The following is a 72,089-nucleotide window of genomic DNA, read 5'->3' as shown; positions in this document are numbered from 1 at the left end:
GACACACATCAGGGAAAAGGGGCTAATGGGTTCCATTTCTGTGTCCCCAGGGGAATCTTTAAGTGTGGAGGCAATGGAAGAGGATCCGTCTGTGGACAGAGACGGGGCCGCAGGCCGTGCGGGCTTTGAGAGTTAATGGCGGAGGGAAGACAGAGAGACCTAGGGAAGACTCAGGGAAGACAGAGACAACCCATTTTTGGGTTTTTCTAGGAGAAAACCCCAGATGGTCGGGGGAGGGTGGAAGACGGGGACATCCGTGTTCGTGACTCGAGGGGCAGTGTTTCTACACTGACGCTCTGGAGCCCCTCCCATGCTCAGGGAGAGGAGCTCTGTGTACAGCACACGAAATACTGCGTGCTCATCTAAATATTAACAAAATGCGCATGGATTTTGTGGGGATTCTCCCTTATCCTTGAACCCGACATCCTGTCTTCATGCCAGAGTCTGGACAGGATTCCGTACATGTAGAATCTCTCACTGAAGCTTGGCTGTTGTAGCAGCAGGTTATTGGACAGATTGCCCATGACTCTTGCCTTTGGGCGTTACCTCCAATGTGCCTCTGTTAACATTTACGCACCCTAAAAACACCCCGAAACCGTCTCTGGTTGATCAAAGAGCAGGACTTGTCAGCACTTCTTAATACTTAACCTCTTTTAACAAACAGAAGATACTTGCCCCTTTGCTGTTGTTTGAAGTTCATAAAGCAATTCAATATTGTGGCTAAAAACAAAGCCAGGCAAAGTCAATTTCAGAGTGTGCACTTTCAACCATGTTCTCACGGTTTGGGGCCTCATTTTAAGCAGACGCCCCAACTGATGCACTTGGTAGGTTTCTAAATAAGCCATCCCCTCACAGGTATGCTTTTTATAGCTTATTTTTCCGGATCGCAAACTAGGTCAAGTTTTTTTCATGTGTTCGTGGTCTTTCCAAATGTTTCTTCTTGTGGTTGACTTTTAGTTTCGTAGCGTGGTGGTTGGAAAATTTCCACGACACGATCTCAGTCTCGTGGTACTTGTTGAGGGCTGATTTGTGACCTGGTATGTGATCTATTCTGGAGAATGCTCCACGTGCACTCAAGAAGAAGGTGGATTCTGCTGCTTCAGGATGGAATGTTCTGAATGTATCTGTTAAGTCCATCTGGTCCAGGGTGTCATTCACAGCCACTGTTTCCTTATTTTCTATTTACATGATCTATCCATTGATGTAGGTAGGTAGTTTAAATCTTTATTCTTTGCTGTTTAAGTAAATATACCATTTCCTTAGAAAATTGTATTCTGAATAGGTACAGCTTTAATCTTTTCCTTAACATGTGTGTTTGTCTTTCACAACAGTCACGGCTGGGGGAATTAACCACAGTGAAGTCAGAATACCGAGTCTCCTCAACACCCCCCACAGGTCACAGACATCAGTGCTCAGGGACTGCTGGCCTGAATTCATGGTGTAATGATGGACTGGTTCCCCGGGACTTCGGAACACCTGTCCTTCATACATTACAGTGACCCCCACCGTGCCTTTTGTTGAAATTCAAACATTGGCCCTTAGCGGATAGCTCAAACTGCTTATCACTTGGCTGGGTTTCTTTTTTCTTTTTTTTTTTTTTTTTTTTTTTAACAGTTATCTGTGCCGTTATCTTGGTATTTCAGTGCCTCTTACCCTTATTTTATAAAAATAACTCTACGGTGGGGGAAGCGTGCGTGCTAACACCAGCCTTAAACAGCACAGTGCTTAAAAACTCAGCCTAATTGGGATAATCACTCGAGGAGCTGAAGCAGTGACTTTTTAGCCCCAATTAGATGCTTAATGAATTAAGCTGGCTGACTATATTAATTATGAAGAAAAGGGAACAAAGTTAAAATCTAGAAATAAGTGAAATGATGGAAGAAGGGGTTTTAGATTGTTTCTAAAAGGCAAGTTACTATGGAGACTTTTGTAATGTTTTAGGTTCATGAGAATAACCTACACAGAGTTCTTTGGCTCTCAAAAAGTAAGTTTTTAAGTCAATTTTAAGGACATGGCTCATAACAAAAATAGGAGTTGCTCCACGTCTTGCTCTTTAAAAGGGAGTCTAAGGACTCAGCGTAACCTCTAGGCTTGGTAGAGAGCATCACTGTCAATGTAACCTCTAGGCTTGGTAGAGAGCATCACTGTCAGGGTTTTAACATTTTTTCTAGCAAGAGCACTCACGCACAAGCAAGGGAGTGGCAGAGGGAGGAGAGAATCCCAAGCCGTTTCCATGCTGTCGGCACAGAGCTCGACACAGGGCTACATTTCACAACTGTGAGATCGTGATCGGAGCTGAAATCAAGAGTCGGATGCTTAACAGACTGAGCCACCCAGGCGCCCCTGAAAGTAAATCGATAGGGTGAGTAGAATAAAGTGGCCTCCCTAATGGGATGGGCCCCATCCAATCAGTGGAAGGCACACTGGAATAGAGGCTGACTCTCCCCCAAACAGGAGAGAATTTCCCTCTGCCTTCCTTGCCGTGGGACATCAGGTTTTTCCTGCCTTCACAGTGGTCCTCACACATCGACTCTTTCCCAATCTCAAGCCTGTGGCCTCCCCACTGGAACCACGCCATGTGGTCTCCTGGGTCTCCAGCTTGACCGCAGCTTTTGAGACTATTAGCGTCCAAAATTGCATGAACTGATTCCTTACCATAAACCTTTCTTTCTGGAGAGCCCAATACACTAACACTGCCAGATAGAAACTTGTTTGCTCAGAAGTGGTCTACAAATCCACGTCTTGAAAACGACAGCAGTCCCTTTATGTCCATTAGAAATCCTCCCTAAAGCCTGTGGTCCCTTCCCCCCTGCTACTGCACCCACGGCTCTGAGCACTGCTACAAACTTTTTGTGAGCCACAAAAAGTAACCCACGTGAGTTCGACGTGTCGAGAAATTCTGTGCTTTTATCACGACATCACAGAGGGCAGTGCATTGTTAGAACCACCGAAGGGGAGCTGAATTCAGTTGTTCTCATCTTTGAATCTGGAAGTCTTTGGGTTGGAGTTCCTGCCCTGTGTCATCTGGTGTGATATCCGGGTACAGTACCAGAATGGAGTGGATTCTAGGACACCCCGCTGGTGTCAGAGACTTGCTTGGTGGTGTGGGGAGCCCTCCCCCAACACACACATACTGGCAATGTGTCAGCAAGACACTTTTGGCATACGACACTGATGGATATGGGCTATTGTGCAATCAACACGATGTTTTATCTCAGAGATTTATTGGCCACTGAAGTCACTGTTGTCTTAATGCTCTACGTAAGCACTAAGCACAGATCTAACGAATCTGAGAAAGACCTTCCTGATTCTGAGGTAAGTGGTCTAAAAATCACACTGAGAGACTGCATATCCGCTAATTCATACAGATTAGGACCCATGGAACTATTTCATCTAGAAGTGAATGGCAACAAGCAATGGTGACTTCAAGGCCACATTAACAACCGATACAACTGTATTTCACGGGTTTTAATTTCATTTTTTATGGATTACAAATCTTAGAAAATTAGGAACTGGAGTTAGCTTGGAAGGCATCTGTCTAAAAAATAATGTTCCTGAACATACCATTGTTAAATCTCTCCAGATAAATGGAGTTTCCTCTGTCGGTTTCTGTGCTCACCTAAATCCTGTAGATTGAATTTATTATCTAATTTATCATCTAATTCATAAAAATGCAGATCAGAAACACTATGTTTCTTTCTTTTGACCACGCCTCTAAGAGTAGGACTTGGGGGACAGAGAGGAGAGTCAGGGAGAGCCTGGGACCCACTGCTCCACCCTGTGCGTGAAGGTGACAGGCTGTGGGCAAGGTGGCCAGTGCCACAGGTGTCCAGCAAGGGTGGCAAGGTGACCCTTTTCATTTCAACCAGGCTGTTAACTTGAGAAGCATATGCACAAAGGGAGAGCCCACGCCAGGAAGGGAAAGGCTCTAGGCTTCATTGCAGAGTATGCTTGAAGAAGAGTAAGAAATGTGGTTATCAAACCACAGACTGTTGTTTGGGGGCCCAAGGCAGACTTGTCCAAGGCTCCGGTATGATTAGAGAGGCTGTCCTAACAGCTACGAGTATCATGCATTTACCATGTACTATGCACAGTACTGAGTACTTAAACCTATCATCCTCTCTAATCCGTGCAAAGGCCCAATGGAGCCGAAAGTCCCTCCTACCCATGCGTAACTTAGCACACCTTCCTAAGTGAGGTCACACTAAATGCAAGACCTGAGTCAGAGTCTGTGCCCCTGGAGCCCTGCAGGCAAGGTGTGGTGTGCTCACATGTGTGTTTGAGGCTGTGTGTGTGTGTATATAGTGCAGAATGGCAGACAACCCTGGTGGGGTCCCCTCTGGTCACAGCAAATGGAGGGAGGACCCACCCGGGACCCTCAACGTCAGGGCAGATGCAGGGCAGGAGTACAGCAGGCAGTGACTGGGGCAGCAAGGGGCACAGGACGCATCCATGTTTTGATTCTGGTCTCAAATGAAGACGGGTTTGTGAACCGGGAGCTGAGCAGGGGGCTAGCTAGCAAATGGCTGTGTGAGCCTCTACCCCACACAGGCAGTGCCATGTTCTAGACTTATGTCAACGGGAGGCAGTACCTTGTTCCAGAAAAATGTCAATGGGAGGCAGTGCCTTGTCATAGACTAATGTCAACAGGAGAAGCAACGGCTTTAGATAACAGCTTCCAGAAAAATTGCCAACCCTGATTCTTTTGTCCCCCAAATTCTCTGTCCTGAAGGGTTATCTGAAATCCTACCAACAGAAATCTGTAATATGAAATGGGACAGAGAAAGGAAGACCCACCACAAGGACTCCTGGGGGTAGAGATCCCGTGTGACGTGTGGTTGAACGACTAGAGCAGCGTCAATGGACGCACTTGAGACTCATCAGAGACTCTCTTCCTCGGAGCTGTTAGCTCACTTCAGAGTGATGTAGACCATGAGCTTTGGTGCTCATGATTTTCTAAAAACCATTTCCATGATTCATTGGGGTTTTTTCCCATTCAACTAGAAACATAAAAATTCAACAGTACAGAACAATCAGACTGCTCACCAACAGCTATTTGGTATAAATGAAAAAGTTATTCCTAAATCATAAAAAAGTCACTTGAGCTTTGTCAGACTGTAATGTAGTCCAAAGCTCTATCCCACACCCAGACTCAATTTATTAGTTTCTGAATCTGACCATGTGTCAGGGATGCTAATTACCCTGATTTTGCAAGCCAGGTATGCACTAGGAGTGATTTTCCTTGACAATTTGCATAAAGATTGCAAAAAGAATCCTAGTTTCTCTATCTGCCCCATGTCAGAAGCAGCTCAAATGGAGCCCGTTTTAATGACAGTAGTGTTCAGTGTCCGCCCTCCCGTTTAATTTTTCAAATTTACTCAGGCATAAATGGAATTTGCAAATGTTCAGGATCTATAAATTATTCGTGTTCTTTCACCTCTTGTTTGTACTTGAGATCATGCAAAAAAATGAATTTAATTTAAAAAGTTTGATGGTCTTCACTCAACAATTCAAATATCAATTATATGGAAATGGAATCCTCTTTGATGAGGAAGTAAGAATAGTATTTAAACATTTTATGACCTTGCAAATTCCAGGACTTGAGTGTTGCAGCGATTCATTGTCAAGTGGCAAAAAATCCATTATCTTCAATTAAATAAGCTAATGTGCATTAAAGTGAGAAGAGCTAGGGATGGGTAATGAAATCATCTCTTTTCTCATCTAAATACTTTGAAAGAATTATCTAATGCCTTGCCAGTGGTATTTTTTGCCCATTTACAAATGCACCGTTAAATGGAACACAGTTATGGATTTGAAATCACTGAGTAAGCCGTGATTACCAAATGTAGTGCACAGAATCTGAAACAGAAGTACTCTACCTTTGGAGCTACTGAGGATTATACTTTCTAGTGGTTTAGATTTGCCTCTTCTCCGTGACAATCTCCTTTCCCTTCCTAATTCCAATTCCTTCACCAAATCTTACGTAAATTAACCAAAGACCTATTAGCTCAGATCGTTGGTCCATAAATCCAAGGCAGGAGGGACAAGGTGTTTTCTGGTTTAGGAGCCTTTTCAGGAACAAATATGGTTCCTGAACTAGAAGCTGTGGCAATACCCCAGTGGTGGTGCTGGTGGTGTTGTGTTTGTGAGATGAATTCAGCATGCTTCCTTGGGCAGGATGCAGGGAGCCAGGCACTCATCACGTACCCATGATGAGCAGCGCGTCCTGCCCACAAAGAGTTCGGTGCCCGGTGGAAGAGACAGATGATCAACCTAGAACGTAGCACATGGTCCACAATGTGTCATCTGTGTTTCCTGAAGTCTATTTATTTTTACTATTCGTAGTTTTTATTTATCCCACTTAATGTCAATAGTCGTGTATTTCACAGGCTAAATATTACTGTATTTGATTATAAAATGATGCAGCAAGCCTCACTGCAGATTTTATACAGTATTTTGTACACCATATTACCTTCCTAGTATATGAACAGCGTTAAGTTCCACAACACCTGTGGCCGTAAACTTTTCAGAAAAGACGTACCGTTGTGAACCACGCGGTGATTCACACCGTGTGACGGAAGAGGGAACGGGTATGCTTCACCCAGATGTGGGGGGAGATCTGGGGGGAGGAGCAGAGGGTACGTGAGAGGCAACCAACTTGGACCACTAGGAGTCAGAGCAGAGGATGAGCGGGAGGAGAAGGCATACTCCATACAGATACCCCTTCATGTCTAACGGTGGGGAAGTGACAGAGAGACGTCGTTCAATACTCTGATTATTCCCTGCTGCGTGACACAACATCCCAACGTGTAGCAGTGTCCAACGACAGCCATCCTTGACTTTGCTGGCGAATGTGCACGTTGGTCAAGGTGGGTTGGGCTCACCCATTTCTCCCCAGGTGGCATCGGCTGCAGTGGTTCGCCCACGAGAGGACTCACTGGCAGGGGCCAAGGAGGTGTCGGCCTCCGGAGGGGAGTTGGGCTGAGACCTTGGTTCTTCTCTCCCCAGTCCATCCAGGGGGCTGCTTGGGCTTCCCCGGACCAAGGCAGGTGGGCCTGAGAACAAGTGGTTCCCAGAGCAGCAGGTGGGAGCTCCTGTTCTCCGAAGGCTCGGAGGCTGGCCCGGCATCACTTCCACGTCATTCTGTGGTTCAGGGCAGGGGCACAGACTCCACCCCTCAGTGGGAGGAATATTGACAAGTTGATGGCTCCCTTTATTTAGCACCATCAGCCCAACAGGAAGGAGAAATGAGAACAGTGAGGGTGGGCGGTTTCGGGACGGATTTCTATTCCTCCAAAGCCCCAGCTCTCCCACCAAAAAAGTATATTCCTAACCAAAAAAAAAAAAAAAAAAGCAATATAAAGTGCATTTAATATCCTATTACCTCCTGTCTTGCAATTGATTAATCCCCTCCCTTTGACTTCCGTCCTTGTCCTCCACCCACAAACAAGGTGGAGATGAGGACAGAGGGAAAAATTGTTGAATCAACTATGGGAAAACACTAGAATCAGAGTCCCTTCCATCCTGACAGAACCATGTAAGCCCAGAAGGCCACTGTGAGCGGGGTATCATGACACATGGCAGGCTCTAGGCAGCCTGCACCAGTTTGTGAGAGCTGCTTGTGCCGGTTTCCCCACTTCTGAATTCGGGGACGCCCTACGGGAAGCTGCAGCCTGGCTCCGGTGGGGGTACGTATAGCACAGAGGTCAGCACACCCCACGGATACCGGCTTCCTGCCCTCATTCTTGCCCTTTCCCAGAGGGGGCTGACCAGGGACCCGCATCTCCGCCAGCCTGACCCCAGCCTGACCCCTGGGGAGCTACGGAAGCAAGACTTGAGAGTCCAGCCTTCGGGAACCTTGCAGTCCAGTGTGGTGCATCACAGTTGCTTACCGAAACAAGAAAGTGAATTTGAGGGTGAAGGAACAGTGTCAGTGAGACAGCACAGATGCAGACCAAGGCGGTGAAATAGATCAAGTGGGGGGCAACAGGAGGTCATCACAGGGGCTAACAAGCCATCAGGGCTGTGGGGGAGCTGGGGGCCTGCAAGGGAGTGTCGCCCTGGGAGGTGGGGGAGGGGGGAGTGCAGACACCTGCTGGGAGTTGCCGCTTCCTTACAGATACAACCTGGTGGGAGAGAGGGCTCTGCCCATTTTGGGGGTTTCCTCCCAGCATTCACCTCTCAGGGGCGTCTTTCCCTGGGTGTCCTTGGCCGTAGGACGTGCTTCCCTCCTTTCTCCGGAGGCAGCAAAGGAAGTTTAACACGGTTCCCGTGAACAGAACAAGATTGCAGGGGCGCCTGGGGGGCTCAGTCGGTTAAGCATCTGACTCTTGATCTCACCGTTCTAGAATTCAAGCCCCACCTCAGGCTCTGTGCCGACAACCTGGAACCTGCTTGGGATTCTCTGTCTGTCTCCCTGTCTGCCCCTCCCCTGCTTGTACTAAGTAAATAAACAAATTCAAAAAATATTTAAAATTTAAAAAAGAAATGAAAAGTGGGAGGCCTGTAGAGTGAGAAAATGTGGACAGAGCCTGACTTTAAAGAAAAATGGAGAGACAGTTATTAGCTACCATATAACACACCCTCAGATTACGTGTTTGGCCGATGGGCAGGGTGTTGATAGAAAAGAAAGTTTGAAGGCTTGGAGGTGGAGAGAAATTGAGGGAGAGGCTGCCGACAGAAAGAGGGGACTCCTGACCAGGCCACTTCCACTGGCGGCCTTGTTCCAGAAGCAGGGTGCTCGGCAAGTATCCGGACAGAAGAAGTAGGGGGCGTGGAAATCTGTTGGTGTGGCACCAGACATGTGGAGGGTTTGGACAGAGGTGGAGAAAGTACTGGGTGTGTAAGTTCACTTGCTTTTTGTTCCAAGTGCAGAACTTCCTATTTCCACGTGCCCACGAGTCTGCGGATGGGAGTGACTCATGCTGACTACCGCAGTTCGGGGTCATCACCAGCGACCTTGCTGCTGGGGTTTGTGGACAAAAGTGAAATCATACTCCTTACTCCTTCTTTTGAGTTTTTTTCTAGGAGAGCTACACCTGGGGGGCACTTGGGGGCAGGACCAACGGAGACCATCCAGGTCTCCTACAGACAGCGAGGATGAACGTGCCTGAGTGAGTGACCAGGACGGGTTTCTGACAACAGCTTCCCCCGTTCATGGGGTGGCCCAGAGCACCCCCAGGCAGCAGTGCCTTGAGGAAGAGAGGAAGGTCCCGTTCCTCCATCGTTTCCAGGGTTAATTTGGTTGGAGAAAATCACAAGACCTATTTAAAGCATGTGCAACATCTTACACTTAGAGTATCGCAGAAACATCTAGCTTATATTTCAGTTTATTACTGTTTCTGAAAACACAGTCGATTATTATAATCTCCACTTGTAAGCAGAGGAAACACTCAAAATCACTTCTGTATGCATTTCCTCTGAGTGCTAGAGACAAGCACTGCCTTTGGAGAGGCTCTTTTTCCATTTTAATTGAGGATTTTTTTTTCCTGTTGATATCATTGAGAATGAAGGGTGATGAATCATGTCTTCTCATCAAGACCTACCATAGACTGTTGCCCTGACCTTGGGCAAGTTTGTGTGTCAATTCGAGTTTCAAGAAAGCAAGAGTAAATCTATCTTAGAGAAAACAGAGGTTTCGCTTAGTAAAATTAAGGAAATCAACCATCAAAGAAGTGACTTACAAATCTTTCGTCTACAAAATTTTCCCCAACAGATTGTTAACAAGTTTTCTTGTGGCAAATCAAGAATGTTGAACGTTCCCAGCACTCTCTGGAAATCCAGGGCATACAAGGCACTTGAACTTTCCTGACAAATGCTGATGTGAATGTTCGCCTCTCTTCCACGGAATCTGGTGACATCACAGCAGTGGCTCCAGAGCAACCACAGAGATTGGTTTTCTTTTTTTATAAAGCCTTCCGCTTCAGCTACACAATGTCAATGTCCCCTCCCAATCACTGGGTTCGATCCCACTGTGACACGTTGTGGAAGCAAAGCCATCTTGCTTCAGTCCAAGCCCCAAGATCCCATTCCCAGCCTGAGTTAGCAGTTCGGGATCTAGGGATTATCCTCAGATCTAGGAGCGATAATATTAGTACTTGATACGGACTGCGCGATTATTATGCTTAAGCCACTGTTCTAGATACTTTCCGTTATTAACTCCATTCTTCCTCACACTGACCAAAGCCATGGATTGAAAAGCACACCGCCAATGGAAAGATAAAACCCTAACACCTACAGCGCATAGAGTGCCTAGCACGTGCCCATGTCACACATTTTGTCACATACTCTATCCACCGTACACCGTTTAGTCCTCAACCAGCAGATGGACTCAGCAGAGAAGGATGCCCTTAAAAAGAGGTCTCCCTTTTCGGACGTACCACAGAGACTTTTGGAAAGCTGCACAACCAGGCTCGAGACTGGGCTAACTAGGCAAATACCCACCACCGCGTGATCTGGTCTGATGCGAAAAACCTCAGCCTCTACGACCAAAACCTAGACCTTGGTGTGCTGCTGTCAATGTCTGTGTTCAAAAATCACCTTTATAGCAGGGGGTCCTTGTACCACTCGCGTCAGTGGCATTTTTGCCCCTTGACACTTCAGCCACAGCCACTGTTGTTCCTCACCTGTTCTCAAGAAAATGGAGGCACACTGGGGACCCGACATCATGTGACTCCACCTTCCCAGCAAAGACGTTTATAAAAAGAACTGGCATTTTCAGCTCCTACCCGGGGAGACCGCTTTCATTCTGTACCAATTTCTGAAACCTAGAAAGAATTCGGAGGAACGGCAAATTTCCACTCATAGGAATTTTACCAGGCATGTTCTGTTATCCTCATTTTCACGGATCATAGGACCAAGATCCACAGGGGCTAGATTGGGTTCTTGCACACAAACGCCAAGATGGAAGAAAGCTGTGCACAAAGGTTTTGTTAGTGCTCCCCAGAGATACATCTGTGATGGAAGGAGAGGACCACTGGGTTGAGAGAAAAGCTCATCTTCAATGCTATCACTACCGAGGCTGCTGTAAATCCTATAGGGAGCACCATTTCTGGGGTGACAACAGACGTGTCCCCATTAAGGCAAGTGGACAAAGCCTATCTCCCGATGAGCCAGATTATGGCCATGGGATGCCTCTCGGATGGGGCAAAGCCTCTGATGAGGTAGTTCCCCATGGGTGAAAGGACACGAGTTACTGCTGTTTTATGTTGGCACTGGCAGTGAAACACCAATTCAACACTGCCTAATTCCCACAAAAATATTAGTAGAGAACAGTGGTACTCGTGCATCTTTCCATGGGGAAATCTACAGGAACCAGTGTTGTGGACGATGTGCGGAAATCAGCCCTGACACGTTGCTGTCGGAATGTAAAACGGGGCGCTTGCTTTTGAGAAGTGTGGCAGTGTCTGTTGGTGCTGGCTTTATTGCCACTGGACAAGACAGTCGTGCTCGGTAAGAATCAAGAGGCAGCAAATGGAGTTTTCCAAAAGACCAACTCCGATGAAACCAAGCGCAGGAAATAGAATTTAAAATTCTACCCAGAGAGTTTCAACAGGGTATTTCATCATATAAAAGTAGCATAGGACGTGACAGAAAGGAAAATACTAGAGAAATATTGGAAATTTCACACACACACACACACACACACACACACACACTTGCTACCCCCAGACTCACACATAAAAAACAAGGAACACCAAAGATGGAAGAAAAATGGACTTGGTTAGAGATTCAAAACTAAGGCTGAGGGATTCTCCCTCCAAACAGCACAAATAGACTAACTTTTAAAAATCTGAGGAAAAAGTTAAAAGTCAACCTTGTGGTTGGCGCACGGGGGAGCTCAGTCAAGCCTCTCACCAAACAGCAGTGATCAAACAGAACTGGCACAAACCCCCATTTCAGAGTTCTCAGTGTGGGTCACACCAGATAACAAATGAAGAAGGCTTGATTCAAGAAAAACTCAGTCTTGGTGAGAACAGTGGAGTCTGTACCTTCCTCCCTCTCCACGCCTCAGCCCCACGGTGTGGTCATTGTACCCAGGAGGAGGCGGCCACGGGGACTGGCTGGACAGGGGTAACTTTACTTGGAGAAAACCCATGTCCAGGGGCATTGCCAAAAATAATACGAATGTTAGGTGGCATTCAGGGCCATCTAATATTACAGCCAGGCTGAGGCTGTGACAATCTGGGAGCAAGCAGCAGACGACAGACCTGTCCACAAGTCAATAGGCAGTGTGGCTTTGTAAGTTCCCACCTGTCACTGGTGGTCTGGAAAGCGGAGATCATGCACAGGGCTGCACGGATCCCTGGTTACATGTGATGCCTGCAGCACAGGAAAATCTAAGCCAGAGAAGACCCGACAACTACATGAATTTTACGTAGTATTCTTTAATCCAAGTACAGACCCGCCAGTGAAGGGTGGGAGATTTACTAGCTGAGGCTGCTAAAGCACAAACACTGACTGTTGGCCACTAAACTATGGTGCCCCAGGGGTGACCACTGGATATCAGGCTTTACAATTAAAAAAAACCCAGGAGAGAAAGAAAGAAAAGAAGAAAAAAGAGAGAAAAAGAGAGAGGAAGAGAGAGAGAGAAAGAAAGAAAGAAAGAAAGAAAGAAAGAAAGAAAGAAAGAAAGACAGACAGACAAACTGGAGAGGGGTCTCTGTGGCCATGTACTGTGGGAACACAGAATCTAGAGACCGTCCAGGCAGGTCACCAAACAAAATACCAGCAACAATAACCCGCTATCCAGTAGGTGGTAAGACTCCAGAGTTGCTACAATATTATCCAATATCCAGTTTTAAAGATTTTTTTTAAATGTTTATTTTTGAGAGAGAGTGAGTAAGGGAGGGGGACAAGAGAGAGGGTGGGGAACAGAGGATCCAAAGCAGGTTCCAGGCTCTGAGCTGTCAGCACAGATCAGAACTTGGAGCTCACACTCCTGAACTGTGAGATCATGACCTGAGCCAAAGTTGGATGCTTAACTGACCCACCCAGGCACCCAACGATCCAGTTTTAAACAAAAGATTATGAGACACCCAAAGAAATAAGAATGGCCCAGGAAAAAAGCAGAAAATAAAAATGGTCTCTGAATTCCCCCAATGTTAAACTTAGCAGGCAAAGATTTCAAAGCAGATATAATATTTTTAGTTCTTTGAATATATTTAAGAATTAAGCAAAGTATTTTTACAATGAGCCCTCAAATAGGGAATATCGATAAAAGTAGATGTTATTTTAAAGAGGTCCAAATACAAATTCTGGAGTTCAAAAGAGAAATAACCAAAATGCAAAAGTTCACTACAGGGGTTTTATAGATCTGAGCAGACAGGAGAATGAACCTGTGAATTTGAAGATATGTCAATCAAGATCATATAACTGAAAATTACAGAGAACAATGACGGAGAAATATGAACAGAAACATGGGCCCCCATTAAGCACACCAGCACATACATAGAAACAATCCTAGAAGATTAAGAAAAAATTTTGTCACCAAAATAATTCAGTAACATGGTAGCTTAAAACTTGTGAAATCTGATGAAAACTATTGACTGCCACATCCATAAAGCACAGTGACATCCAAATAGGATAAACACAAAGACAGAAAAACCAACAACGTTTTCAGCCACCATGACACGAATGACAGTCACAGAACACTCTTATCAACACAAGTAGCTGCATATACATTTGTGATACACGTTTTCCAGAGAGATCACATACTGGGCCCTAAAATAAATCCCAATGTATTCAAAAGGGTTACAAACACACAAAGTATATTTCTAACTACAATGGATTTATGTATCGGAAAATTCAGTATTGTTAACATGACCGTTCTTTTTAAATAGATCTGTATTTAGATTCTGAGTGACATAAATTGGAGACATAGGAGCTGAACTAAATTAGCTCTTTTGTTTATCTCCTAGAACAGTAACTCCAGAAGCGAGTAGTTCATCATGGACATGGCCGCCCCGTGAGGTCATCAGGAACCAGCCGCTTTGTCCCTGTTTTTTAAAAAAGAAGTTTGGCATCTGATAGGATTTCATGAACACAGTGCAGTTGCTTTATAGTCACGTTTGTAGTCTACAAATGAAGGAGGGAAAAATTGAGGGCTCATGTGTCAGCCATCTGAGGTAGCCTGCTCTTCAAGGAGCTTTCCCAGGACCCCGTTCAGTGACCACCATTTGCTTTCCATTGGCCAAAACTGTGTTGCATGGCTGTTTGAGTGGCCAAGGAGGCTGGGGCTATGGTTCCCAGATAGGCACATGGCCAACCTGAGTGTCACTGCACTGTGTTATTTAAACACGGCCAGAATCACTATTAGCTGGGCCAATATCATGTTTGGTACAACATGTATCTATTAGGCTGAACTGTATCATTGAGCCAGGACCATCAGCTACAGTGGGTCCTACCTCAAGTACAGAAAGCCAAAAGAATTCCTTTTAGGACAAAATTAATCCTTTGGCATTGCATTAACAGAACATGGAAATTACTGTTCTTTTCTGTTTACACAAAATAGTTGGCTCATTTCCAGGGGTAGAAGGTGCATCTTGGAATGTTGCAAATTGGCCAGTTTTAAATTAATTCTGCTTTAGTAACATTTAAAAAAAAAAAAAAAGAAAAGAAAAGAATATAAACCAGAAAAAGCCCTGTAGGGTATAGCAGGTTTGAAATTTTCTTTACAGAAACAGCAATGCACCAGTAATCACAGAGCAATAAAGAAAAATTAGAGAAGTATATCACAAGGGAAGAAATAATGGAATCCATTAGTGACTCAAAGAGCGGAAAGGTGCCAAAGAGAAGACAAATGGCCCCACGAATTTTATCACAGTTTTCTAAGAAATTACAACAATCCACCAGGTAGTGAAACCATTTAGTGAAATTATTGATATAGACCAATTATGCCTCACGAGAAATGAGATGGTCATTTCCCTCTTACTGCATCCAAAGAGAGCTGTAGGGATATAGGCACAGCCTTCCGGGGGAAACTGAATGGTGATTAGAAGTATTCTCCAGAATGGAGCCATGAGCCTAAGATTAACACACAATGCAAGCAAACTTTATCGACAGTGTGGCTTTAGCAAACGTTGCAGTCATGGTGACTGAGACGTTGTCTGTGCTCCATTTCAGTAAAAGCAGTTGACCCAGTGATGGATTGCTTCTTCCAGGTTCTCACTGGGCGGGGGGAGAGGGGGGAGGTTCAGGGGAGAAAATGACCAGGGGTGCTAACGTTAGAGAGACATAATTGGACAATTCACAGGGTGTCATCAGAAACTCCTGTGGCAAAGGAAGGATTGGCCATCAGTGGACTTCGCAGGCATGATTGCTTCCTTCCGTGTTTATAGGAAGATTTCAGACAAAACCCTGATCAGTGGATCCCACCTGCGGATGAAGACCGCCCTTGGCAAGATCAGAGGGGTGCCCCCGAAGGTCAAGCCGTTCTCCTGTTCTGTTCCCCATCCCTTCCACATGTGGCCAACTCAGAGGGTGGGCAGCAGTGACGGGTGTGGATGCAGGACTTCTGAGAGCATGTATTTTATCACCAGGGCGATCCTGTACCTTTCCTTGTCTTGCCGAGGCCACTGTGGGCAGAGATGCTGTCTCTGTCAGCTGGTCCCTGGGGGAGTCCGCGAGCACAACGCCTCTGCTCACCCCCAGCGACCAGGAGTGGGGGTTTGATGGCTACCTGAGCACAGCCTCCTGGCCTATCGTGACTCATACACTTGATAGCAAGTCACTTAAATGGCTCAAAGTACTCTTGACAGTCCATAATCTCTGTGTGGATTCTTTGCTGTCTGCTCTTGAAACATAAGGTCTATGTGGGCAGGGACCTTGTTTTCTCTTGTTAACTAATACATTACTCAGAACCTAGCATAGTATCTGGAAAATAGTATGTATTCGGTCAACAGTTGTTCAATTAATGAACACAGGCTTTAGGGGCTCCTGGATGGCTCAGTCGGTTAAGCATCCAATTCTTGGTTTCCTCTCAGGTCATGATCTCACCGTCTGTGGGTTGGAGCCCTCTGTCAGGCTCTGTGCTGACAGTGTGCACCCTGCTTGGGATTCTCTCCCTCTCCGTCCCTCCTTCACTCATGCGGTCTTCCAAAATTAAATAAATTAAAAAAAAATAAACACAGTCTTTAAGTAAAAAATAAACTGTCTTTAAATAAGAAGGATCTTTTCACCCAAGGAATAGTTCTTAAATGCCTTTCCTAGGTACATACCTACATCTACATTTCTAACACTTTCCAGCTGTGTTACCCTGGCCAACTTCCTTTACCTTTTGCACTTAATGCTTAAATTCATTTATGAAACTGGAGATAAGCATGTAACTGTCTCGGAAGACTCTCCTATTAAATGGATAATACAAGTAAGACAATGAATCATATGAAGTAATACTGAAAAGACAACCAGAGCAATGTGCCTGCATGACAAACTATTTTCTCTTTCCGTGTAGCAAGATGTAGTTACTCTCATACGGTGTAGCTAAGTTAATAGAAGTTGAAACATTGAGTAGGATATTTGGGAAGATGTCTTCGGGGGAGAGAACATTCTTTCCATTGCCAGGATGTGGATGTAATGGAGGGAGCTTTGACTGCTCTCTCGCTCCGTGAGGTCCAGCAGATGTTGGAGGCCATGTACGGTGGGTCAGGAAATCCGAAAGTCTGGAGTCCCTGAAGATTCTGTGGAGCTACTGGTCTGCTACGGCCAGACTACTAGCCCTGTACTGTGTCCCTTCAAAGTTTTTTTTTTTTTCCAAGAATACACTCTTACTTGCTTATGGCCCCGGAGGACTTAAAACTAGCAGAGAAATTTTCTAACGGATATGCTTCTGTTGTATGTTGATAGTCTAAACTTTTTTTTCTCAGTTGAGACTCTATTTGTAGATTCGTGTATAGACATCCTTAGACCTTTGTGGTGGGCGTCTTTATAGTAACACCGCCTTCACCTTTGGGCAAATTCTCAGTTGAATCAAATGGCAATGTATCAGAGGGCAATGAGTAATAGGCTAGCTTATTGTAGTCTTGCTGCATTCATTCAATTAATTCTGCAAGTTTTTACCGAGAAATTATTCATACGTTTGCTCAGTGCGGTATTTCATCACTGGAGATCAAAACCCCAAACTTGGCCCCATCCTTAAAGATGGAAGGACTTAAAAGCAAACTACTGGGACCAGTGGACTTGGTCACACACACAGGGAAACTGCTTGCACCGAAGGGTTTCAGCCTGCATGAAGAGATTATAAAGGAGAGCACTTATACCTCCCACCTGAAGTGACAGTCGTCAAGGACACAGTGAAGTCAAACAATGGGGTACCCAGAAAGCTGCCAGTTCACTGGGGCCAGAATGGGAATTTTCAAGACAGGAGACCAGAGAGGGGGGTTCAGTATCAGCGAGGACATTTAAGAGTGAGGACTTTGGGTCTTGTTCTAGTCAACGTGAAGCCATCAGGAGACCACACAGACTGAAGAGAAGAAGTGGTTTCATCAAATTTGCATTAAAAAAAATTTTGTTAATGTTTATTTCAAGAGAGAGAACAAATGAGCCAGCGGGGAAAGGGCAGAGAGCACAACCGAGAGGACAATCGAAGCAGCCTCTGTGCTGTCAGTGCACAGCGCAAGGCAGGACTCGAACGCATGAACAGTGAGATCATGACCTGAGGTGAAATCAAGAATGGGAGGCTTACCTCATTGAGCCTCCCCAGCACCCCAATCAAATCTGCCTGTTAGAAGGGCCAGTGTAATGGCAACGGAGGGGAAGATTTGAGGTGGGTTTGTGACAGGGACCCCAGGTTGGAAATAATGGCAAGAATCCAAGAGATGTTGGACTAGGGGCCCTGAGGGAAGGACACAGAGGTAGGAGTGGAGCCAAGGGCAAGGTCTGGGCGCCCGTGGGATGCAGCGTATTCCGAGCTCTTTGCAAGAGGTGATGTTGCAGGGAGGTGACTAGAACAACACTGGGTGCCTTACTTGCATAGGCGGTGCTGTTTACCGAGATGAAGAAGGCAGGAGTAGGTCAGATATCTGGGGCTGGGGCAGGGTGTGGGATCCAGGGTCACATCTCACATGAGCAAGGGCAGCACCAAGACCTATTGTGTGTTTCCCTGCCTCCTTCCCTGTTGAGTGATTTTAGGTGGCAGATTCACACTGAGGCCAAGGACAGGTTCGTATCCACTGCAGGGAGTGACGAAAGACTCATGCCTGGACTCTCGTTTACAAGTCAAACCAACAAGGTAATTGTTAGCAGAAGAGATTAAGAGTCTATTTTAGGCTGTGAGTGTCTATCACAGTTAAATTGTGTTTGTGTTCTGAAGTCTTTAATTTTTCCGTAGAGGAAAAAAAAAAAAGTCCTTGCCTTCATTTTTTACTGGAATCTCAGAAAACTTAGAGCAAGACTTCAGTTAAAAATCAAAATTAAACAGTGGATTAAAGGATTTATTATGTACCATTAAAAGCTTTGGTTATTAGCCAGAATTCAGTACTTACTCATGTACGGGGCTGCTTCTTTTCATGCAGTTTTGCAATGGTTTTTAGATATAGAAGCTTCCATTTACAAGTTGCCAGCTGCCTCACCTTTCGGTGGCTATTTCTGGAGTCCGGGGGGGGGGGGGGGGGGCTTGTTACTTATGCAAATGTGAGAAAAATAAGCTCTATTCTAATACACTTCTGAATTCTCGGGTAGGGAATAGGCAAATTGATATACAACTTGGAAATCTCCTGTGAAGTGTATGTAAGTCTCCCAAATCCTTTACTTCTGAGATGTCTGAAATTAACATCCTAAGAAACTAGTGGTTGAGTTTGGAAGCTCCAGTCGAGGTTGCCAGGCATTCCCAGAGCTGAGCACCTAGCACTTTCTTGGCCCTGCTATCCCCACATAGTGCTGGGTTCCTGTGGCCAGTGGTATCATCCTGGCACCTGCCGGCCACGTCTATAGCTCAAGAACTCAGCAGGGTTTCTCTCTGGGTGTCATGAGACCCTGGTGGAGTCTCAGCCTACGATGCATCACACCTGGGCCCCTGCTGGGCTGGAGTGTCTCCTCCTGGCTGGGTGTAGCTCTCTCCTAGGGGCCACTGGGGCCCAGGAGCCACCTCTTCGTGCAGGGTCACCAGCCAAGCATCATCAACCACGTTCCACGTGTGCCCCAGAGCAGGCAGGAATTCTGGAACCCTTCTACACCACATCTGGTTGAAGGAGATTCAGCCATATCACACGTTTGTTTTCTTCTGGTTTCATTGCTCACCTGTCCGGAGTCCTCAAATTTCTGCTCTCCCCAGTCTCTCTTCCCTCCCTAGGTGATCTCCTCTAATGGCTTTTAATAATCCCTATAAACTAATGACTCTTAAATCTGTATCGACACCCCAGATTTTCCCTCTAGACTGCAGAGGTCAACACATAGCTGCCCACTCAGCACCTCCACCCGGGGCATCTAAAAGACCTCTCAAACTCACCTGTCTACACTGCAGCGGTCTTCCTCCAAAACCTGCTTCTTTCTCAGTGTTCTTCACCCCAGTAAATGGCACCTTCACTCTGTCAGATTCTCAAGCTTATGTGAGCATCATCTGTGACTCACTCACATCCCACCCACTGAAACATCCTGTGGGCTCTCCTTTCAAAATACATCCAGACTCTCTCTTTTTTTTATTAATTTTTTTAAATGTTTATTTATTTTTGAGACAGAGAGAGACAGAGCATGAACGGGGGAGGGTCAGAGAGAGAGGGAGACACAGAATCTGAAACAGGCTCCAGGCTCTGAGCTGTCAGCCCAGAGCCCGACGCCGGGCTCAAACTCACGGACCACGAGATCATGACCTGAGCCGAAGTCGGATGCCTAACCGACTGAGCCACCCAGGTGCCCCCAGACTCTCTATTTCTTAACAGCCTTCCCATCAGGACCGTGGGCCATGACACTGTCCCCTTTCTCCTGGGTCAGCTTCCTAACTGGTTTCCTGGTTTCCTACTTTGACAAAAAAAATCTGCCTTCAACATAGCATCCAAAGGGGTATTTTAAAATTTTATTTTTTTGAGTAATCTCCACACCCAACAGGACCCCAAGATCAAGAGTCACCTACTCTACAAAATGAGCCAGCCAGGTGATCCCGAAAAGGTTTTTTAAAAAAATTAAGTCCTATAATGTTATGGTTACATTAAAACACTTCCAAAAGTATTTGTCATTTCCTGTGCCTGACAGCCTGTTCCTCCATATATCTGTGTTTTTTTTTTCCTTCATTTCCTTTAAGTATCTACTCAAACACCACCTTTGGTTAAGCTTTCCTGGATCATTTAAATTTTTTTTCCTATTTTTATTGAGATCAATTTCACATACAGCACTCTAGAAGTTTAAGGGGGACAGTATAATGATTTGACCTACGTGTAATGTGAAATGGTCACTGGGGTTTAGCTGCTGTCTCACACAGATAGCCAAAGACAGTTTCTTTCTCCCTTGCTATGGTAACTCTTGGGATCTCAACTTCATAAACGCTACACATAGTGTTACATAGAGTCACCACGTTGCCCCTGTCATCCTTAGTCCTTATTAACTCATTTCTGGACGTTTGTACCTTTTCACACCTTTGTCCAATTTCCCAGCCCCACCTCCGGCTTCTGGTAACTAGTCTGATTTGTTTCTCTAGGACTTCTTGGTTTTACCTTCCCTGTGTAAGTGAAATCACACGGTGAGACTCTCCAGTATGTGTCCGGGTCTGACTTCCTCCACTTGGCATAATGCCCTCAAGGTCCAGCCATGTGGTCACACGTGGCAAGATTTCCCTCTTTTTTGTGGCTTTGTAGTATTTTTAATGGCCATCTTACAATGGCCACTCTTCCCTCCTGCCAACAACTGAAATGCTTTGCCCCATTGAACCGCTTTCCCTCTCTTTGTAGTGCCAATATGCAAGGATCCATGAGCTTATTTGCTGTTTTTCCCCCTCAACTAGAAGGTACAAGGTCTGAGAGCAGAAATTCGTGCTCTATTTCCCAGCTGGTTCTGTTGTTCCCAGTGCCTCAAATGGCCCCCAGCACACGAGTACACAGCTACTTTTGGGCGATACAAGGTCTCTTACAACGCAGTACAACGTTGCTTATGTCTTGGAGTAAGACAAGTGTACGAACTCTTCCCTTTTTGATTTTGCTCTTCCCCCCTTTCCTGGGTCTCAGGTCTGACGTCTGGCAGAACCCTGTCTCAGGAGTCTGCTTTCCTCTCCCCTCACCTCACAGTCAGTGGGTTGACTTTTTACCACCATCTAAGTCCCAGGGAAAGCAGGACGATGCCGGCGGATTGCAAATTCCAAGGTGTATGAAGTCCGGCATTATTTCACAGATTGGTCGGAGTCTAGGACAGTTCCCAGAACAGCTTCTACCAACATAGTCATCGTGCCTGACACGTAAGAGGACATGGTGTATGTGATGTAGGTGCACATTTGGGGAAAGAAGAGGGAGAGAACAATCCTGATAGAAGGGGTCATGTTAAAAACAAGTATTTATCGTGTGCTGACCTTGGGCCAAGACCCACGTACACCACCCTCCCGACAGCAGCAGGAAGTAGTTATTACCTCTTTTACACATGAGCAAACCAGGGCTTGAGTCCTAAACCACCTCATCAGAAGTCAGAGGTGTCCTAAGGGCTAAGCCGGGCTTGTGGACCCTCCATTTGCCCCGAGCGGGCTGTGTGCACAGTGGTCCCAAACAGGAGGCTGGCCGCCTACTTGTTTTTGCAAATTGTCTGCAGTGCCGTCTGAAAATTACGTGACAGGCCTTTTGAAGACACGGCTCCAAAAGGATGACTCACATTGTGAAATAAAAGAGCTCTCGGTTTGTGTGACTACACATGTCACCAAACTCATGTGTCCAGCATCCTGTGCTGGTTCGTGATTCTGTTGCTTTGGTAGTTACCATGATTATAGGAAGATCTTTCATCTGAAACAGGGACGGTGGCCTTTGGGGGTGCAGGGAGAGGAGAGTGGACAATATAGCACATCACAACGGGCCACCCATGACCTGCCTTCACCCTGAGCCTCTGCAGCCGCAGGACGAGGAAGGGAGAGGAAAGGTAATTACCTACGTATGAGTGATGGCTGCAGAAAAGCACCCTCCCCACCGAGGCCAGAGGCTGGGTTTTATGGCCTCTGCATTAACACAGCAGGGGCCGATGCCCGCAGCAGAGAACTCCATCTCTCACCCTGGTGCCCCTGCCTTCCGCCTCTCTCATCGTGCTGCTGGCTCCTCCAACGTCTTTCGGAGCAGCCATCCCTTGGTGGTGACATTGATCCTGTCTGATCCTAACTTAGATCTGTTACATTGCATTGCTCCTCTGAAGGCACATAAAACCTTTATCTCTTTTCCTGGGGCGCCGTTTGCCTACTTGGCGATTCCACACACGCCAACACCCTGGTATAAAGGTAGCCTGCTCTTTTCCAAGGCTGTCAACTCACGCCTGCCAAACCATAGGCTAGAAAACAAAAATTGGGTCCACAAATCATTGTGCGCAGTGGTTTCCAAGTAACAGAGTAACAGGATTCGTTAGCATTCACGGGCGGAAAACAGTACCTATTGTGTGCTTTTTGGAAGCAGCGGACAAGTCTTCCTGGAACGAGGGAAGTGGCCTCCAAAGTCATTTTCAGGTAGCCAGTCCCTGTGCCCTACACCTCCTTCCCTAATTACTATCACATACCTTCTACAGTTGGCTCCCCCAGCACCGCTGGGCTGCAGGGTACTTATCATCTTGTTTGAGAAGGAGGGCAGTGACGGACAACCGTTCCCTTTACGAATCCCAAGCGAGGGAGAATTTGGTTTTGTAATAGTGTGGTTTGCAAAATCTGCCTCCTGTTCCTGTTAGATCAGCATCACCTGAAAGGGTCTCCAGAGTGGAACAGTTTTCTAAGGGCCTGGGGCTACTGCAGTCATGGACAAGTGGTGTGGTCTATGCATAGGGAGGACAACACTTTGGCTTTCTCGGCATTACAGGGTGCTCACAGCTGGGGACAGGCGACCATTCCGCACCATTACGGTGTTACAGTAGACAAGCCACCCGAGGGCAACGGAAGCCAGGGGGAAGCCAACAGAAGCTTCACTGACAGACTTGAACCCTTGAGTTGCGTCCAAATAAGGGATGAGCAGGTAGGCTGAGAGGATGACACAGAGCCTTCAGCATGAAGGCACATGGAAGATTCGGGAGCCGCAAGCCCGTGTGAAAGAAGATGAGAAGTCCACTGTGCTCACCTGTTGTTCTTTCCCTACCTGGAGTCTTCCATTCTGTGCGTCCCTTGGAATTGCACGGGTCTCTCACACCCTGACAATATGTGTCACTTACACCCTGACAATGACTCTGTGTGTTTGTGGAGGGTGGGGACCAGAGCAGAGAGTGCCATGAGGCCAGGAAAGAACAAGAAGCGACTTGTGCGTGAGGTCTGAGTTTGGGGAAGATTTCTCTCCCTGCACCGTGACTCGTTTTCCCCACGTTAATAAAACAGAGCCATCAACTGCCCTTGTCTTGAGGTCATCAAGGAGAGAAACAGGACCAGGGTCCTCAGTCAGTATGCTAATTTTCCCCCTGGGGGCTCATGAAGGTTTCTGGGGGTGGGGGGAGGTAGAGAGAGGTGCCCGGGAGTTATCCCCGGGACCACCCTCTAAGCCGTGTGCACTTGGCAGCGGACCCTCATGTGGACCCCTCAAGGTTTGGGGAAAGAAAAGTACCTACTGCAGAGGTGCTGGCAAACGCCAGGAACCTGGCGTTTGAGTGCCTGGAACCCCTTGGAAACCTAGGTTATGTGAGTTCCCCACTTGTGCGTCTTGTCAGAGGATTTGGGGGGACTGGTTTGGGTTAAGAAGGCCATCAGGAAAAACATCCACGAGTCTTCACCACATCGTTAAAATGGGTCAAGTACAAGTTGGAGTGAGCACAGTTTCCTCGCGGGGAAGAATAAGCAGATCCACTCTGGAGGAGACAGCATCCACGTGTGACGAGCGAAACTGTGACAGCGGTTGTGGGGTGGGCTCTTCCCGGGGTTTTCTGACCCAGGAGTATGGTTGGCGGTGCTCACCATGCTTCCCTAGCCAGGACTAATGAGAGCATTCTAGAAGCTCTAACTAGGTAAGTCATGGGGGCATCAGGGGCCTGCTCCAGACATAGGCCTGAGGAGGCAAAGGACCTGAGGCCCCTTCGGGAACACGGCAAAGAGCCCTTCCTTCCTGCCCATTTCTACATCCCCAAGTGCTGAGCTTTGCATATCCCAGGAGAAGACCCCCCCACACACACACACTCCTCTCTCAGGGGGAATATTCAACTCCTCCTCCAGCCCTCACCACTGCACAGACACTTCTCACTGGGACAGAGAGCACCCTGAGGCTTGGAAGGAGAGAAGCAGCTGCCTGTGTGGCCACGTCTTTGATTTCCATCACCCTTTTCCTTGCCAGGGAAGGCAGGGCCCCCACTTTCTCCCTTGAGGCAGAGACCACATCAATTGATCATGAAATCGTTGAAGAAGAAAAATGGTAAGGAGAAAAAAAATATCTAATTTACCTGATTGATGAAGGTCATTAACAACCTACTACGATGTTCTGATTCACTTGAGATGGTAAATTTTATGTGACAAAGATGACAATGGAGAAAAACTGGGAGAATGCAGAGGAACAAACATTTTGTTTTGCCTGTGTCCTCACATCACTTCTTGCTCAGTCTTAACTGTGGCTCCGCTCCATGCGTCTAGCACGTGTGCAGTGAGGCGTTCCCACAGCCAGGCCGCCATCTTGCCCTTTCATCCACACTGATGGGTAGGACTCTGGTTTCTTGACCCACAGATTCACCATTGGTTTTTTTGTATTGGTAATTCGTGCGTCTCATTTCTCTGTAGCAGATACAAAAATATAATTGGTGGAAAACACCTAATGAAGTTGAAAGTGAGGTTAAAGGTAGTTCATATTGGACTTGGCTTTGAAGCCGACAGCCACTGGCAGCCCTTTGTGTCTGTAGCAGGTAATACGTGTCCTCAGTGAAGGACAGAGAACTTTAGTCAACTAATGTGGATACCACAATCAGAGCTATTTTCTGTGAAATTCCATCTGTCATCCACTATTCTGATGATTCCTATCTTTTCCTTCCCTAATTTTAACCCCCATGTCTCTGCTCCAGGGGGCTTACTACCACATGAACCACAGCTACCCCTCATCCAGCTCTCACTATATGCCCTGCACTGTGCTGAGTGCTTTTTACTCCTGAGTACAAGGTTTTTCCTCATCCAGGCCTCAACTCCACCTCTGTGAGGTAGGTCCTATTTCTACCCCATTGAGAGGGGAGAACACGGAGGCACACAGAGGGGGTGCCTCTAATCCAACATCTGAGAGCAAATTAGAAGGTTTTGTCCCAGAGATTAGGGTCCGCACTGTTGGTCTTGTGTTGATGGTGAACCCAATAATGTTGTCCCAAATCTTTAAAAGATTTCTCTAGATTTTTATTAGTTTATACTCTTTGTCATATCGAAAATCTCAGCGTAGTCTGTGTACCAGTGGATTATAAAACTTGTTTTAAGAACAGCTTTGTTTTCCAACCTTCGTGTGTGCATAAAAATGTAGGCAAGCATCGTCCCTTAAAGCGGATTACAGGGGGATGGAAATTGCAAGAGTGGTTAAAATGTATTTTACACAAACTGATTTTAAAATTCGGCAAAGCAGGCCGGGTGAAGTGAGGAAGTGCAAGCTCAGTTGAACATCACAGTGGTAATCATTAGCATGGCTGCAACCTGGTGGGGTGTTAGGGTATGCCTCTTAGTGTCACAAGTACTTATATATTTAAACTCCAATAACCATCCTTGGACATGTTTCTCATTATTGTAGTTTTACAGGTGAGGAAACCGAGTCGGAGAAGTTAAGATGTGTCCCTGTGGTCTGGCCCAGGGTAGCAGAGCCATGGTTAGAACTCAGATTGAGTGGTCACATTCTACCGTTTTCTATTCCTGGGACCTCCTAGGGCATCTCTGGCAGGGGGCACCATGTTCCTTTCTTCTTTTTTAAGTAGGTTTTGAATTTTGATTCTAGTGTAAGCATACAGTGTAATATTAGTTGCATTTGTGCAATGTGGAGATTCAACACTTCATGCCTCACCTGGTGCTCGTTATAACACGTGCCCTCCTTAATCCGCATCTCTCAGTTCTCGCTGTCCCCCTGCCCACCTTCCCTCTGGTTACCATCAGTGTGTTCTCTACACTTGAGTGGGTTTCTTGGTTTACCTGTCATCCTTTGCTTCTTTGTTTCTTAAATTCCACATCTGACTTATTTACATAGCATAATAGTGTCTAGCTGCATTCATGTTGTTGCGAATAGCAAGATCTTAATCTTTTTACAGCTGAGTAATATTCCATCATATACAGATACCATATATTCTTTACCCATTCATCAGTCAGTGTACCCTCAGGCTGCTTCCATAGCTTGGCCATTGTGGGTAACGCTGCTATAAACTTTGGGGTGCTTATGTCCCTTGGAATTATTGGTTTTGTGTGTGTATGACGCCATTTGGGTTCTATTTTTGGATTGAGTCATGAGAGAAGCACATACCGAAACTTTTTCCTGTTTAGATGAATGGCAGACCCTCTATTCCCCAAGTCACTTAGGAACATTCAGAAGGGCTGGGGGGACCACTCAGCAGGAATTGCTTTGCAAAATGTAAATGGCTCCAACTCAAAATTTCAGGTACCATTTTCATTTGGACTTGGACATCCTTATTCATGTGAAATGGCATCCAACTCCATGAATCACTTCATTCGTGAGAGAGAGATGAGTCTGTGTATCTTGGCCAGTTCAGGAATCCACCCCTGACCATCTGCTATCACTATGTGGATTGAAGGGCAGAGCATGCCCAGATGTGTTCTCACCCTGTCCAGGTCAAGGGCCATCTGTCCAAGTAACTTAAACCTTCCAGGGTGACAGTTTTCAAAGGAACCCAATCAGGTGGCTGATTTCATTTGGTTAAGAAAATAAAAATTCACAAATTTAATCTACATAAATCTTTTATACAGAAGTGGTAAGAAAAGCTGACCTTCCCAAGAATATGCCATTTGGGTTTAAGTCCCCCTCAGATTGAGCTGAGAGCTGTCTCTCTGTATCTCACAAATTCTGACCCACATATTCCAACGTGGCCTTTCGGAACAGAGAAAGCGTGTTTGTTTTCTCCTTGACAGCCCTTCACTTATTTGAAACAGCTCTCCTGGTTTTTTTTCCTGACTTGTCTTAAGGTTCATCAAAGGTTCCTTTAAATATCCTTCCTCCCTGAAAGACTAGGAAAAGGAGATTTCTTCTGGAAAGTTTTCACGTCCATCAACAGAGTCTAGTTCACTTCTGGTTTCAAAAGTCAGGAATGTGTGATGACAGAACACCACTTGGCCTGCTTTCTCTCCGCAAGGCAGGCTTTAAGATGATAAATATTTGTCCAAACTGTGCAGCTGAGCCATGTGCAAATTTGCATAATGGTACTCCAGGTGCTGTGCAGCATGGTAATCACTTATAACCTGATAAAGCTGGATTTGAGCGACATGTGCCTGCCTGAATGCACCGTCAGCAAATCAGGAGCTCTCCGTGTCGCCTCCTCACCTTAAATGGCATTAAGGAAGAGGAAAGATTGTGGTGAGACATAGCGAGAGGCTGGTTTGTACAATTTCTGCAAGGTCACAGAGATGCAGGATTTCAAAGAATTTCTCAGATTGGTACATGATACTAGTTTACTGCACACAAAGTGCTTTGGCTTCGTCAGTCCAACATTTCAGGGTCTCCAGCCAGAAAGGTGAGGCAATCAGAGGAAGAAAGTGAACTAAATGCAACCATCTGTGCCATGCCCTGCCACAGCCACACGAAAGGGAAACCGAGGCCATGCTAACCACGCTTCCTGCACTTCCAAGAACCATTTCTGCTTGGGAAAGCACTACCTTTGGGGCTAGCATCTCACACTTTCCTAGAGACCTTTAAGGACAGTGATCAACAGATTGAGTAATTCAAGTAAAAAATCATTGCCTTACTTGCTGGGAAGGAGGAAAGGAGTAAGACGTTACATGTCTTTGTTGGGATAGAGTCCTTGGGATTTGTAAATGATTTGCATAGAAATACAAACTCCCCAACAGCTCAAGGATACGGCAGATGCTGGGGACACAATGTCAAGTGTAAGAAGGGCAGATTACGAGGCTGCTTGAAGAAGGTGTAGAGAGCAGGGGGTGAGGAAACAGCTGTGGCATCTGAAACTCGACCTCCCTGACACTTGCCTTGGCACATGTTGTGACCTGGTGTCCAGCTCTAGTGAGGATACACGGCTCTCACCTCCTCACCAGTGCGATCATGAAAACAAAGCGCTCCAGAGAACATCTGGCCCCTAGAAGGTCAGAATCTGTGAGCTTTCACTAGCACACTATCTGTCCTGTGCCAGGACATTGTGAAGTGACTTAAACATGGGGCCTGACTAGAACGGCCAATGGAAAAAAAAAATCCATAGTTGGTTAATCAACGTAAGAGGGTTTTAAGGGATCTGTCCTTCAGTTTATCTTGAAACAAAGAATGCGTAGTAAGTGTCGATTATAACATAAAAAAGGAAATTAAATAAAAACAGTTTGCAGTAGAAACCAACCATCCAGCCTTCACCCTCGGGGACCTCACCGGCCGGCGGGGACACGTCATTGTGGGTACGCACTCCAAGTGTCATTAGTCAAAGCTGGCATGATGGAGGGACTGACGAACCCAGAGTGGGAAGGAAACACCCAGAATTATTTCCTGGCATCCGGGAGGTCTGAGATGTGGTCAAGGAGGAGCTCTAACAATGGTGGCAGTCACTAGCACAGGGATGGAGGGCATCACAGGACAAGGTCACCAGGAACTGTGTGGTGCAGATTCCCACGCCCAGGGCTGGCAGGTGTACGGGAGGTTAGTGTGGCAGGTATTGGTCCTGGATTGTGTAGGGTCTTAAAAATCAAGCCAAGAAGGTGGGCCTCGGCTATTTACTCTGCCTTCATTTGCCCACACACTTTTCTTGAACATTGTATATGCTGTGAGGACATGTTAGACAGCCTGACACTTTGCTCCCAGGATTAGCTACTCGGTCTATCAAACAAACAGAGAACGCTGATGTTTTAATTAAGATATGTGGTGATGAAACAACAAGCAGAAGTATGCCAATGAGGCATGGTCGTGTCTAACCCACTGAAACGCGTGTCATTTTACCCATGTTGTGTGGACTCCGGGACTGAGAAGGAAGAGCTTTGATCTCCTTCTACATCAGTACCTTCAGCATCTTCCCATGAAAGTTGGCATCACCAGGCAGATTTCAAACTTGTGGGTCAAGTCGAAAACAGGCATAGCATTTGAGAACAGAGGGAAGGGAAGCAAACCAATTCACCTGTCATTCCCAATGAAAAAACAGACCCAGGAATCCGATAGTCCAAAGTACCCTGGTTCTTTGGACTCACTTAGGAGTGAGCTCAAGTGTTGCTTACACAGCGTGTACCATACGTGGGTTTCCACGTAGCGACTCTGCTCTATATTAAGTGTCGAGAACATGGTACGACTCGAGATTGGGAGGCATGTGGTAGGAAGCCCAGCTCCGGGAGCAGGTGGCTCCCAGTGAGTCCAGGTTCTGCCCTCCAACTGCACTATGACCTTCGGCATCTCGTGAAGTCACGGGCACTCTGAGCCTCAGGCCCCAGACACATAACAGGATTGAAACAATGCTTCTTCAGTAGGGAACACTTGTAGCTGGAGGAGGTTTCCTGCCCATGGCAATTCAGATAGGATCATGCCATGTCCTGAGACTTAGCCTACCTACATCGGGTTGTGAGCCTTGATTGCACACTGGACATCACCCATGGGAAGTGTCTTCAGTCCCCCCCCCCAAGTGAAGAGAAACTTGATACAGAGTTTAAGTAACTTCTCCTAGTCTTAATTCTAATAGATGTCCGATTTGGTGTTGAAATTCAAGCCATCTGGCTCCAGAATCAACATGCATAACCAGTATACTACTTTGCTTCTCAGAAACTTGGGTTCTCTCCTCTACTGTAGTTAGATCGAGAGCATGTAATTTCAGGCTCTCCGTGTGAGGAAGCAGTAGGGGTGGGAGAAACGGACAAAGAAAAGAGCTTCTAGACGACCCATTTTGTAGTTGCCAAGGACTGTTCTTATTTGCAGCACTGATCTTTTGAGTTTTCAGTTAAGGCCAGAACTCAAAATTTTAAAATGTGTTCCATTGAATTTTAGAGGTTCCAAACAAATCACACAATTTTAAGAACTCATCACAAGCCATGAGTGCAAAGGACAACAGTCCATGATGTCGGTTGGGAGGCATTGACAGCATCCCAGTTACAAGGACAGTGTCTGCCTCCAGACTTGGCACTCAAATGCCAGATCCGATACTTAGGAGGGAGTACTCCATTTCTCTTGCCTCAGTTCCCTTGTCTGTAAAATGGGGCTCTTGACATAAAGGAGGATACAGGCCTTGCATTGTGGAAGGATCAAGTCAGTACACGGAAAGCATCTGTTTGAATTGTGCCTAGCTCACAGAAGCGTGGGGTTAGAATTGATTATCAACTCTTGTCATCCTGCCCCACGACATGCCATCTGTCATCTCCGTAAATGAGGAGCTCACACCACTCTGGGTGGTGAGTGAAGGAGCAGGTCAGCTGGCGTTCCTTGAAGAACAATGTTCTATGCAGCCGTCAAATGACTAAGATTAAAAAAATTACTGAGTTTCCTGTTACTGTCTTCTTTCATTCCCACTTTAAATCCTATCAATCCACCCAGATTCAGTTTTCATCAAAGAGAGCCCAGAGAAAATGATTTCCTCATAAAAGCAAAATAAAAACTGATTTATCACTTCTATTTTTCCTTCTCTTGTTTCTTCCCCCTCTATCACATTTCCTTGTCGTCCTTTTCTTAGAATAAAATTAGGAGAAGAGGGAGTAACAGAAACCTTTCAAATGTCATTTATCACTTCCTTCAATCCATGGGAAGAAAGGTTTAATTCTAGATGAAGTAGTAAAGAAATTTCATGACTTTTTCTGGCAATTAAAGATAGAAAAGAAAGAGATTACATTTCAAAATACAACAGCAATTAAACTCCTTTAAGCATCTACCAAGAGCAAGGCTCAGTATAGGTGATCTGGGGATACGAGTTTGAATCCCAGGAGGCCCCCAAAGATTTCTTCAGCCACTCTCAGTCTTATATGTGCTAAGTGTCACGTGTGAGCCAGTTAGCATGCAAGTTCCTGGACCTCCCACTGGAGAGTCCCCTAGTTTATGTCTGGGAGGGGCCCAGGGGTGCATATGATAATCGGAGTACTAGATCAACGGTACATCCACAGCCTCCACCTTGATAAACAACATTTGGGAATAAGAGCTTAGGGAATTACAGAATGTGGTTACCTACCTACTAACTGCCTACCTACTAACTACCATCTAAACTACAAGATTCTTCAGTATCGGGGCCCTTCCTCAGTTCAAGGAGGTGAACACTGATTTGATCAAATCAGTGACTCTTACTCTGTTCACTTGACAGGCACACACATGACAGGTTCATGTGGTCAACAGGATAAAATGGTAACTCTTTTGGGAAACTTTTTCACTTTGGGGGTAGAAATGGTCCTTTGCCTCTAGATGAAGATTTTGGAGGCAGGACTACGTCGAGCTGAAGCCGTACTCAGCCTTGGTGGGACGGACACGACACTGAGCACGACAGAGAAGGAAGACGGAAGATATAGGGGTTCTCAGTGTCATTAGTGACAGTTAAACCTTTGAACTATGTCTAAGAGAGAGAATAGGCCTCATGTAATTTAAGTTACTTTTAATTAGATGCTGTTACTCAAAGGTTAGAGCTTAGAGGATATGCATTTTTTTTTCCCAGAATTCTCTAAGGAACAGACCACAAATCATAGAACTCGCTGAATGAAGTGAACAGAATGCAGGGTAGTGACAATGGCATCACCATGGTATGGGAAGTTGGAGGCACCAGTTCTCAAGGCCCAAAACATTTGCATCCCAAGAAACAACTAGGAGTTGCATTAAAGTGCCTTCCCATCTGGCTGTAGTTAGAAATGGAAGGGAGAACCCACCGTATGGGCTTTTGTTGGCTGTTCGTAGACCCCTTCCCAACTCTCTCCCCAGCCAGCTGAAGATGGCATTGGCCAAGTGAGTTGTCAAGATGGGTGTAGCTGTGAGCCACACACAGAGAGTTGGGTCACTGAAACTTTTCTTTCCAGGCATCAGCTGCATTCATGGGCTCAGCAGGCTGAGACCCAAACGGGTGAGCCATGAGCACGGTGGGGGCAGGGGGGGGGGGCGGTGTCTTTTGTACAATTTTTGCTCCTTTGTCTCCCATATATGGTAACAGACGGTCTATGTTATAGAGTCATGAGGAATGTCGTGCACGCGCACATAGCCAGGTTGCCTTCCCTCGTTTTCATCACGTTCCTTAGGGAGGGGCGCTACCACACTGGGGTACTCAGACAGCAGAGCATGGTATCTCATCACTGGTCCATGTGCTCATACAGAGGCTATGATGGTATGTGCCCTGTTGCTACGTGAACAGAGGAAAAAGACATTTGGAGCGAGCTGGCAGAGTAAGGGGGAAGGACAGCCACGCGGCCATCTGCTTATCCACTCAACATTTGTGCACATCTAAGATGCTTGGGTTTCTTATGGCTCATTTAGACACCATCTGATGGAACTGATGAACGGCCATCTTGACGTCCAGAAGCATTTGCCTCGGAGCCAAGTGCTCAAGAGGTATCGGGAGGGGGGATTAAGGAGGTTTGGAAGGGGTCAGTCTGGAGCCAAATCTACTTTTCTTTATATGACGCACAGGTCAGCTGAAGGACTCTTTCCACACATACCCCTTTCCCAGCCACACCACTTGGATGCCTCCCACCCAGAGGATTACCGATAGTCCAAGAAGACCAAACAGACCAAGAAGGAACCTTGCACTGATGTGTTTTTACAAGGTTCCCGGTGATGCTAAAGCAGCTATAGTGAGACTTTCCAAGATCCTGTAAAAGGGGCTGAAAAACAGTGTTTCATGGGGACACTATTCAGAGAAACATAAAACTATTTCATGTTTGTACACCGCTGAGGACAAACCAGTTACAGATTCCATGATGAAATCCTGATAAACTTTCATAGTCTAACCTGGGGAATTTTCTGTTTCTCTAATAATGTCCCCCCCCCCGACCCTTCAACTTTGAACCAATGAATCATAGAAAAAACCTCAGGCACCACACTGCACTTTGTGTTGATATCATCTGTATAATGGGATTTAATAGGATCTGATAACCACAGCTACAGCTCCCCAAAATGGAGTTCATTCAGTGTTGTAAGCCTCCCTTCAGGTCTCCACGCATCACTGACATTTGCAAAATAATGCACACATCATCTCCCTTCTTTGTTACACTCCCCTCTTCCTTCCTATTTGCCCCTCAGGAGAATCATTTCTAATTCACAGATTTCTTTCACATGAAAAGAAGAAATCATTAGCCCCCTGAAGACTCTTATCAGGAAACTTGGCCCTAAGGGAGACTCCTCCTCCAGGTGGGAAATACTTGATTATCCCCCCGCTCTTCCAGGATTACTCCTTAAACCTCGGTGGTCTCAGCATGGCCATTCATATCCACATAGGCCCTTATAATCTCTTGGGTATTTCCATTTCCTCTGTTCAACCACAGCTTTTGGAAGCAGAGCCTCAGCTTTTACATCATTGTCAGGTCCCGTGTAAGGGTAATACTTCATTTTAATAAACTTTAATTGCTACATCAATCCAGTTCATTATCCATGTGGATTGCCATTTACTGCTCTTTTAAAAATCTTTCCATCTGACTGTGTACACAGCCTGTAAACAAAAGCAGCTGCTGAATTTGTTCCGAATGTCACCATTTGGGATGTGCCATCGACCTCTGTTCCCAAATTAATTAGGGCAGATGAAACTGCTTCCCTCCCAACGGACAGCGCCCGCGTCTGTGCAGGAGGCTTCTTACTGAAGGTTTGTCATTTGCTCCAGAATGGCCCATCCAACTCAACATTATGACTTTACTTTTCAGGTTCAGGAGTCATCCATTATTCCAGAGCCCATTGTTCCTAGGTGATGAGACATCACATCCTGAAGATACTGCTCGCATCATGTATTTTCTTTCTCCTTCATGGAGTAACTTCAGAGACCAGAGATGGGGGATGCCAGGTATTTCTTGCTGGTGTCAAACATCCCCACTGAAAGCAGCAGCATTCACGTCTACTGGAGCGAGGATTGCAAATTTGTCTACAGAAGGTCACTAAGGACAAGCCCTCTCAACAGGGACTGTCACATACATTTTTGACAACAGTCCTTATAATATGTTTAATGAAATGTATTAAAAACAACAGCATACAGAAATAAAGTCATGGGGGGGGGGATAAAAACTCCATGGTAACATTTTCCCTTCAGGCATGTGTAAGTGATAACCTTTCCTCAGAAACCATCAGAATCAGAGTTCAGCGAGTGTTTTCCCTTACAGGCCAATCATCACTCCTAACCATCACTGTACCCTATGATCATACACGGTTTGAATAAGGTATCAGAGGATTCTGACCATCGTTTCTTAACTTTTAAAATGTGCATGAAAACATCCTCTTATTGGATTAGCACTGGGTGTTTTATGGAAACCAATGTGGTAATAATTTTTTTAAAACAAGAGATAAAAAGCTCTTTTTCCTCCGTTTTCCTGGCCTCCCTAGGTCTTTGACAGACTCTGTCGTGAGGCCTAATAGATGCTAACGGGAGGATCCTGAGTATGTGAGAGGCAAAAAAACAAAGAAAGCAAGGGTAGCGAAAGGAAACATCAAGTATTTTGCTGTTTTTATTGCATTGACTAGGTCATTCCAAAATTGAAATTGTTCTTCATGGAGCAGTAGTATATGGCCATTCTAAAACTTTTTCACCCAAGTCTGGAAGAGGCAACCCAATGCTCTCACAAATGGTCAGATAGGAAATTCTTTTTTAATATCGTAATTCACTTTCTTCCTCTGTTCCCAGTTCTGACGGTACTCTATGCTACCGTGTCATAACCTAACAGTCAAGGACAGCAAGGAAATTCTAACTGTTATGTGACTGGCTCCCTCCTTAGCATTAACGTGTCAGAGCCCAGTCCACTGATACACATGGTAGAAATTACACCCATTTCACTTGCCAAAAAAAATGTGAGAGAACAATATTCAGTTGGGAACAAGTGATGGGGACTTTGGCAAAACCATCAGCACTAGAAAACCGGGTACCAGCACGAAAAGACTTGGGACCAAAAACGCAAAACCCATTAACAATGGCCTTATCCCAGGAGAAAGGACTAATGGCCTGGTACTCGTGTTTTGGTTGAAAGACGTCTCCCTCTCTCCTCTTTCCGGACAGTTGTCCATAGCTGCTCGCGTACAGTATTAAGGAGAATGCTTAGGGGAGGTGAGGGTTTTGCAGGAAATAATGTTAGAATTGGTGGGGAAACAGGTTGAAGAATTCGTTTTACTTGCATAAATGGGTTAGAAAAAAAGCTTAGGACAGAAAGCCACCACTAAGGGGTGAAAGTGATTGAGGTTAGCTAGGAAGATATTGTAATGGGATCGCTAGTAACTTGTTATAGCACCTGCAGGAAATTGCTTTCCATGGGACACTAATATACTCTTGTACTTTGCTCATCAACTCCACTTGCCCCCCAGACCCATTGCTTCTTACACAAGTTAATGATTACTGTATGATTGTTTTCTCCACATTGTGTAAGATGTTTTCTTAACGTTCACCACATGGGTAGTATCTTGTGAGTTCAGTAAATATGGAGACGAAACCCCTGTTGGGGGCTCTTGTCTCCTCTCAGACATTAGCCTCTCTTGTATTCATTTCTGCATCCGCTTTCTTGTTGGACATGAGAGCACTTCAGACTCAGTCTGTGACACAAAAGGCAATCCTATCAATAGAAGCAGAGCACCTTTCTCACTAGACTCTGTCTGCATCAGGGATCATCTAAATATTGTGGGTTATTTGCTCAGTTACCAAGGGCTTGCCTCTATCATATGGTTCCATCTTTGTGTTAGGAGGTAACAAAATGCTGAACGCCTCTAATCGGAGAACAAATCCAGTTTCTTCTAAAGTCTTTTTGAACTTAGAATCAATCTGAGAATTTATTTTCCTTTGCAAGTATTAGTTTACACCCTTAGTATCCATAGCTATACAGATACATATATGAAGAGTAAGACCGCTGAAGAAAATACTGTGTTCAATGAGAATCATCGTGAAAGGATCGCTCAAGTGATTTTGAATGAAAAACGAGCTCCACCGCCTTAGGTTACCAATTGTGTGCAATAATCTCATCTTGAACGACACTTATTCTGGTTGTCATTGTTACATAATAAACCACCTGAAAATTTAAGGGCTTAAAACAAGGGCATGTATTTCAGTTACAGATCTGCATTTGCACAGTGCTCAGTGGAAATGGCCTGTCCCTGCTGCACTCAGTCAGCTGGAGTGGCCCGGAGGTTGGATGCCGGAATCATCCTCAGGCCTCATGTGTCTTGGCACTTAGTGTTGGTTCCTGGCTGGGATCAGAACCAACACACCTGCATCAGATCTCTCCAGGAAGGCTTGGCTGCTTCCCCACCCACCGCAGTTGGGTTCCGAGGGCAAGCTTCCGTGAAGACCAGGAAGCAAGTTAGAAAAGGTGGAAGAATGTATGACCTAGCCTTGGAAGTCACATTGCTATTGTGTGTCACATTGTAAGAAAAAACTTCATGGAAAGGGTAACAATGCCGACACTCGACAGATTCCACCCCCCACCGGTTGACTAGGGCCTGTCATTTCTATGGGGTCATCAACAGCTTTGTTAAACCACAGAACTAAATTCTAGTTTTTCTAGATTTAGATTTAAAAATACTTTTTCAAGTGCTAACCGTATTATGTCTGGGGAATTGTATCAATGATAGAATATCAACTATACCCTCTGTTTTAATGGAATATGAAGTAAAGAGATTTGCTTGTATTTTCTAATAATTGCAATGCCTGTTAAGACATTAAAGCACAAAACATTCTATTTGATAAAAGGGGGGAGGAGAGCAAGGATAAAAACAAACTTTTTCAAGTTCTGAGTTTATCAGGATGGTATAATTAAATCTACATGGGATTTATAATTAAAATGGCATAGGTTCAAAACCTGACTGGAATTTTGTAGTGATGATATTAAGAGAATAATCACGATAATGGTAGTAATAATACTTAACACTAACACACTGTTTTTCTAAGCTATTTTGCTAAGAACTTTCCTTTATGATCTCTTTTTTTCAGCGATCCTAAGGGAGAAACTGTGAATATCCTCCCTCACAGATGGCACACACTAAGGAATGGAACTAACGTGTGAACATATTCAGTTTGGCTGCAACTCTTACTTGCTATACAAGTTCCTCAAATTTCCTGAGTACCCTGATCCATAGAACAGGGGCATCACTCCTACCGGAAGGAATCTAAGTACGATCACATATGTAAAAAATTACAGCACGTGGTGCGTACTTAGAAAAGCCTAAACTTCACTTTGTCTTCAGGGATCAAGAATTCAGCTCATATCCAGGGTCACCTATGCACTAATACCATGTAATTGAAGCAATGTCTTTATCTTCTAGATTTCTTGGTGGCCAGGGCTGGGAGGAGCCTTCGGTGTCGACTCCTAGCCCTTCTTTTGATTTTTTTTTTTCAACATTTTTGGGACAGAGAGAGACAGAGCATGAACGGGGGAGGGGCAGAGAGAGAGGGAGACACAGAAGCGGAAACAGGCTCCAGGCTCCGAGCCATCAGCCCAGAGCCCGACGCGGGGCTCGAACTCACGGACCGCGAGATCGTGACCTGGCTGAAGTCGGACGCTTAACCGACTGTGCCACCCAGGCGCCCCTTCTAGCCCTTCTTTTGAAGCTCAAGAGACCCGAGGTTTCCATGCTGCAGTGACTTACCCGGAGTGACAGAGCTGGGGGCGAACTCCAAGACCAGTACTTTGCTCGTGTGTGTCGATGTGTCCCTGATCTCTTTGACGAGCAATTGTCTTTTAAGAAAAAGAAAAAAGCCCCTCCACTAATGACTAGCATCCATTGTGGATGCTTTATACGGAGAATTTTAAGATTTAGTGTTTTAGTGAACAATTAGTAACACATTTATCTGTATTTACAAATGCCTACAACTCAAAATTTCATGCCATCCTCAATGACTGTTAAGTTGGCAGTAACTCACCCCACTAGGGTTAATCATTACACCTAATAACACTCATGCTGGCAACTCCTGCTTAGACTAATTACTCTCATAAATCTCTTTAGAGAAGTGTAAAAATGTCATTACTTAAATGATAAAACAACGAATCTTTGCTCCTTGTCCTTCTGAGATAATAAGATTGCCAAGACTGCTACAGTTGAATGAGGTTTAAAGGTAATTAATGTTACAAGAAGCAGTCCCCTCAAGAGCTTACAGTGACACCTGGAAACACAAAAGGCATAAATTTTGGACACAGAAGAAAGTGGGGGGCAAGGGGGATATGGAGTGTCCAACTTTAAATTTTTAAAGGGATTGTTTTCCACCTTAGTCTGATTTTTAAATTTTCATTTTATAAGGAAAACCTTGGTATTGTTGACTTCGCTGTCAGTAAAATTGCACTAAGTGTTCACATTTTTATTCTTTTCATTCCTCCATCCATCCATCTGTCCATCCAATAAACACAAGCCCTGGGGTTAGAATGACAGTACTCCCGTCCCAGAGCTTGCATTCCAGAGGATGGGCAAGGAAACACAGAATCCAAATAGTGGGACCCGGGATGCCCTTGTGGGACGTTCCCCTGTGAGTGTATTTTATCGGGGGCGTCTTCAGCCATTGCCGCTGCTGGTGACTCACCACACCAGCCTAGTCAAGGGCTCCATAGACAGCCTCAAGAAACACATCATTAGCTTTAGGTACATCCTGTGTCTCTGTTCCTTCACTGAAATGACCATATGTAAGTGTATCAGCTAAGAGACAGAAACCACACCTGCTATCTGAATAGAAAGCATGAGAATTCAGTATGAAAGAATGCCTTATTAAAGTTGTTGACAGCTCACTCAAGGGCCAAGTACAGGACCCAGGTGTCACAGAGATGGCCAGTGCGGGAAGCAGCTACCACTCCCTAAGGCTGAAGGGACTGAGGTCAAAGCGTGGAATAACATAAACCTAGAAACCTGGAGGGCCCCCTGGATGTCCAAGGAGGGGCAGAGCTTGGGTGGTGCTCTTTCCTCTGGCTTGTGGCTGGGGGCGGGTGTGGGGGGGGGGGCGCGGTGGGTTGCGGAGGGAGCATGATGAAGCAGTTCCTCCAAGTGTTAGAAAAACCAAAAAGGGATTCACCTGCTAGTGGGAACTGGAGCCACTCTCTGGGGGCGGGGGCGGGGGCGGGGGGTCGGTGCACGGGGAAACCCACAGACAGTGGCAGGTGTCTCTCCGCCCAGAACGCAGGCTCCCGCCAGCGCCCCCACCGGCAGATCCTGGCACTGACCACCGGTGGAGCCTCAGGGAGGCTTCTGGAGTCCCAGGTCTCACATCTTAGGCCAGAGCGGTCAGGGCAGAGTCAGAACGAGAGGCGCCGATGTAATCCCTAGGACAGGTGAGACACCAACAGTGTCCCTGTATCACGTGGTCCTCAGAGCCCCTGTTCTAAGGCCTGGCGAGTGGTCCCCGAACATGTGTGTAGTTCCGGGAGGACCGGGTCCCCTCTGGGTGGGAGTCTTTCTGGGCATGTTTATGATGCAGCCTCTGTTCCTCCCTCTCCTTATACAGGATACTACAGTTACTCAGTACCCCAGAGATATTTAGGATACTCCCCACTCCCCCATGTGTCTTCCTAGCCCATAGAGCTTCATGGCCAAGTGCTGTGTATTCAGAGATGCTTCCAGACTCACAGGTCATTCTCTTTGGCCAAGACCTCAGTAACAATGGATGGGGAAACAGAGTTCCTTTGTTTCTACAGAGAGAGCCTCCAGGATGTGTTTTTGCTCAGGACTGACTGGGAAATTGGTTATGGTTCCAGCTGTTGGTTGCCTTGTTTAGGGGGAGAGAAGAGGGGCACAGTTCTGGGAAGGAAATGGGGATAGGTGAGGATGGCTGTGAGGGTTTTCTTTGAAGGCACGATGAAAAGAATGGTTTGGGCTCAGAATGACACAGAAGGACTTTTGGGGAACAACACAGACACCGTAGCGTAGTGATCTGTGTGCATTCTTGTACACACATTTTTAAATACTAGAAGCTTGGGAGGTGTGCGCAAGAAATCAAAATCTTAAAACACAAGTAGCGTCATTAATCACTTGTCCGCAACGGGATAGTCCTGTCTTAAACAGCATATATAGTAAACCCACCAGGCCCTCCTGGACCCTGCGTCCCCAGATACACGTTTGAGTGAAGGCCTTTGTCGCTCTGAGCATATGCACCCTTACGTGGCCTGGCACCTTCAGCAATGTCCTGTGTTGCCTCTACACGGGGCACACCCCTAATACGCTCTTCACGTCAGGTTCACTTCCCTCTACCCGCTTACACAAGACCCTCAACCCAATGCTCCAGCTCATGGGTGTCCCCGTCCGTAACAGCCTACTTCCTCAGGCGCAGCAAAAATAAATCTCCTCGATCACTATTTCTGGGTCTTCCGATGTGTTCTCTTCTACAATATGAAGATGCCTAGGCCAGAGAGACATTTGTCCTAAAGATACACCTGACCTGGTAAGTAGTATGTGCTGGCTTTAAAAAATAAAGTGAGTTCCGGCTCAGGAAAGGACCATGGCAGTTGGAGTGTGCTAGGGCAGGGAGCAAGGATAGAAGAACACACATCTTTCGGATACAGTCCCTGAGGCCAGTGATGTAAACATACGTTGCTCCTGTTGTCACTCACCCTCATAGGGAATGGAGTATCACGAGACTTAATTCTACCAAGTCTGGTTTTGAAGCACTGATGGCTAAGCTTCACACACAGTACAGTCATGTGATCCTGTTTGGGATATTACGGCTTATGAACATGGCAATCGTCCTGAAGGATCACCACTGTTTGTTGGGAAAACCTTGAGGGCTGGAGAAATGTAACAAAGACAGAAGCAGTAAACCGATTTCCCTCCAGTCTCAGTAGCCTTTCTTCACTTCAGGTTTTGCATCAGAGGCAACGTTACTCTACAGCCCAGACCTGGGCTGTCCGGCACAGCAGATACCAGCTGCACGAGGCCAGGATCCACCACTCACCGAGGCTGAACCTGCAGCGAAGGGCATCGGGGCTCATTGCCGAGGGGGTCTAATTATTTCTAGGAGTTTCGTAACAGAGGCGTACGAACATTACACCACAGAAGATAGGAAGGAAAGGTAGTCATTTTCCATCCCTGCTGCTCCACTTAGAAGAGAAACCAATTCTGCAATGACGTATTTACTGTCGTCACTAATTGTAGCTTGGCTCCATGGGATGGGAAGGTGTTGGCGGAGGTCACAGAGAGGACGTGACCCCTGGTTGAACCATGAAGCAGACCCACCCAGAGGTTCCTCCCCACCCCTCCCCACCCCGCCCTTCGAATGCACTTTCCGTCCACTGTTCTCATACAGGAAGCAATGTGTTATTGAGACCCTCTGGCCCGTATACATGACTGAACCCCATTAAGGCCTCTACACAACCCCTCAAGATTCTGGCTGGTGTGTGTAGACATCTACTCAGCTGGCAGCCATCCAAGAGGAGCCTCGTAGGACAACGCCCCTGCTTATCAAGCCTGCCATCTGCCAATCTGGAGCCCCGGGCCTTTCTCCTCGGCCTCTCCCTGGGCTTCGAGGATCAGGTCCATTTCAGATTTCACCTGGAGAGCTCCGGGGGCTGTCCATCAACAGAGGGCTCATCCCCAAGCAGCTCTGAGTGAGCAGGACCCAGAGAACGATGATGTCCGTGATTCTGCCCACCATCTTCTTGTCTGAAGATGGTACGACTTCCAGGAAGGGCACCAAAAGTGAGGTGCCAAGATTGCCCGGGATTTAGGACATCATTTACATGTAACACCCACTGAGGTCAAACACTGGCTAGTTTTCTTGTTATCGACAATAATCACTGCTGTATCTCCAGGCCACTTGGGACACAGCCAACTCATCCTGCTACAGAACCTGTCCCTGCACACACGGCAGATGGTTCTCCAGAGCTGAAGAGTTGGTACCACGATGTTTTGAAGTCTTTGATTATGTTGAGAGAGACACAGACCGCACAAGTCGGGGGAGGGGCAGAGAGGGAGAGAATCCCAAGCAGGCTCCACACTGTCAACGCAGAGCCTGACGTGGGGCTCAGACCCTGAGATCATAACCTGAGCTGAAACCAAGAGTCGGACGTTCACCCGACGGAGCCACCCAGGCGCCCTGGTATTGGTGATGCTTCATACAAGACAAAGGTAGTAATTATTTCTTGATCATCTACCTAATGTCACAACCATCTGGAAAGGCATGTATATAATCTTACTCCCAATCTTACAGATTGGAAATGGGGGCACCCACATTTAAACAACATCCGACGTCTCGCAACTAGGAAATGAATTCACCATCTGTTAGGGAAAGTGGAGGGGGCCTCTTGTCTCCACGCCACACAACCTCCCTGGGGGCCAGGCCTCCTTGTTCTGCTGTTACGTTCCTTGGAGACCTCTCGCATCAGTCAACTGAGGATCAAGCACCTCGTAAGAGCTGAAGAGATGCCAGACGCCATCCTGTTCGCCACGGACACCCAGCGCAGAGCCCTAGGGAGCACCACCAGAAGCAGGGATCACTGGTGTTTGGCAAGTTAACAGACACCTGTAAAGCACACGGACTCCGAGAAGCGTGTTTACATCTCCCTCCGACTGCCTGTCCTAACCCACCTGCCTCCTCCAGTTTACAAGGGAGCTGTCCAAGGTCAGTGCTCCATAACAAGGCCTTCACCCATCCCCGGAGGCCACTGGTCACACTGATGGCCAAGTTAGAGCAACCGTGAAGTAGGACTGCACAAAATCAGAGACAGACCAGACAGAGGGCCACATGCTGCCCTCACCGGCGATGCCCACACAGAACAGAGGTGGCCGCTGCCTCTTTGAGGCCCGTATTTTCCATCCACTGCAGCGAGGACAATTAGGCACGCTGGCCATCACCATGTCCTCTGCGGGCCACTTGGCTGCCTTTGTAGCCTACCTTCTCATTTAAGATCCTAAAATCCCAGCATTTGAATCAGAGTAAGACACCAATTTTTTTTTTGTAGGCATGAGGCTGTCATAAACGTCAAAATGAGCTCAAGATCCCTGGAACATTGTTATTAGCTGATGATTCATTTTTCTTCCTCCTAGATTTTGAGCCCAGAACTCCACATGCTTCCTTCATAAAACATGATTTTCCTTCCTGACTTGCTTCTGAAAATTTGGCTTTAATGAACTCTGGCACAACCACATTGTCCGCTATTACCCCTGTGGCAGGTGTCTGAGAAATTTCTATGGAGCTGCAACATGACAAGATGTTGTATTATTCAACAGCCACTCGCTATAATTCAGACGGTTTTGAATGTTTAAAAAGAAAAGTAATGAAATGCATAACTAAAACAATAACTTATAATCTGTGCAGAAGCTAATTTGATATACAGTCAACGTAATAGGTTTTGATCCTATTGAAGCATATTATAAGGTCTTGTGAAACCTTATTTGCACAAGTAATTTAAATTGCCTTGGACAAGAGCTGACTGAAAACATATCCGAGGGCCACAGTGAAGAGCCACGTTGGGTCAGCCAGTGAGGCCCAGGGAGGAGGCGGGGTTGAGGAGGGAGGGAGGGAGGGAGCTTGACTCGTCTGTCACCAAGAAGGTAATGAAGTGCCTTCTCAGCATTTCATGCTCCCCAACCATGCCCACCACATGTTGCTTGCTGTTTTGAACAGAGAAAATGGAAGCCCGTTCTTTCTCCCCCTTTCACAGTCCTGCCTGGCTTTCTCCCACCCGCACCTCCTGCCTGGGGGTCTCTGCCCTGCCCAGGGCCAGGATTCGGGACCCATTTCCTCGGTCACCGTGGGGCCCTGCCGAAGTGCCCACCCTTGGTGGAGGACCTTTTTCTTAGGTTGATATGAACTGGAGCCCTGATTTTACTCTTTGGCTTGACCAAGGCTTATAGTAGCTCCTACATGCTACATTGTGTGGATAGTATGCTTCTATGTTCTAGGAGCTTCTATGCCCTTTGCACTGTGATCACAGCATTGTCCTCATTTGCAGGCTCGCCCCTACCTCCCCCAGTGTAGTGGGAATGCTGGGATTTCTGATACACTCGAAGTTGCCCAAAGACCACCAACCCTCCTTCAGCTAGCTGTCTTATGCATTCGTGCTCTCCAAACCATTTTCTGTGACCGTCACTCTGTGCATGAGACCAGTGCACCTTAAGGGTCAAAGCCACCACCACAGAGGTGAACACAGATTAGAGCACTCCCCTTAGTCAGATTCAGACAAGGGAGACATCTCCAAGGACATGAAAATTAAGAAAAATGTTTTGTAGCCCCAAGAGGTCCAGACCCCCTATCTGCTCTCCATGTCTTGACCTGGTAGTCACGTATGTGACGCTGCATCACTGCCGGGGGTGAGGACAGCCGTGGCCTGTGCTGGCACTCCAGGCACAGGGAAGTGCCAGAAATCCCAGACCTATGAAAAGCAGGTCAATTGAGAACACTTTTGTATTAACCATTATTTCATTTCACCCTAGAACTGTCTGAAGCCCAGCCTACCCCAGTCATCTTGTGGCCAGAGCAGCACCTCATGCTTTGCAAAAACACAGCCCCAGAGACCTGTTCCACTCCAGGCGAGTATCTTGATTAAATCACTAGAGACCAAACAGCTCTGCTTTACCAGAAACCATATGCTTTCCATGCAGGACATTTACATGCTGAAAATTTGCATCTACTTATGAAGATAGTTTACAGATTTTTCCCCAGTTGACTTATTTCGGCCCTGCTAGGTCATAATCCAGATTTTAAACTTTGGGGATTTACACGCAATCGCTACACAACTAAATACACCAAGTTTTCACCAAGTGCTCAGCAAACAATGGCCAGTAGTGCTGACAGAGCCTCAGGCATCCATGATTCTGCCTCCATGGATCTAAGAGACAGGACCAGTTTTCATCCTGTGGCCTCTCCCCTGTGTCCCAGAGGCTTCCATGTAGAGCATGTCAGGTGTGTGTTCTCCAGCCTGGCACACAGCACCCCTTAGCAGCCGCTGAACCTCCAGTGCTTACCATCACCATCTCCTGAAAAGACACTCTTGGGGTGGGCACAGCCTGAACCAGAATCGTCACCAATGTCCTTGTCCCTCTGACATCACCTCTCCTGTACCCGTTCCCCTGGGAGTATGGCCTAGAGAAACCTCAGTAGCCTGGAAAAGAGGCAGCTGGATGGGTCACGTCAGGGAGCTGGGCTCACAAGCCCCCCGTTACCCCCTCGCCCATTTACCCCAGGGACATTTCTGCCTCCTCTAGCTTTCTCACCTCATTGCTGGTGGCTGGCTGAGGGATGTGGAGCCACAGACAAGAGAGGCAGGGCCTCACAGAAAGAGTGGGAATTGTTCCAGAAGTCTGCAGATGGGGAAGTGGGGGACACATAGATGGGGGGACAGCTGTCCTCTGGGAGAAGACGAGGAACCCTCGTGGAGGCCACAGCCCAGACAGGTAGGCATCCCCACTGCATGGCTGGGACTTACTGAGATTATAGGATACCCGCTCTCCTCTGCAGCCTACCATCACACCACACCGGTTCCAGTGGAAGACGACTGGATTCCAGGTCCAAGAGCGCTCAGACACAGCCTCCCTGAGTAGAGCAGGAAGGGACCCCGCAGAGAAAGGCGGCAAAAACAAGGACCGTAGAGAGATTTAAAATTTCTAACACCCATCGACTTCAAACACAGCTTGACACTTTATCAGAGAAACACATTCTCAAACTCCAGGCCGGTTTCTCTCTGTTCTTATTCCAGAAACAGCGTGTCCGGCTTGCAGTAACAAGTGGCAAGCGTTGCCAAAAGGCTAGAGAAACACAGTGTGAAGGGAGAAGGCAAGTACTAGAACGAGACCCGGGTAGGACCCTAATGATCAGATCTAGCAGATATTAGAGTTATCAGATACGACAGATAAAACGATGGAGATCATGCATTTCAAATAACCGATGGCTATGTCAAAAAAAAAGTAGACTCCTTCAAAAATAGGTGTAGGACAATGGCAGAGAGATGGAAACTCGAACAAAGAATCAAAAGGAACCAAGAACACGGCAGTAGAAACACAGAAGGTCTGTGATGGGCTCAGTGGTTGATTCAACGTTGCTGAGGAGAGAATCCGGGAACTTGGAGGCAGGCCAGCACGAGGGCCTCCAACGAAAACCCAAATAGCAGAAATGAAAAAGCACAACGACACAGTGGAGGACAGTGGGCTGGTGTCACAGAGGGAGTATACATGTGATTTCAATCCTCAAAGGAGAACAATGACAGGAAGGACAGATGCCTGGAATCATCATGGCCAGGAGTTTCCAAAATTCCTACCAGGCAACAACATATAGGTCCAGGAACCTCTGAAAACACCAACCAGAATAAATACCCAAAACACCCACAAAAGTAACCAACCAGCCAACCAAAACCACACACAAGCGCATCATATCCAAACTGCAGAAAACCGAAGAAAAAAGCCCTTAGTGAATTGGGGGGGGGGTGTTGGGGGGGGGGGAATGTAGAAGAATGAAGAATTACAGTAGTCTTTTGGCCTGAAACCATGCAAGAATGGAGTGGAGGAGAGTGGATTTTTTATAGTTGAAAGGAGGCTCAGATTCTCAGGTGTTGTGCTCATCTCCCAAGACCTCCGTCTTTATGCACACATACTTCGGCTAATAGTTCTCCTGCTAAAAGGCCAATTCTTGGAAACGTACACTTTACTATTACTCTTAGTTTGCCAACAATCAGGAATCTAATTTCCTTGGCTCTAAAGTGGAAAACAAAAATCTTTCTCAATCACAGAAAGTTGTTACTGTTCAATGAAATAGGAACAGTGATCAACTCCTGTAACCAGAGCATTCCCGTTCAGTTCAATGGAACCTGCCATTTTCTAATGGCTATAATTAGTTGAGCCATTTTTCTCATGACTAAGGTGTTCCTTTGGTTCCAAGTAAAGACAGTCTATTTTTAAGGCTAACCACTTTGTGAAAAGAAGATATATGGGCTCATCAAAGTGAAAAGTCACATTTGGTGTGGCCATCAGGCATGGCTGGTACCAGCTGTTTCCCTGTGATGGTTCTCTCAACTCCGCCAACCCCAGTCTATGGGCTTCATTCTCCCGCTGGCTCTCATGACCGCAGAGTGGTTGCTCAGTTGTAGGATTCACATCAGCATCATCTGGATCAGGAGAGGGTCTCCTCTCCGAGATCTCCTAGAAAAGCAAGGAATTGTCTAAGAAGCCCCAGGGAAACCTCCCTGAAGTTCTACTGGAACAGATTGGGCCATATGCCCACTGGTGAACTAATTCCTCTTTTCAGTGGAATGTTCTGGGATTCTGCTGGCCTCGAGAATTAGGTCACTTTCCCCGGGTCAAAAAATCAAGGCCACTCCCGAAGCTGGACAAGAGGTTAACTGTGTACGAAGCACCTGGTACACGTAGAGGTAACTCAATCAAGATCTGAGCGTGCTTATGGAAGGGGGTGGACAGATGTGGCAGAAAGGCCAACCACAAACACCCACCACAGACACAAAGCGCACAACTTTGTAATTAAGACATTTGCCCCAGGTGGACTTGGTTTTCGTCTGTAGGTCGGCTGAGACACACATTATACACACAGTGCAGGAGGACTTGGTTAGGAGAAAGCCGTGTCAAATGAGAGGAACCCCGAGACAGAGCTCGTCCCCTTCTGCAGGGCTTGGTATTGGAGGACGTCGGGCAGGGTCAACGTGGGGCCCAGTGGACAGTGACCAGAGCCATCTGCATCTCAGAGCCTGGAGGACCGCTGCCCGTATCAAGTATCTGAACATTTGCTCAGACCTTTCACTTTCCCTGAAAAAAATCCCTCAACTACTGCCCCTCACTCGTCACTCCTTCTAGCAACACATCCTTCAGGATGTGGCTTAGGAATCACAGCCTTGGGGCAGACTTCCAGAGGCCCCGGGGCACTTCAAAGGCCCCTCCTTTCTTCTTGTCATTCCATCACAGCATGTGCCAGGGTCCTGTGGTCCACGTAGAGATCCCTTCTCCCTCTAGAGGCTGAGCTGTCCTTCCTGCTGAGTTGGCAGCCCTTGGCACCTGTTTGCCTAGCCGGTGCTTGAAAGTTTTTGAAGGGAACCCGTGAAATGTAACAATTTTAGTGACTGGTGCTTTAAGGAAGCAGCCCTTCACTCAATTTCCACCCTGTGACCACTAATCCCTTTCTTCACTCCCCTCCCCTCCTCTATTACACACAATGACCAACAGAAAATTTTGAGCATGTCTGAATACTGGTATTTCAGGTAATTTGTCCGTAGAATTTTGGAAGTCAATTGATTGGGATGGTTATGCTAAATGTTTAAACCTGAGAATTTTTGGCTGCATGTTTGGGAACTGGTCTCTCCATTTTTTGAAGCCCTTGAATTTTTTTTTTTTGGTTTATTTTCGAGACAGAGGCAGAACAGAAGTAGGGGGGCAGGCAGAGAGAGAGAGACAGACACAGAATCCGAAGCAGGCTCCAGACTCTGGGCTGTCAGCAGCAAGCCCGACACGGGGCTCAAACCCTCAAATGGTTAGATCATGACCTGAGCCGAAGACGAACGTTCAGCTAACTGAGCCTCCTGGCGCCCCTGAAGCACTTGAAATTTCTGCACAAATACAAGGTTCCCATGCACCTGAATCGTAACTCCCGGCTAAGAGGCTGGTCTGCTCTGGTTCAGCTGACAGTGTTGCCTCTTCACCTCCTGTGACCCCAAACAGTGCAACTTCTGGTGGCTCCCTCGTCTGTAACAACTGCTGTGAAGGTTTCTTTTTCCCCCCTCCAAGATTTTATTTAAGTTCTAGTTAGTGAACATACACTGCCGTGTTGGTTTCAGGAGTAGAACCCAGTGATTGATCACTTACATAGAACACCCAGTGCTCATCCCAACAAGTACCCTCCTTAATGCCCATCCCCTACCCACCTCCCTCCACCAACCCTGTTTGTTTTGTTAAAAGTCCCTTGTGGTTTGTTTCAGTCTTTTATTTTTCCTTCCTTTCCCCTAGGTTCATCTGGTTTGTATCTTGAAAATTCTACCTGTGAGTGAAATCCTATGGTATTTGTCATTCTGAGTTAATTCACTTGGCATAATCCACTCTCCCTCCAACCATGTCATTGCAAATGTCAAGATTTCATTCTTTTCCATTACCAAGGAATATTCCAAGTATGTGTGTGTGTGTGTGTGTGTTATACACACCCCATCTTCCTTATCCCTTCATCACCTGATGGACATTTGGGCTCTTTGGCTGTTGTTGGTAGAGCTGTTGTGAAGGTTGAATACAACTGGTACATCATCTCAAACCACACTCCTCATAGTAAGTGCTCAATAAACAGGAGCCTATAGTTCCCCTCTGAGGCAAAATAACAGACTCGCCTCTATACTCTGAGCGTCCTGGCTTTGAAGGGATGCCCGTGTATGATGTAGTCACTTGGGCTCAAACAAGGCATTCACATCTTCTGGTCTGTTCATCTTGTCTTTTCCTCCTGGACTGCACTTAGCAGGTGGGCTGCTCAAGGTCATTCATTTTTTTTATTTTCTTATTCATGAAAAGGCTACGATCAGTCTTCCTTCTCAATTATCTGTTTTAGGTTGTCCACTCCCCCACGTGCACCAAGGGCCACTTGTCACCAGCACCTCCCCAGCTACGATCAAAAGCAAAGGACACTCGTAAGAAGTCCTCGCCGAGAGAGGAGACCGATTCAGAGGCAGGGGGAGAGGCGGGACCCATACAGCCTCATTTAATCCACACTACAGCCCTCAGAACTAGGTGCCACAATCATGGCCAATTCACCAGCGAAGAAATGGTGAAAATGCAACAGGTAGGGAGACTCAAGGCCAACAGGGAGAATAGAGACTCAATCCCAGGAAAACAGGCAAGAAAACAGGGCAGAAAAACAGGGCCCGGGCTGCAGAGGCCAGGGGTGCCCAGGCCGGCAAGGGCAGGTGCACCAGGCACGGTGGGACGAGTCCCAGGGGAGCGGTGAGAACAGACACAAGGGAGACAACCAGGGGATGTCGCACAGGACAGCGATGGCAGGACAGACTGGACTCTGCTGCCTCGGGCACCATCCTGAGGGTCAGATTTCATCCCGCAGGGAACACGGCACCGTGGGAACAGTTAACGCCCAAGAAGGGCCTCCTCAGAGATGTATTTTGTCAAGAACTTTCTGGACGTGTCCAAGAGTATGATGCGAAGATGTCAACTGCGGAGAAAGAAGAGAGGCTGTTGCAGGCATCTGAAGGAGAGATGGTGGGGGGCTGATTTAGGGCAGTGAGCAGGCGATGCATGCTTTCGTTTGAAGAAACTGAAAAGTGACCCAAACCTTTAATAATAAATATCCATATCCATGAGTTAACCACACGCCTCTTCAGCAGTGTTGTCTCCAAGATGTGCAGGACATTCCGCAGATACCTTTTCGCTTTCTGTCCATTCTTTGAAGGGCAGCCAAGTTATAGTATTTTAGTAGCTGCAGACGTCCATCACCATGATTCAACCTTTCTTTACTTTACCAAGAGATCTGCACAATAACTGTCGCTACCACTGGTCAGCATACAAAATTGTCACAATGTTATGAACTATATTCCCTGTGCTCCACGCTACATCTCTGGGTCTTGTTGTATAATTAGAAGATTGGACCTTGAATCCCCTTCCCCTATTTCAGCCATCCTTCCAGTTGCCTCCCCTTGGGCCCACCACCGGAATGTTCTCTAACTGCAAGTCCATTTCTGTTGTTTTTGTCCACTTATTTTGGTTTTTAGAGTCCACACACAAGTTACAGGATGTTGGTGTTTGTCTTGTTTAACTTAGCATAATACCTCCTGGGTCCATCAGGTGATTGAAAATGGCAAGATTTCTTTTTTTTCTTATGATTGAGCAGCTTTCTATTGTGTATTTCATATATAAATTTCATCTCTTATTATCCATCGTCTATCCGTTCACACTTGGGTTGCTTCTGTATCTATTGTAGATCACATTGCCAGAAACACAGGGGTGCGTTTATCTTTTCAAAACAGTGTTTTAATTTTCTTCACATCCATACCTAGAATTATCATTGCTAGACCACACGTTAGTTCTATTTTCAATTTTTTTTGCGGAACCTGTATACTGTTTTGCACAGGGGCTGGCCCAGTTTACCCTCCCACCGCAAGAGCTGACAGTTCCCTTTTCTCCCCACCCTCACTAAGATGCGCTATTCCTTGGTTTTTGATGATTGCCATTCCGATGGGTATCTCTCTGTGGTTTTCACACTTCCCTGACAAGAAATGATATTGAGCATCTTGTCTCGTGTCTGTTGGCCATTGGTAGGTCATCTCTGGAGACACGTCTATTCAGGTCCTCTGCCCACGTTTAAGTTGGATTTTTTTGCCCCTTGTTTTGTTGATGGTTTCCTTTGCTGTGCAAAACTTTAGTTTGTTGTAGCCCCCGTTTGTTCATTTTTGGGTTGTTTTTGTTGCTGTTGTTTTTTGGTCCTTTGGACATGGGTTTAAATGTCATCTAATTAAGGCTCCTAATACCTGTCAGTTTGCATCCTGACTTGGTCTTACAAGATGTTCACAGCTGTCAACTGTGTGTCATCTATAAACCTGATATGTTGGGCTCTGATGACTTCCCCCAGATCAATAATTAAAATATTTAACAAAAAGAACTAGGTGATTTGTGCATAAATATCCTCTAATTAAACATCCAACTCTTTCTCTCTCTACTGGGTTACTCTGGAAAATGGACCCAGAATCAATCTATTTTAGAGTTTCTAATCCTTCCTGACATGTGACCCGCCCCTTGTAGAGTTCCTGACCATGAGGACCTTTCCACTTTTACCCTGAGAGATGTTCAGTATCCTTTCCTGCATCCAAGTGTCAGAGTCAGGCTGTGCCCAGGGTTCTTCTTCCCGACAGCATTCCCCCGTATGGTAGTAACGAACAGGCTTACAATTACTTTCAGGGGCCCCATGTGCATCCTGTCTGCACATGGAATCCGACCGTTGGGTAAAGGTATTAAGTGCCGGGTCATTATAAGCTCACTATATTTTACATTTTACATTTACTCCAGAGGCATGTTAACTGGAAGGTCATGTTGTCCAGTGAGTGCTTCAAAGTAAAATGGTAGCAACGAATTCCCTTTTATCTTGTAAAGTAATACTGGTTCGTTTTTCTCTTGTTAACCCATCTTTGACTACCGATCCATTTTTTCCACTGGGCACATACCACATACTGCCTTGGTAGGGGGATCGTAGATGTGCCCATCCATCTACTTTTTCACTTTAACAGAAATCCCTTTGCTGACAGGATATTTTCTGTGTCTTTTCTGCAAGCCGTAGCCAAGGGCTGACTTATACTAGGTTCTCAGTAAATGTTTGATAACAGCAGTAATCTCAGGAATCACATCCCATCGCTGCTTTCCTCTAGCTTATGTTCAGGGAGAGAACTTCAGAATAACACATCTTCTCTGAGCTGTCTGTAATTTAGGAATTCAAAGACTATATGAAATTAAAGCCCTAAGCACAGCCATATAGGAGCTCTATAGGGTCTTGATCTAGAAATGCAAAGACTCACTTGTCCACACCAAAGCAGGGCCTTGCCTACTCTGATTACGTCTCTCATGTCTTTCAATGATTCTGGAAGGTCTTGAACAAAATAATCCATTACTAACTTAATTAACTGGCATTATCTCCACAATGTGTGAGGAGCTAAAGGGGATAGAAGGCACACATCCATTTACTCACGGATTTTTAAAGCAAGCACAAATTACATTCAGTTTTCATGTTAAGTGCTGGGGTTGCAGAGATAGAAGTTTAGTGCTGGGTTTTAAGGGGTGCATTGTCTGCAGGCATGTGAGAGCCCCTCTTTGTCGTGAGGGCTTGACAGAGCTGTAAACAGATGGACAGGATGCAAGGACACGACAGCCAAGGGGAATGGACGCCGACTGGAGTTCAGAAAGCTTGTGATGACATGGGTAGAAGGCCACATAAGAGGACAAAGAACACTTATCAGAATACCAAACAAAATTTGCCCTTGACCTCTCCAGTCCCTGCAGGGTAATGCTTTGTGTTTATGATTCTTGCAATCAAACCCGCAATCTGGAAGAGTGAGTCAAGTATTGAGAGACCAAAGATCTCCTGTCAAAGTCTTCTTTCAACAGGGTGGAAACGAAGGACAGGACAAGTTCTACAGGTGCTTAAGACTTCATAGTGAACCCGCAGGGACCAGGCACAAGTCTGGTCCAGCACCTGGTCTGGTGGCCTTTCACGTCTGTCACCATTCTGGTAAAGGGGCAGCTGATTCACTTCAACCATTGTATGGGAGCTGGAAAATTTAAATGATGGATTCTAGGTGCGTCTTATGTGGATCCCTCGCCTCCTGACCTTTGAGATTTGGATAAGTTTTCCCCAAAGCAGCATTTAAGGAGGTAATTCCAAGCATTCTTCCCCCACCGCCCCCCCAACACACAAAATCTCAGAATTAAGGTGTGGATCACTGCACAGTCACCCGTGCTCTGAGATTCTGCTTCCTGTGATTGGGGGACTTTGTCAACCCAGTGTCTAGTGTTTCCTGGCTTTCTTGGCATCACATTGGACCAATATATAAAATTCAAGACTGTCCTCAATTTTTAATTTTTATTTATATATATTTTCTAAAATTTTTAATGTTTATATTTGAGCAAGAGAGAGCACACGCACACAAGAGTGCACACGATCAGGGGAGAGGCAAAGACAGAGGGGACACAGAATCCGAAGGAGGCTCCAGGCTCTGAGCTGTCGGCACAGAACCCGACACGGGGCTCAAACTCATGAACCGTGACACCGTGACCTGAGCAGAACTTGGATGCTTAACTGAGCCACCAAGCACCCCTCAATTTTTTTTTTTTTTTATTTTTTAAGAGACCCATTTCACAACGGCTTTACATGAAGCAGACGATGCAGAAAATTTGCCATCGGGCTGAGGAAAGTTTCATGCTTCGGCAACAAGACCAAGAATAAATCGAAGTTTGGATGTCCTTGTTCCTAAAATGCCATCCGCCATTTTGCTGCTGGGGCGGCTCATGTCCTGACTCAGACGACATGGTTCCCATTTGGATTGTTCTCCATTCCAACTTGACACCTTTGTCTCCTCTGATTCAGGAACCACCGTTCTTCCCTCGTGCACATGTAGGATCTTTGTGCCCGAGGATTTCCTCCAGTTCAGCAGAGGCCACTCTTCCTGCCATGCTCTGTCACATAGAGCTTAGAGATACCCCCCGCCCAGGTCATCCTCAACCAGCAACTGATGGGGATTGTCCACATATAGGGACCTCAGGTCTCCGCTCGTCCTGGGAATGAGGACTTGGTGTGGGCTTACAGTCCCTCAGCAGGTGTCAAGTCTATTGGGGATCACTTCTTCCTGATTTCTCACCCCATCCCCCTACCTGTGTTATGAGTTCACGTCCCAAACAAGCCCCTTGCTCTCACATCTTTGCCCATCTGCTTCCTGGAGAAATCCAAGTGGGACATAGCTCCCCTCTTAGAGGAAAAAAAATATTTTTATTCCTCTGGGTAGTTGTCAGAAAAGTGTCCTACAAGAATTGGCTTATGTGGGGGGAGGCGTTCAAATAGCACTGACTCGGAAAGTGTCAATGAAGACGTTTTGTTTAGAGCATTGCTACTTTTATGCAGGGACTAAGCTATCTGGCAAGAGATAAAGGCCACCAAGAATATAATACTGCAAACTCTGCTTTCAGCAAAGTGCATTGTAATTCTGAGGTCAAGTGTCTTTCCTCAGCTTTGTGAGCATTTAGGAAAAAGTCAGCATCTAGCATGTACCAGTCCGATGACACTCAGGGAAGGGGGGGGGATGGGAGACAGTCACAGGTGTTCACATGCCAAGTGAGCCGAGAGGCTTTAATCAGTGAGTTAGATTCAGTGAGGGCCCTGCTAGGTGATGCCTAAGCTCTATGGAAGGGGGGTGGGGGTAGGCTCGGTTTCCACAAGAAATAAATATTTAAAATGATTTGTTGGATGGACAGAGGAACAGAATGGAGGCCTTCTAGGGGAAAGGTAACATTTCTGGACTCTCCTACACATTCCTGAAACTGTCCAGGAAACCTTGGGTCAATATCCTTTGTGGACAGAAGTCAAAGTTCAGGCCTCAACTTCTTAATGAAGGATCTTTCAGAATGTTAGAACCTGGAAGGTAGTAGTGATCATTTAACTCACTTAGAAATAGCAAAGCTTAATGGACCACCCCCAAGTCATAGAGGGCAACCACCCAGATCCATATCCTACCCACATGTCGTATAAATGACCTCACACACCCACAACCATGGATACACCTGGTCCTACTCCTGTGTTCAGTGACTGAGTGCAATACTCAAATTAGAAAGAAATAAAGCAGCAAGTATGACTACAGTTGCAATTTCTGCAGGGAAAATTAGTGTCCATGAACCATTTAAAGTATTAGGATGCCAGGGTCTGACACAATGGAATGGAATTCACAGTAGCCTAGATTATTCACACCTGTCCACAGATGAGTCTTTAAGGGGGACAAGGGTAAAATGGCCTTTGTGTTAAGACACAGATTTATACCTTCCATTTTCTGGGGGAACTCACCATTTCTCTCTCTTTCAGGGACTTTCCCATCCTAGAGTCTTTCAGGGAGACTGTCAACTATTCTAGAGTTTTCTTTTGTAGTCAGCTCCAAAGAGAATGTAGTAACTTTTCAGTTAAAATGGTGGCATTTGCAAGAACAAAGGGGGAGACTGTCCTACACTGGGAGGGAAGCTCTTTCCAGCTTTGGAAAAACAGAAGTGACTGTACTACCAGATACTTGAGAAAAAGTGTGTGGACAGTAGTAGGAGATGCTTTTCACATAGATTCTCATCTACTTGAACAACTGGCATTTTAAGAAATGTGATGGAACCTTGATCAGATCTGTGCAGGCAAAAATATGGGGAAGAACGCTCTGATAAGGCTTGTAAAATTGCAAGTTGGGCGAGAGAAGCCGCAGCATTTTCTTCACTTTTGAAGAGTTAGAACTTCAGAGAGCCAGAGTGTGCCTATTAATTCACTTGATCTAAGTATGGAGAAAAAGGCTCTTTTCTAAGGGTTTGTGTCATGAAATCCTGGTTGGAATAGAAGGGTCCGACCCCATGAGCACTAAGTGGCAGGGGAACGTGTGGCCGCAGAGAAGTGAGGCTTTCGCATACTAAGAAGTAACTGATTTTGCCAAGAGGAGCCAGCATTTGCTGGTCTAGAATCAACTGCAGATGATGCCTTAAAAGGTTTTGCTTGCAAGTTTGAAGTGACAGCAGGGCCATAAACCTCATCTCCAGAAATCAGAACAGTTTTGAGCCAGCAAGTGGCAAATCCCGAGTTTCAAGGTTTATGCGACCAGCTGGAGGTCGGTAGAGATGAAATACGAATGCCCGCAAAGTCGGAACCAGGCCTCATTTGTCCTTTTATTCCCATAAACTGTGCCTGGAATCTAACCTAATAAGCACCTTGCTGAATCCATTAATAGTGACTGAGGGCCGACTATGTGCCAGATTCGGTGTTGGGCTGAGGATAAAAAAGGCATCTACATCCCCGTCAGGAGATTGAGGATGAACACAGGACATGAAATACAGTGAGACACACAATACCGGTGGACAGTGGCTGGGGCCCCAGGAAGGGTATTAACAAAAAAAAGGATCTGAGCAGTTATATCAGAGAAGCCATTAAGGAGGAGCGAATGATTCAGCTTCGGGAAGGCTTGTTTGGAGATCACAAGGTGAGTGCGAGAGGTCAGGTCGTGCCGGGCAAAACCACCACCACCACCAAAACAAACATACAAGAATAGTAACAAGTCTGTGCAAAGGCACGGTAGTGTCACATAATAGCCCACGTTCAGAGCATCATCAGTAATTCTACGCTTCCCGAGAGAACGTGAGGGCAGGAAAGTGCCTCATTGACTCATTTTGGCACATGATAGGGCTGGAAGGCCCTGCTGAAGCCAGATGCAGGAGTTGCCTTGGTAGATGAAATTTGTTGCCGGAGTTTCACTGACAAGCTCGTCTCGCTGCCCCATAAATGTCTCTGTGCACTTTGTGTGGCTTGTCGTGTCCTGATGGGTCTTTTAAGAATTTGGACAAGTTTCCGAGAAAACCGAATTCAGACGGTCAGACAAAACACGCCATGACCCTGGACTCCAGAACCCTGGAAGACGATCTAAGCAATACATACTGGACTCCTCCCTGGGTGAAAAAGATGATGGTCAACCAGACCTGACAGACTGGTTGGCAGAGTGAAGTCATGTCAGGCCAGCGAGGATGTTCTGATAGATGCAAATTTGTGTCCCTACGTTAGTTGGGAACTTGGCCTTTAGGAGAAAGCTCAAGGCCATTTTAAAGGGTTATACAGTGTGCCCCCAAATTCATGCCCATCTGGAACCTCAGACTGTGACCTTATTTGGAAGTTTAAGGAGGTCACATGGCATTAGTTTGGGCCTCTACATGCAGTAAGTGGCATACTTCCAAGAAAAAGGAACAGACAGAGGGACAGAAACAGCCATGGGAGGACAGAAGCAGAGACCGGAGTGAAGGAGCTACAGACCAGGGAAGGCCCAGGATGGCTCAGAGCCACCAGAAGCTAGGGACCAATGCCTCTTTCAGTGCTTCTAGAAGGAACTGGCCCCACCCACACACTGATTTTGGACTTCTAGCCTCCTTAGCTAGGAGCAAGGAAATTTCTATTGTTGTAAGCCACCCAGTTTGTGCTGATTTGTTACAGAAAGACTAAGGAACTAGGACAGTGATGTATTTTAATAAATTGAGAAGCTTAATAATGGAGCTTAAAATGTGAGGTAGTTTCATCAGCTATGCATGGGGTTTTATTGGTAACTATTATTCCATTTCCAGATGCGGATCCTGGGGTGTGATGAAACTCGGAAAATGGCTTCCAGCAGGAGTTTCTAACATTTAGGTTTCCTTGAAGTCTCTTTTTAGTCTATCAGTTGGATACCCTAAACAGTTCCACTGACAACAAAAATGATGAATAGATTGTTTAAAATACGCACTGACGAGTCAGCAAAATGCTAAGGAATCCTTAGATTCCAGTCAAGTGAAACAGGAGCTCCTGAAAATTAAGCCAGGTCTGAAGCCAGCTTTTATCCTGGTGATACCTGCCAGACTTGGGGACCTTGACTTCTTCACTTAGTGGCTATGCAGGGCACGGGGACAGCAAAGAAAATGCAGAGCCCATCCAAGATGAGTCTAAAGCCAGACAGCCTCCCTGCCCTCCACTTCCCTGTAATATTCTGACTCCAATGACAATGTAAGTGTGAACACAAGTTATTCCAAGAAAATATCAAGAAAACTGAGTCTGTCACCATCTTGGTTTTGAAGGGAAGAAAAAAAATCTTCCCTGAAATTCCTAAGCTATGGGACTGTTCTCTCATGTTATTTGGGTCTGTTCAAAAATTTCAGGACAAGGTTTAATTTTAAAGTGACTCCAGGTTGAGGCAAAGGCAGATACTGTCTAGATGAATGTACCTTCCAGCCAGTCTTGAATTGGAACTGCTCAAGTTTACAGGAATATGAGCTAAGAGCAAAACGAACTCAAACACACACACACCAAACCAGTCAGTACGAGATCTGCACATACTCTAGATAATGGAATTACCAGTTGGGGAACATAGCATTTCAGTATTGAACTTATTTTGATAAATAAGCAAAAAATGCGTGATTAGGGGCACTGAGTGTCTCAGATGATTGAGCCTCCGACTTCGGCTCAGGTCATGATCTCACCGTTGGGGAGTTTGAGCCCCGCGTCAGGCTCACTGCTGTCAGCCCAGAGCCCATTCTACATCCTCTGTTATCCTTTCTTGTCCCTCCTCCGCTTGTGCTCTCTCAACAAATTTTTTTAAAGAAATTTTAAGACTTTAAAAATAACAAATTTGAGACTTCAAGGAATAAAGATCAAATGATACACACAAATGAAATTACTGAATTATAAAGTATGAAAGAGTTATCCCCCAAAGGTGCACAAAGAAATCGGAGGGGATATGTGTAAGAGGAGACAGGTGTGGAGGATAGAGTAGAAGTTTCAACATGTTTATTTCAATTCTGAAATTAACCGAATGGGTGAGAGGTCAATTCACAAGATTTTGAATCACTTTCAATAATGCCAAGTAGTTGAAAATATAAAGACATTTTAAAATGATTTAATCCATCTTTCAATTCAGGATGCCTAAAATATCCCAAATGGGTTAAATCAGAAGACATGTATACAGCTGCGGACACCCAAGGGAAAGAGATGGTCATAAATACAGTGAGAAATCAGGCTTCCTGACCATAAATGGGCACCCAGGGAGCACACTGCTTAACAGGAAGGGAGAAGCCAAGGGAGTATTTCCTTAAAAGAACCAAGAAATGACTGCAAATTTAGAATTTTATACCCAGTAAACCTGTATTTGCCCAACAAGTGTACCATTCAGCAATTTCTAAGAAAACCCGGCATTTTTATCATCAATGGTTTCTTACCAAATTATTTCAAGTACAAGCAAAACATGCCAGATGGAAGGTCTGAAATGAAAGGTTTACAGGAGTTTAATATGTTGCTATATCTGCACTAACACTGTATGAAAACAATTGTGTCTTGTCAGCTTAAGATAGAATTACAGCCCTAGAAAAATTAATATCTTGGAAGAAAGTTGATTGGATTTAACACTGATTATCTTTAGACTTTATTAATTATTCCCTATTAAAATATCTGCAATAACAGCTTTAAAAAATAGAAAACCATTTAAATAATTTCCATAACACTAGCTGGGGACAGAAGGGAAGGACTCAAAAATTCAATAAAAACCTAAGTAGCAAAAACAGTGCAAACAGAAGGAGATAGAAATATAGTTAAGATTACCCCAAGTCACGAAAAAATGAGAAGTGCTCAACTAATTAAAAGACAAAAAATACTACATGCAATGTGGTACTCTGAAAGAGAAAAAAGATTAGTACATAAACTGGTGACATGTGACTCAATTCAGAAAATTGAGTTGACAATGTACTATTAATATAAAGCTAGGTAAATGGTATGTAGAACTCTATTTCCAAGTTTGCTGTAAATGTCAAATTATTTTTTGGGTGCTTGGGTGGTTCTGTTAGTTAAGCATCTGACTCTTGGTTTTGGCTCAGGTCATGATCTCTTGATTTCATGGGCTTGAGCCTTACATCAGATTCTGCACTGTCAGTGTAGAATCCCTGCTTGGGATTCTCTGTCCCCCCTCACTTGCATGCTCTCTCTCAAAATACACTTAATCTTATTTTTTAAATTATTTTTAAAATTTAGAGGGTAAAAACAGCCCTAATGGCTTTTTACAAAAAATTCCAGCTCTGTTTATGAGACACAACTAAAAAGACTCAGAATAGCTGAAGGAAAATAAAAAAATGATATGCCAAGTAAATTCTAGAAATACGGTGTTGCTATTATAACATCAAAGTAGACTTTAAAGCAAAAATCATTACTAGAAAGTTACTCCATATAATCAATTCTCAAGTAAATAATTTAAACCCCTAAGCATGTAATAACATAGCCTTAAAATCTAAAAACACATTGGCAGAAGTGTAAGGAAAAAATAATACATCTGCCATACTAGTGCCAAGTTTTGACAGTTCTCCATAACTGATGGATCAAACAGAGTAGAGCTGGAATATCAACCACTGAGTCAATTCCATACCAACGTTGACGTAACGACATGCTTTCTGTAGGACACGGTGTTCAGCAATCAGAGAATAACCCATGAGTCTTTTAGAAATTTTGAAATATTTAGCTTGTTCTAGTTCCTGGTTACTGATTTCTAACTTAATTGCTTTATAGTTAAAAAACAACGAATCCCTTGAAATTCAAAGAGCTCTCTGTGCTTAGTATAAAGTCGATTTTCATAATTATCCTATGTAAGCTTGAAAACAATGTCTGTATAGAGTATCATACCCAGGTTTGACAGAAATTTATAGTTAGAAACAATTCTATTAGAAACAGAGGATGAATGTTAGTGTGCTAAAACCTATTTTAAGGGATTAGACAAAGAGTGGAATAAAAAATTTAGACTCCCCCCTCCTTGCTCAGCCCCAGTACTGACAGTGATGAGACAATCAGTGTAATCAGTTCAAGTGTCATAAGGGGAAAGAACCTGAGAATGATGTGATAATATGACCCCCTCCAAAAAAAATTCTCCCAGGTCACAGTGGTTTAGATAGCACACCATTCATGTACTCAGGAGGTGGCGGGAATCTTCAAGGGCAGAGACTAACCTCACCTAGAGTTTGGGAAAAAGGTCTTTCTGGAGAAATCGGATTTAAAGTGAGCAATCAAGGGTGAGTGGATCCATCCGGGTGAAGAAAAACCATTACCACAACTCTGAAGGAGACAGTCCCCAGACCATAAGGTTTATTTCCCTTTCTCTGGCTTCAGGACAATTGGAGGCACAGCTCTGAGGGAGCCCTGAGCATCAGGGACCCAGGAGAGCCCGCCAGCACCAAACTCCCTTCTTCAGGAATGAGGGCCTTTTTTGCCTTTCAGGGCCATAAATTTGGGAGTCACAACTGTCGGTCATCCATTCCATGTTAGGAAGAAGAGGATTGAAATGAGTTGATCCATCAGGACTTTGTTTCCTAGCAGCTCATTGTAATCATCCAGATACATATGTGTGATTGAAATTGTTCATGATTGAGGGCTGCAATACCTCGCAGAAATTTCATCCAGTGTTCGATGCAAGGTTTGTTCTCATCTCTGGGGCTAATGTTACCTGCTACACCATGGAGGGTGAATCCTGTTGTTTCTGTTCCTCAGTTTACTCATGTGAGGACAGAGGAATGAGCTGCATCATGAGACCCCTCTGAGCTAAGGAACATATGTGTTTATCCCCTCTGAAGGGTGGCAGGGCCCCTCTGTGCTGTGGACGCTGGTGATGGGCACTTGCAACCGCAGGAGTCAACCAGCCAAAACCGGCAGGCCCTCTGAAGACCAGACACTTCACAGTCCTCCCCTCTCCAGTTCCCACAACCACCCTGCAAGGTACATGCCCTCCTTGTCCTCTTCCTGGCAGGGCCCTGAAGCCAAAGCCAGTTGGGTGTCTTGCCGGAGATCACAGGGCTCATCAGGAGTGGAGCCAGGGGCCACCCCACCACACAGACTGGTCTGCTGGGGAGGGAAGAAGGATGGAGAGTGAGAGACACCATTGCCAAGTCAAAGAGGGACGTTGTCAGAGTAAGACAGTTGGGTGTACGGCATGCTGTGGCCCACAGTTGCCCGGCACACCTTCAGGGGGCACAATCCACACTGAGTGCCTTGCATATGGCACCCGACAGCTGTCCAACATGGCAGCCCCAGCCCTTCCCCCAATCGGACTCTTCCCTCATTACTGGTATGTGACTCCACCTGAATTTGAGATGGAGGTAGGTGGTGGGAGGGAGAAATTAGCCATCACCTTGAGAGCTGCTTAGTAAGCTTAATACAGAAGAGAAAGCATACAGTTTACATTTGTTCAAGATTTTCATGTTAATACCAACACACACACCCACACACACCCAATTGTTTTAGGTCTACTGACAGAAACCATCCCTGACCCTTTCTTCTTTTCTGCACACAGGACATCTTGAAGACGTGTACACCTTCTGAGCTGTGTGTAGCTTCTCTGAGCACCAGCCGTCCTCACATGCAAGGTGAGTGCTAGGAAGACCCCCAATCCTCCCTCCTATCATGTAGAGAGCTTGCCGCAGGCATAGATCATACAAACGCTGAATTCGCAGGCAAAGGTCATTCAAGTTGAAGAAGCGTTGATTAATAACAGCATGTCTGGTATTGAGAACACAACTCTTCTGGGCAGGACTGTTTATGATTTGCTTCCCTACAAAAACAAAAAGATCCTTCTACTTACAATCTTTGATGCCCCCAAGACACCAATGCCCTTTGTCTAGCTGTTTAATTGGGGTTCATTTTCATAGGGTTGTGCTGTTATTGTGGTTACATCACAATCTCGTTGAAGAAACAACCTTAGGCAGTTATCTCCCCAACAGGAAAAAACAATTAGGATTTACATAATCAGCCTTTCAGAAGAACCGTGTCCATCAGAAAAGAAAAAAAAAGATCGATTGTGTCAGAATTATTCATTCATTGTGTACTCACTTGTTCACTCATTGCTAGTTCTACTACAGGGTTCTGATTAAAAGTATGAGGTTTAGAACGTGAGCTGGACCCACACCCCAACCTTCAACCTTCTCACAACCTTGAGTCAATTTATCTCAAGTCTAGGTCTCCTTATCCGTACATTGGATTAATACCAGCGATCTTAAAGAGTCATCACCAGAAACCAAAGAAATGATACAGTAAAACGTCAGTAGGTTAAGGCATTAATACCTTTCTATGTCCCACAGAAACCAGCACAGGGATGCAGAAGTTCAAAAACGAATCTATTTCCTTTCCATCAAGGCTTATTTCTTAACAGTTTGCCATTTGAAATTTATCAAAAAAAAATATATATGAGTACACACACACACAGTCTTTTACCACTAATGAAGTATTTTCCTATTTTGCATTGAGCACTGAGTAATCTGCCTTCTTCCTCGGAAGAGAATGGATCCCCCCGATTTGCCCTCACTGCTGACGATTCCCACCAAACCACGACTTCTCTTTGCTACCAACCTGGGATCAGTGCACCCAAAGGTCAGAAGACAGCTTGTGTGTGATCTCTTGCTCAAAGATGTACAAAAAGAGGAGGTACATCTTCCCAGGCCACTGAGATGGGCAGGAGGATTGGAGCAAACCCCGTCCACGTTTCATACAAAGGTTTCCATTTTGAGTGATGACTTCATCGGGTCACATTGAACCCTGCCTTGGACTTTCACACTAGTACTTGGCGCCTGTAACAACTTTCTTGCTGTGTTGTGTGCAATGTACCCGTACCTCTAAGGGCATTTCCTTACTTCACCCTTGTACTTGAGGAACCAGGGGGCACTGTTATTACCTTCATAAAATGGGTGAGGAAACCGGCTTAGTGAAATTAATGACTTTCTTAAATCACAGCTCTCCTATCCCTATTCTTTGTATTACTGAGGGCCCAAATCTGTGCTCTGTGCAGTAGGAAGGTGACCAAGGCTGGAGAGGTGTGCTCTGGGAGCTGTGTAGTCTGACGGAGGAGGCAAAGTCCACACAGAGAACGGCACAAGCCCTATAGGACAGATGGAGGTCATCAACAGCACCATTTTGCTTTAGCCTTATTCCTTTCCTCTGCCCATTTAACCTGTTAAATCCTCCCCCAAAACCGTCATGTCTTCTCTGCATATGCCTTTCTCTGTGTCACTGCCTCTGCTTAGACCCTGTCTAGTCCCTCCCTTGCCACCCCCTTTTCCCACTTCTTCCCTTCATTAGCTCCCCTGTGTACTTGCACACTCAGGTCAGAGGTGGTCTTCTCGGGACTCCTCCTTCAGAGCAGATGGATGCTAATTCTAGCTATATTGCTAGAACCAGCTTTGTAATCTTGAGCGAACCACTCAGCTTCTCTCAACTTTGAGAGATGGGTCCACTCGTGGTAACCTGACCTTCAGCTATTTCACAAAATCAGCTGTGGATGTTTCAGATGAGACAATAGGTCACTTGCTTACTTATCAGTTTAATTTTAGAGGGTTGCTGCCTCTTACCAAGAGTATTATTTTCAGATCTTGATTTAAGAGGGTTGCATCAGAATTTCAAAGTAGGTATTAGCTTCAAATAAGGAAAAGAACAAACACAACACTCTCCACATTCTTCTGTGCGTTTGGTCTTATTATACATTATTTCACAAGGGCTCAGTGCGATCTTGTTTCCAGCAACTCACATGAGAATGTCCCCATCACTCGTGTGCCTCATCTCAGAATGTCCTCACTGTGTGAGAAACACCATTTCCACTTTTGTTTTTGGTGTATTAACAGACACAGTGATGGTGACAACATCGTCACCCCCTTTTCCTTGTACGTGTTTGTGAAAAAGAGTATGCAGGAGATGGGACATTTTGGAGCCATGGGGGACCAGAATGAATCATCACTTCTTGGCCTTTGGAGCAGATTGTTGATTCCCAGACCTGTGCAAGCAGACGTACCTGGGGACATGGCCTGTCCCCTGCCATCGAACAGCCCTGTTCCTGGCTTAGTTGGCATCTAACCCTTTGTGGTTGTCACTAGATTTTTTTTCCCCAAGATTCCTTAAAGTGAATTCTATGGAAAGCTAGAAGGTAAGATTCCTAAGTGACAATTTCAGCAATGCTTTCACATTTTGTAAGTATTGATGGGAAAATAAAATTCTAGGTCGTTTCCATATAAAAGTACCAAGTACATCAATGACCTGACCTGCATTTGAAAATTTCAGGGATCCTTGGAGAATTCAAGATTCCTTGCTTGGGTATCACTTTATGAGTAATAATGCATCATGTGGATTTTAATATTTTGAGTAATTTGGCCTTCTTAGATTTTGGGGAGTTGGGGGTGGATAGGGAATGTGCCCACAAATTTCCGTGGTTCTTAAACAGAATGCACAGTGCTGTCACGCACCTATCAAACGTCCACCTCCCACTGTGTTGACAAAATCCCAAGCTGTGTCACGGCACAGGATAGAAATACAGCCAATTCAACAGTGTGCCTGCAGGTCCCTCTTTCTCCAGGGAACCTTCCGTGGTTCTCTCCCATTTTGAAGCCATTTCTTAGGAAAAGATATGCAGGATGAAAGGTAGCAATTCTCATGCTGTAACAAAAGGAAGGGAAGAAATCTCAGGCTTCCAAGTAATATCCTAACAGGAAGGAATGGCATTGGAGATAAGGTGGCTAGGTCCTAGATCCCATGCACAGCGAGTTTTGTCTCAACTATTGAATTCAACTTTTCATGAAGTGGGTCTACAAGCATCGAGGCCACACTCAGCATCCTAGTTAAAGGGGTACAAAGGAGAACTCAACAAGAGACACCGTGATGGCTTTAAGGAAGAGAAAAATATTGCTCTACCTTCCTATTTTGGCAGACAAGGTTATGGTCCTCAATCTCATCTGCCCACACCTAGCTAACCCCCTTCTGTGAAGTATGGCTGAGACCCTGAAGGAAATCAGCAGTGAACTCTTAGATGGTCAGTACTGACAACTGGTCTATTTTCCATCCCTTGTCATACTGGCCCTGGGGCCAAGGCTTGCTCTATCCTGCCTAGACCTGGCTGACACGGTAAAACATGGCAGCAAGACATGTGGCACATGGCCCTCCTCCTGCTCCTACAGCAGGGCTCCCCTCCTTGCTGAGCCCCCATGGACACTCAGTTCACAGCAAAATGGGCCAGACTAGGCACAGGGGTCGGACTCATTTGCTATCCCGCAAACAGAGCCAAGATAATGTGCCTTGAAGATAGGCTGTCTTGAATCTGCATCTCTCTAGTTTACCAACCGTAGAACGAGTAGTTATTGGTCTTCTTGGAGTCGCAGTTTGATTTATAAAATGGTAACACCTAGTTTTTGCTGGGTCATTGTGAGAACAGGAAAAAAATGGACCTAGAACGTCACCCCACAGGATTCACCCAAAAATAGCAGCCGTAATTATTGCTGTCTCTAAGAGCAATTTAGTTTCACCAATATTCACTGGGTGTTCTTCCTGCAAGGGCACTGGGCTAGACTCTGAAGCTAGTAACACGAAGATCCATTATCAACCCCCCATCTGTGGCCTTGGAAAGAAGGATGTCCATGAACACCACTTCGTCTTACCGCATCATGATTTCATGTGTCCACTTGGCTGGGCCACAGTACCCAGATATTTGGCCAAATATTTTTCTGGATGTTTCTGTGAGGCTATTTTTTTCGATGAGATTACTATTCAAATTATATACTATTCCAAGTGGCAGGTCCCTTCTCATAAGCTGGAGGCCTTGATGAAGACAGATGGACCTCTGCTGAGGAAGAGATCTGTCTGCCAACAGAGGGCTTTCTGGCTCCAAGGACAACTTGCACTGGTGTGGGCGTGGCTTGTGGCCCACCCTGCAGATACTACAACAGCAGCTTCCAGTATTCCTTCCCATAGATCTCTGTGTGGACACAGATACACGCAAGATGTGAACACGCTGACACACCAGTGGCTGTCGAGGCTCCCATTACACACTGCTAAGTTCAGACCGGAGTGAAAAGTACTTGGGAAAAGGATGCTTTTGCATTCAAATATCGTACCAAATCCTCCCTTCCCCCAATTCTGTTAAATTCTCTTAGTGACATTAAAATCCAAGTCTCATCCACTACCTTCTGACAAAATCACTCCAGAAAAATATTTTTTTTGCAACAACATGCAACCTACCCTCAGAAGGGTTAATACTTTTTTCCAATTAGAGTAACCAGAGATAAAATATTCAAAGATTATTCCTTAAAACTTTTGTAATAATATTTTTGACAGAGAGAGAGAGAGCGCGCGCAAGCGCGCACCAGAGGGGGAGGAGCAGAGAGAGGGGGAGACACAGAATCTGAAGCAGGCTCCAGGCTCTGAGCTGTTAGCACAGAGCCTAATGTGGGGCTCACACTCATGAACCTTGAGATAATGACCTGAGCCAAATTTGGATGCTTAACTGACAGCTACCCAGGTACCTCAAAGATTTTTCCTTCTTAACAAACATGGATAACCCTGTTTTTTTTTTAATGTTTTATTTTTGAGAGAGCATGAGTGGGGAAGGGGCAGAGAGAAAGAGCGAAAATCTGAAGCAGTTTCCAGCGTCTGGGCTGTCAGCACAGAGCCCAACCTGGGGCTTGAACCCAGGAACTGTGAGATCTTGACCTGAACCAAAGTCACACTGTTAACCGACTGAGCCACCCAGGCACCCCTAATGTTTTCTTTTTAATCACTCGTTTGATCAGTTGTTCATTCTGATTCCAGAGACCTGAATTTCCTATGAAATACACTTCTCAATTTTTGTCAGTTCTAAAAATGAAACTTTGGAATTTCTTCAGCCTCCGCAACTACCTGGAGGAATATACATTTGCAAAAGGAGGAGTATTCACAGTGGCCAAAGCTGGAATCATTGTAGAAATAAAGTCCATCAATAAAATAAATACCCATGGATCCATACTGATAAATCTAAATGGTTGAAAATAAAAATCGAAGAGACTACTGTCCCATACAGAAGATCCTGGAAAAATTGTGTAGGCACTTGCTACCTCCAGAAGATGGACTTCCCTCCTCCTCCCTTCCCTCCCCTCCCCTCCTGACTCCAGCCCTGTGGAGGGTGAAACTGCACTTGGGAACTTGCTCCCAAAAAGCAGAGTATGGAAATGGTTGGGCGGTAGCATAGTCTCATAGTACAGACAGCAGACATTGCCTCATCCAGGTGATGGATGTTCACCTTAGGAATAAGCCATTCCTCTGACCTATGAGAATGACAGTTTAGCTCTTCAGTCTTCCTACCCAAAACCCAGGATTTCAGTATAAATGTGACAAAGGTATCAGATAAACCCAATTTCAAGGACGTTCTAGAAAAACATCCATCAGTGTTCCTAAAAATTATCAGGTCATCAGTGACCAGGAAATTTTGACAAACAGAGAGTGCTTTGTAGACATGAAGACTCAAAGTAATATGGTACCCTGGCTAAGATCCTGGAGCAGAAAAAGGATATGGAAGAAAAACTGGTGAGTTCTGCCTACACCATTAACAGTAATGAACCAATGTTCATTTCTTAGTAGTAACAAATGGACCAAGGGGACCCAGGACAATCACAATAGGGGAAACTGAGCAAAGGTTATGTAGAAATCTTTGTACTAAGTTTCTAACTTTTTAACAAATGTCTAACTCTTCTGAAATTAAAAAATTAAAGACACATAAGTGTACAAACCAAAGAGAAATGTACCAAATACAAATTTGGAAAGTGCTTTGCAATTTCCAGGAAGTTAATGATCAAATATACATGAATTGCTCTCCTCCTGACGTTTTGAGGTCTAGGGGAGCAGTCCCTGGAGCTTCGGTTGCTCTTGCACCCCACGGATTATAAAGACGATTGCATATTTGGTTTTATCCAACTGAAACATTTTATTGAGTTATTACATTAATGATGCTAGTTTTTTTTGTTTTGTTTCGTTTTTACCAAAGTCGATCAAATCATTCATTGGTATTTTTCAAAGTCAAGAGAAAACGAACATTCAACAAGCAATAATGACAGGTTATCCCTCCAAAATACACCTGTGAGTTCTAACTTACAACAATTGGTATTCATTTTCACCTACTGTGATGTAGGGCTGGTATGTGAATTTTTAGAGTCTTCTGTTTACAGATTTTTTGACTTAGCATAACACTCTCCAATTCCATCCACGTTGCTACGAAAAGCCATATTTCATTCTTTCTCATTGCCAAGTAGTTTTCCTTACAGAAGACCATCGGGGAGGGGAAGGGGGAAAAAAAAGTTGGAGCGTGAGGAAGCCAAACCGTAAGAGACTCTTAAAAGCTGGGAATAAACTGAGGATTGATGGGGGGTGGGAGGGAGGGGAAAGTGGGTGATGGACATTGAGGAGGGCACCTGCTGGGATGAGCACTGGGTGTTGTATGGAAACCAATCTGACAATAAATTTCATATTAAAAAAAGATTTTTTAAATATTTTTGAGAGCGAGAACATGAGGGGGGAAGGAGCAGAGAGAGAGAGAATCCAAGCAGCTTCCTCAACATCAGCACAGAGCCTTACACGAGGCTCTAATGCACGAGCCTCAAGATCATGACTTGGGCCAAGATCAAGGGTTGTACGCTCAACCCAATGGAGCCACATAGGCGCCCCTCAGGTCTTTGTTCTGGTAAACCAATTTGTCGGTTAAGTAGGTAGCTAGGAACCACATTCAAACCTTATCTTTCCAGGCATAGAGTAGGAGTCTAGATTCTTAAATTTCCCAGAATAATGTATCAAGTCTCTCTAGGCCTTTCCTGCATGGAGTCTAGTGGTTGGCTGTTACATCTTTCACAAGCAGCTCCCTTGATCTGTCATTTTCTCAAATTTCCACGGTATAAAGATTTCTTCCACGGCCTATTCCATGCTGCCAACATGTTATAGAACATGGAGCTGGGAAGACGTGTACACATTTGGGTCCCACATGAGAATAGGGCCACCAGCGAAGAGTCCCTCCCTCTTGCAAGTGGGCCCCGAAGGGGGATGTGGATTCAAACGACATTTCAAATTACTGTCTGTGAAGAAGGTTGCCACAATCGGTTACGAAGGTAGCCATCTAGGCTGATGCTATTCGTGTCACACCGATCGGACTTATGCCCCAGTCCATACACCTGTCTCACGTGCAACAGTGATATGTGATCAAATACCAGAAGGGCAAAGAGAAATCGTTTTCTTTATTCTTAAGGCAATAGCGTCTAAAATGAAAAGAATAGTCACTCAAGTTTAGGTTTCACTGTTGCAAACCGTGATGGCCGTATAATTTACATGGCTACTAAAATGACCAAAGTACATTGCACAGTTCATCACTATATGTAAATGCTCAATAAAGATGTATTTCTGTGGACAGGGTTCAAAATTTCAGTCATTGGCTGGCAGCAATGGTTCCCCCATGGGGCACGTGGGTGGCTCAGTCTGTTAACAGCCTGACTTTGACTCAGGTCATGATCTCCCAGTTTGTGAGTTAGAGCCTCATGGCTGGCTCTGTGCTAACAGCTCCGAGCTTGGAGCCTGGTTCGGATTCTGTGTCCCCCGCCCCCCCCCCCCCCCCCCCCCGCTCTCTGCCCCTCCCATGTTCATGCTTTGTTTCTGTCTCTCAATAATAAGTAAACATTAAAGTCTTTTTAAAAATTGGTTCCCCAACTTGAGAACACACGTCTGTTCCAGCATTAGGAGTAAGCAAAGAAGGTTTGTCTTCTAGCCTGTTGACGGTTTTATGACTCTGTTTGCATCCCAGCCAACATCCTGTTCCTAGATTAATGTCCTGAAAAGAATTTGTAGACTTTAGGATGACCTTATAATTTACACGCCGGATAGAAAGCCATTGCATACTATATGTTACAGTGGGCAATAAAAATGAAACAACAATCCAAATACTGTTAGGTTAGGGCAAGTTCTAGGAAAATGAGTATTGTTCTTCTGTGTTCCCCTATCTCAGCTAAGAAGTTGATTACTTACTGTAAAAGCAGGGAGGATTCCTTTGACACGCTTGATAGGTTCTTCCCCATCCCATCTTTTCAGAACAGAAAAAGGGATTGGAGCTTGTTGGGTCATGCCTGACAGAAAAGTTGAGGAGGTAATTACTGAAAACGAAATCTAATCCCTATTCTCCAGGATTCCCTGGTTTTAACAAATTTGAGGGCCACCTGGGTGGCTCAGTCTGTTGAGTGGCCAGCACTTGATATTGGCTCAGGTCACAAACTGCTTGTGATATCGAGCCCCACATTGGGCTCTGTGCTGACAGTGCGGATCCTGCTTGGGATTCTCTCTGTCTCCTTTCCTCTCTGCTCCTCCCCCGCTTGTATTCTCTCAAAACAAACATTTAAAAAAATAAAAATGTCTGAATACTGATCAAGCAAACTAAACAGTGAAATTACTGTTTTAACTGAACATTTATACAATTTTTATGGCATTTTGTATTTATCTGTAAACTCAAAGGCCTTTCCTGTACCAAAAAAGAGAAATATTCATCTTTGTTATTGTTTTGTGTGTGTGTGTGTGTGTGTGTGTGTGTGTGTTTGTGTGTTTACTTTCATCTTTCATTAGCTTGGCATTAGTGTTGACAATGGTGATGGTTAATCTTATGTGTCAGCGAGGCCACAGAACATCCAGCTATGTCATCCAACATTATTCTTTGTGTTTACGTGAAGGTGTTTTGGGATGAGTTTAACATTTGTATCTGTAGCCGGAATAAAGCATATCGTCCTCCCCAATGTGGGTGGGCCTCATCTCATCAGTGGAATGCCTGAATAGGACAG

This window comes from Acinonyx jubatus, chromosome D1 (assembly GCF_027475565.1).
Source record: "Acinonyx jubatus isolate Ajub_Pintada_27869175 chromosome D1, VMU_Ajub_asm_v1.0, whole genome shotgun sequence".
Lineage (NCBI taxonomy): Eukaryota > Metazoa > Chordata > Mammalia > Carnivora > Felidae > Acinonyx > Acinonyx jubatus.
The sequence above is the reverse complement of the archived record's forward strand: the minus strand, read 5'-3'. Positions refer to the sequence as shown.